The 68,072-nt window shown below is 48.5% G+C and overlaps 2 protein-coding genes across 2 annotated transcripts; one reads left to right on the top strand and one right to left on the bottom strand.

Moving 5' to 3' along the window:
* The first annotated feature begins 19,546 nt into the window (after positions 1 to 19,546).
* On the top strand, positions 19,547 to 23,398 carry Kazald1 (Kazal type serine peptidase inhibitor domain 1). The gene is made up of 5 exons (XM_050147803.1): positions 19,547 to 20,475; positions 20,892 to 21,438; positions 22,487 to 22,647; positions 22,731 to 22,878; positions 22,992 to 23,398. The coding sequence occupies exons 2-5, from the start codon at positions 20,910 to 20,912 to the stop codon at positions 23,084 to 23,086; spliced, it is 933 nt and encodes a 310-aa protein (XP_050003760.1). The 5' UTR covers positions 19,547 to 20,475; positions 20,892 to 20,909; the 3' UTR covers positions 23,087 to 23,398.
* A 36,481-nt stretch (positions 23,399 to 59,879) lies between these two features.
* LOC126505554 (60S ribosomal protein L3-like) lies at positions 59,880 to 61,171 on the bottom strand. Its single transcript, XM_050148642.1, is given in 1 exon segment — positions 59,880 to 61,171. A coding segment is annotated over 1 exon segment (1,212 nt). The 5' UTR covers positions 61,154 to 61,171; the 3' UTR covers positions 59,880 to 59,941.
* Positions 61,172 to 68,072: the final 6,901 nt, after the last annotated feature.

Here is a 68,072-nt window from a genome sequence, read left to right as displayed (position 1 = left end):
CCCCCCCCCCCCCCCCCCCCCCCCCCCCCCCCCCCCCCCCTCTCTCTCTCTCTCTCTCTCTCTCTCTCTCTCTCTCTCTCTCTCTCTCCTACTGTGTTTTATTGGGGGTGGGCTCCAAGGAGCTTTCACTTATAGCATGCTTGAAAGGAGAGGCGTTCACCGTGTTGTTCAGTTCCTACAGAGTGGCCGGAGGACGGCAGCTTTAGTCTTGGTGTGATACAAAGGCTTGTTTTCATAGGCTTGCTTTCCAGTGTGCCAGGGTTCACTGAAATGGGAACTTGCTGTTGTGTAAATTGTGGTATAAGAGAAATCCTGGAAATACTGCTTTCTGACTTATTCTCCAAATCTGCTCTGTCCTGCTGCACATGCCTATCCCAGCTGCTGATTCTCCTCCCAAGACTCTGTTCACCCCTTTTAGAAGCCTGGTTTCTCTGTGTATCTCTGGCTGTCCTGGAACTCACTCTGTAGACCAGGCTAACCTTGAACTCACAGAGATCCAGCTGCCTCTGCCGCCCTAAGTGCTGGGATTAAAGGCGTGCACCACCACTGCCTGGCTAATTATATTTTTAAATTAGTTTACAAAGGAGTGGGTTTTCAGAACGCTTTTCATACATCTTCCGTTCTGATTAGTTTTCCCTTTGTTCCCCGTCTCCCCTCTCTCATCCCCTCTAAAGCTCCCCCCCCCACACACAACCTACCACTTAATGTCTATCTCTCTGAAGTGACTCCGGCCAGCCTGTGATGGTGAACATGGCTCTGGCAGGCCTTGCCCTTCTCCCCCATTCTCTCTGCCTTGCTAAAAACAGAGTTCTTTCCTAATGCTAGCCCCCAAGGTCTTTTTCCAGCTCCTGAGGCTGAGCATCAAGGTCCAGCTATCAAAGCATTGAAGTGCAGCTACCAGAAGCCCCCTTTGGGCCACCCAATTAACACACCAAATTAAAATTAAATACCTTATCCTAACATGGGTTTCCCATTTTAGCCTTTATAAAACGCCATTCTCCTACAGACCATGTCTGTCTCCTGTCTATCCAGAGGCAGTCCTTTGTCTCCTTGCAACAAATACCCCTGCCCTCTTTTCCTTTATCCCTTCCCCCTTCTCCCTCACCCCCATCTCCGTTACCACCGCATCCTCGTCCGTTCTAACACAGACCTCCCCTCTTCTCTTAAAAATTACACCTACAAGGTCATTAGCTGCAGTTTTCTGCCTGAGTCAGAAAGCAGCCACTTTAACGTTTCCTCCCTGCTTAATAAAGGATCTCTCTGCGAAAACAGGCGTTTGGGTGTGGTTTGCGCCTAATCCAGAGTCTGGGAGAGGGCCTACTCTGCGGGAGTTCCCTTCCAGCTCTATACCCCAGACTTGGGATTCCTGAATATGGTTGACAGTCACATAAGTAGGGGGCTTTTTTTTCTTTTAAAGATTTTATTTATTTTTCATGTTCACAATGTTCTGCTGCATGTATACCTGCAGGCCAGAAGAGGGCACCAGATCTCATTATGGATGATTGTGAGTCACCATGTGGTTGCTGGGAATTGAACTCGGGACCTCTGGAAGAGCAGCTCTTCATCGCTGAACCATCTCTCCAGTCCTAGTTGGGGGCTTTTAAAGACAAAGATCACAGAGTTGCATTTTGTCTTCCTGCAAGCAGAAGGTCATCTAGTAGAAACCAAGCTTGTGCTTACAGAAACAGAAACAACAGTTTTGTTACAGTTGTACAAGACCAGGCAATTACAAAATTAACCCTTAGCAGCTCTTAACATTTGAAAGTCCAACTTTGCTTATAGTTCTCTTAAGGACATAAATTTTAAACTTTTAGACATAAAGTCAGCCATCAACACAGCATCAGTCATTCCATTATGTGTACCCACCCCAGATGGAGAGCCACAACAGGCCAGACAGACAGGAGAATGGTGTACCCACCCCAGATGGAGAGCCACGACAGACCAGACAGAAGAATGGTGTACCCACCCCAGATGGAGAGCCACAACAGACTAGACAGACCGGAGAACAGAGAACACCAAAGTCCAACTTGGTGAATCATGAGTTTTATCGGGGTGACTTACAGGAATATTGCTGAGGAATTTCTTACAGGAGCAGAAATGACTCAAAGACAGCTGTATCACCAAAGCCCACCCCAACATGGGTGACAGCTCCCAAGGCTGGGAACCTGCACACTGGACAGCCTGCAGGCTGCTCCACAAGTTGGAGAGGGTCCTCTCCAGGTGCCTCCGTTGGACTAAACCTCTTCTAGGAAGCTTGGATGGTTTCTGCTTCTTTCAGGCAATTGTTCTGTTTTCAGAGTCTTCTTTGCAGCTCAGCTTCCTTTCAGGGACTCTGAGCTTTTATTGATTACTCTGGCAGGGAGGGGCCTAGTGAATGTGGTAAGTTTCAGGACTTCCCTGAAGCTATTTTGAGTTGTTTATCTTCCTACTCAAAGAGCTTCCTGAAGGATGGAATGCTTCCTGAAGGATGGAATATTTAGTTCTCTGAGGAAACGTTTCCCCAGCGAGGATTAAGAAGGAATATATTTCAGGGCTGGAGAGATGGCTCAGCACTCAAGAGTGTGACTGTTTTTCTAGAGGATCAGGGTTCAATTGCCAGCACCCACATAGCAGCTTACAGCTGTCTATAGTTCTAGATCTGACACCCTTACACATATAGGCAAAACACCAATACAGATTTTAAAAAATAATAATTCTTTTTCTCCTTCCTTCCTTCCTTCCTTCCTTCCTTCCTTCCTTCCTTTCTTTCTTTCTTTTTTGGGTAGGTTTGTGTGTGTGTGTGTGTGTGTGTGTGTGTGTGTGTGTGTAGCACTGGCTGCCCCTGGAACTCACTTTGTAGACCAGGCTGGCTCAAACTCAGAGCGTCTCCTGTCTCTGCCTTCCAAGTGCTGGGACTAAAGGTGTGCACCACCACACCCTGCAAAAGTGGATTTTAAAATATTCATTTGAAAGACTGAGGGATGACTTAGTTGTGCCCGAATTGGAACCCCATGTAAAAATGTCAGGTGTTAGGGATGTCTGGTACCCATTGGTCAGCCAGCCTTATTTTACTGATGAATCTCAGACTAGCCAGAGCCCCTGTCTCAATGGAGGTGGATAGCGTTCCTGAGGATGACACTTGAGGTTGCCCTCAGGCCACCATACACACAGGCATGAGGAGTACACCTGGGGATAAAAACACTCATTTTTGTCCCCAGTCTATGTACTTTAGTTTTCCAAACAGCTACAGAGTTATTCATGCATAAGAATTTAAGTTGTGGGGGCTGGAGAGATGGCTCAGAGGTTAAGAGCATTGCCTGCTCTTCCAAAGGTCCTGAGTTCAATTCCCAGTAACCACATGGTGGCTCACAACCATTTGTAATGGAGTCTGCTGCCCTCTTCTGGCCTGCAGGTATACACACAGACAGAATATTGTATACCTAATAAATAAATAAATTTTAAAAGTTTTTTTTAAAAGAATTTAAGTTGTGGGCTAGAGAGATAGCTCAGCGGCTAAGAGTACTGCCTGCTGTTCCAGAGGTCCTGAGTTCAATTCCCAGCAACCACATGGTGGCTCACAACCATCTGTAATGAGATCTGGTGCCCTCTTCTGGCCTGCAGAACACTGTATATTTAATGAATAAATAAATCTTTAAAAAAAAGAATTTAAGTTGTTCAGCCCTAAATATTTAAGGGGACTTTTAGACATTTCTGTATTTCTTTTTTTAAAAAATAGAATCTTGCTATGTTTCCCTGGTTGGTCTCCAACTCCTGGGCACAAGAAATCCTTCTGTCTCAGCCTGCCCAGTAGTTGAATCTACAGGTATGAGCCACTGCATAACCTGCAGGTGTGAGCCACTGCATGTCTACAAGTGTGAGTCACTGTATAATCTACAGGTGTGAGCCAATGCATAACCTTTAGGTGTGAACTACTGTATAACCTACATGTGTGAGTCACTGCATAATCTATAGGTGTGAGCCACTGCATGTCTACAAGTGTGAGCCACTGCATGTCTACAAGTGTGAGTCACTGCATAATCTACAGGTGTGAGCCAATGCATAACCTATAGGTGTGAACTACTGCATAACCTACATGTGTGAGTCACTGCATAATCTACAGGTATGAGTCACTGTATAATCTACAGGTGTGAACTACTGCATAACTTATAGGTGTGAGCCACTGCATGTCTACAAGTGTGAGTCACTGTATAATCTACAGGTGTGAACTACTGCATAATCTACAGGTGTGAACCACTGCATAATCTACAGGTGTGAGCCATTGCATAATCTACAGGTGTGAGCTACTGCATAACCTACAGGTGTGAGCCACTGCATATCTACAAGTGTGAGTCACTGCATAATCTATAGGTGTGAACCACTGCATAATCTACAGGTGTGAGCCACTGCATCCAGCTCCCACTAAATATTTCTTCTGGTCAAGGATGCTGTGAAAAAGAAATAATGCTGAAAAAGAGAGTGTTCTGCAGCTGTTATTTTAGGGACCTTTCCTTAATCAACGTAAGAAGAAACATCCGGGAATGGACTTCCAGGCTCCAATCTGTGAAATCACCCAGTATCGTCTTTGTACAAAAATGTTCCCTTACTGGATTTCTCCTTTCCTTTGTGTGGTAGTAGCAGAGTCTTTCTGCATGCTAGGAAAGCACTCTTCATTGGGCTGTACCCTCAGACACTCACTAGATTCCTCTCCTCCTCCTTCTTCGGTTTTTCCAGACAGGTTTCTCTGTGTAACAGTACTGGCTATCCTGGAACTTGCTTTGTGGACCAGGCTAGCCTCGAACTCACTAAGATCTGCTTGCCTTTGCCTTCCAAGTGCTGGGATTAAAGGCGTGTGCCACCACCACCAGGATCACTCACTGGATTCTTACCTGCATCTGGGATATTGTAACCTTGCTTCACTGGTCTACAATGTGAGCTGAAGGTATCCAGGGGCCTCTAGGGGCTGGACATGGTGACTTTGGGTGGAGATGGATCCTGGAAGTCAGAGCTTCACTGCCCAGGCCAGCTCCAGCCATCAGAATCAGAACTGAAAATGGGGGTGGGGGCGCTCTTTGCCTGGCCCTACATTATGTAGGAACTGGAATTTTTGGCAAACTGTATCCTCAGAGACATGCTTTACTATGCGCCCCCTGGAGGCTACAACCAGTCTGATGGACCCAGCAGATAAGTAATCTTCCAACCACTAGACATCCGAGAGGAAGGGAGGCAGTGGGGCCTCACACAGGTCCACCGCCCTCCCTCCCCCTCCACCAGCATCCTCAGGTGACTAGCAGGCGCCGTCAGGGCGTGAACACTGCAGGACCCGCGGGTCCCCAGCTCCCTGCCTCATACATTAAAGATGCGGAGGCGCCAGGGTTGCAGTGCCACAAACATGAAGACAAATTTTTAATCCCGAGAAAGAAGATGCCTGGAGATGGGGGACGCGGGAGAAAAATGAATTAGGTTTTTATTATGTGTTTTATTATGCTGCAATTGAACAGGGTTAGGTGAGAATACAATATATTTCTCGTGCGGCTAGAGGCAGGAGGGGGGCGGGAGAGCGGCTGACAGCTGGCCTGAGAAGGCGAAACTCTTAGAGGAGTCGCGGTTCCCGGATGCAGCTGTCCCAAGGGAGGGCCAAGGAGAAGCGCGGTGGCTGGGTGGGCTCTCCCTCGCCCCGCAGGACAGTTTGAGTCTGGATGGGGGTGGGCTCCTTTGAGAAGATGGTAATACAACTTGCTAAAGGACGAAAAGGCTTTTGAGGTCCCCCCCACCCCGTGTGTGTGTGTGTGTGTGTGTGTGTGTGTGTGTGTGTGTGTGAGAGAGAGAGAGAGAGAGAGAGAGAGAGAGAGAGAGAGAGAGAGAGAGAGAGAGAGAGCTGCCTCAGAAGGGCAAGTGAGTCACAGGTGGGGATGTGGGTCAGCTGTGAAATGACCGGGACACTTGCTTCTTTGAGTCTCAGGCTTTGTGAGTCATTTTTCTTCTATGCTTCCCTCTGCTGTCATGGCGCGTGCTTAAATTTTACCTTTATGATTGTCGTAGCACAGTCCGGCGCCTTTGTATCTTTAATGTATAAGCCAAGGAGCTAGGGATCTGCAGGTTCTATTGACTTTGGGAGCGCCCACTTAATGCTGTGTCCTCGTTTATTGCAGGGCGACCTAGCTCTCAGGTCCTCCCCCAAATCCTGCCAAAGTCACGGTCCCTCCCTTCTCACCCCGGCACTGCGCTCCCAGAAAGGCCTCCGGGGGTTAAAAGGGTCCGAGCTGAACTCCTGAGCTGGGCTGTCAGACTTGGGGTGGTTTACCCTCCTCTCACCTGGAACACTCCCCTCCCCCGATCTCCCCTTTGAGCATCCCAACCCGGGCAGCTTCATTAAAGGGCCGCCAGCCCGGTCTCACCTGCTGCAGCGCCCTCGCGCTCCGCCAGGGACCCGTTCCTGGCGGTGATGAAGAGGCCCATTAGCCGCTTCTACCTTTAGGGCGGACTGGGCCTCTTCCCCCACCTCCCAATTAGGACGTGAGAAACCGTCAACCAAGATTAATAGTTGCCCGGCCCCGGGGCAGGGAGATGAGCCCAGAATCTAGGGCGCCGCTGCTCACTCTGAGCGGGCCAAGCCGGCGCGGGCCGGGCTCACCACCTGGCCGCAGTCCCCTCCTCCTCCCCAGCCCTTGGCAAGTCCTAGACTCTCAGGTGAGTCCAAAAGCAGGGTCGCGAGTGTCAGTGTTCCCTACTGTCCTACTGTGACCCAGAGCTGGGCCAGCTGCAAAGAAAGGCGTGGTCTTGGAGCATGGGGCGGGCGGGGGGGGGGGGGGCGTGGCGGGACTCTCTCCAGAAAGACTTTCTCAGTTTTCCCGGACTCAAACCTTGAATCATGAACTGACCGTGCTTTGTTAACCACCCCCAAACTCTTACCCTCACCCATTGCACTCTGACAGTTTTCCACATACTTTATTTGTGCCATTATAGCTTTGGTGTCTGTCTCCCCGACTAGACTGGGGGTTTGGGTGGAAAGGACAATGGTTTTGCATACCATGGGCTCTGACGTTCCTTGTTCAGAACTGGCTGTTTAATGGGCAACAGGCTTGCTTGCTCTCTGCTTGTGGGAACATCTGCTTCCTGCGCACACCCTCTGCGCACACACCCAGCACCTGCCCTCTTCTGGTTCATAGTGGGATGGTAATGTAGTATCTTTTTTAAGGTCGCCTTTAAGTGACTTACTTTTTAACTTATGTATATGGATGTCTCTTTGTGTAGGGGTGTCCATCGAAGTCAGAAGAGGGAGTGGGAGTCCTGGAATTGGAGTTACAAGTGGTTGGGGGCTGTCTTGGATGCTGAGGACCGAACTTGGGTCCTCTGGGAGAGCAACCAGTGCTCTTAACCACGGAGCGTCTCTCCATCCCCCTTTTAACTATTTCTGTGATTATTAGTGCTGTATCTTCTCTCTTGCGAGGCCAGAAGCTCTTGGAAGTTGGGGTGAGGATCTCCTTGCTGCATCCCTCAGTGCCTGCAAGAGTGAGTCCTAGGCACTTGGACAGACTATAAAGTATCCAAGGCCCGAGAGCCTGGGGCTCTTTCAGCCCTATCTTTGAAGCAGCCCAGAGAAGCACAGCTACCTGCCTGCCTTGGGCCCACAGTCAGTTTGAAAATAACTTTGCCCTCAATGCTGATTTTTTTTTTTTTTTTTTTTTTTTTTTTTTTTTTTTTTTTTTTTTTTTTTTTTTTTTTTTTTTTTTTTTTTTTTTTTTGTTTTTTTCGAGGCAGGGTTTCTCTGTGGTTTTGGAGCCTGTCCTGGAACTAGCTCTTGTAGACCAGGCTGGTCTCGAACTCACAAAGATCCGCCTGCCTCTGCCTCCCGAGTGCTGGGATTAAAGGCGTGCACCACCACCGCCCGGCTTTAAGTGACAATTTTTTACATTAAGTCTCAGCTCTGGTGGAATCCTGTAGCCAGTGCCTACATCCCTAGACGAGGCAGGAGGATGGCCTGAGGCAAGAAGTTGGAGGTTAGTCAGGGAAACAATGGAAGATCTAGTCTTTAAAAAAAAAAATAAAATGAAAGTAAGTCTCTTCTCTAGTTTCTCTTCCTTGGATGTAAAACCTCGGACACCTGCTCCAATCCTGAGGTTCTGTGAACTAAAGAGAAGGCTCTGAGGAGTGCATGGGTGCGCGGTGCAGGGCGCCCTCCTCTCTATTTCACTACAGCCCGATGTCATCTCTCTAGAACCCACTTACTCTGTGAAGGAGGGTCAGGAATGGATTGGGGCAAGATCGATACTTCGCTGGATGTTGATGACCGCAGGCTTTCACCTTGCAGATAATGGGGTGAGCAGCGGTAAATTCACTCCGACAGAGCGGGCTCCCCCGGCCTTAATGAGATAATCAATACTTGTTCTCGGCTTAATTTCCATCTAATTGCTCTTTAACGACGCCGGATAATGGGCCGCCTCCTGTGAGGTGGGAGCTGGCTGGGAATCCGACCCGTCTTGGACTCCTCCTTTCCACCCCCCCCCCACACGTGGGGTGCCCTAACGCAGGTGGAAAGAGGGCAAGCCCGCCTGGTTTGCAACTGGAGCTCCTGTGCGGGCTTCCCCCGCTTGTGCCGCTAATCCTGAGCACTCCGGGTCTGTGATGCAGGATTCCCGACAAGGCTCAGTTTAGGCCTAGGAGTCACCCACCTGATGGGCCGCGAGACAGGGTGCCTCTGAACAAGTCTTCTCCTTTTCCTTCCCACCCTGAGGAAATTGTCAGCTCCCTAGGGTCTTAGGTGTTGTTTCTGTTCCAAGCCTGTGAGAAGGCTGATCCTACCTGCAGAAGAATGGAGCTCAGTTAGAGACCCACATTACCAGGCTGGGCTAGAGATAAAGATATTGTTTTCTCTACCTGCTTTTTTTCTTAATTTTTTTTTTTGGTAGTGCTGAGGATCCAAATCCAAGACCTCATGTAAACTATACCACTGAGCCACACCCCTAGCCCTCTCTTGGCTCCAGCCATGAAGCCTCAGTGCTGAGAGACTGGGACCCACAATGTTCTTCATTGCCTTCTTACCCCATCATTTTCTGCCATCTGGGCACATACATCTTTGCATCTCCACACCATGTCTTTATAAACATCTGCTGACTGCTGGGCTGCAGAGATAGCTCAGGGGCTGAGTATTGTGCTTGGGAGGCAGAGGCAGGCAGATCTCTGAGTTCAAGGCTACCGAGTGACCCCAGGACAGCTAGGACTACACAGAGAAATCCTGTCTCAAAAACAACAAAATAAAATAAAAGTAAATGACTTTTAAAAATGCATGACAGTTTTGATTCCAACTGCAGGTTGACGAATAAGTCCTATCAGGCCAATGGGATGGTAAGAGCTGAGTCTCAGACCTGGGCATCTCCAAGTTCAAGTCTAAGCTCTGCTGCCCTCTAGCCGGTGTTGACATTGGACAAACTTATCTGGGATCTGTATCTCAGTTTTCATCTAAAGAGTAAAGTTAATAATCTCATCTTGCAGGTTTTTCTCAAGTCTGAAACAAGTTAACATATGTAAGTTGTATACCACTGGGCTTGGGCCCTGTATTCGCTAAGTGATAGCTATTGTTACTATTGCAATATTAGAGCAACAGGAGCCCTCTTACTCAAGGAACATAAACACCAAGGATACAGGGGCAGGCAGGAATCTTAAACGAGAGAAACAGACAAGGAAGAGACTGCTGCAGGCTAGAGAAGGCCAGCTTTATCCAAAATAGCAGGCAGTGTTTACCTGTATTTGTGTGCCAGGAAGTACATATGTGAACCCAACATCAATCTTAGGGTTTTTGTTTTGTTTTATCATTATGAACCTACACATCCCTGACTTGGACTGTGCTGAGCATTTTTGCAGAGCATAGTGTCAATTGTCACCTTTTGGTACCTCTCTTCCTATGCCTTGCCTTTGGGGAGAGTGACCAAAAAGGCACGAAGAAAACCAGGGTTTTGTGAAGCTGGAGATGTTCATATGTAAGGCTTACAAACTTCTGAACATGCTCAGTGTTGAGCAGTTATAGTCAGGTGCTCTGTGGGGACCAGGGTTCTCCCTGGATCCGGTTGCCTAAAATCCATAGATGACATCACCAGTCCTTCTTGGGACTTGAGAAATCACTCACCCTTTCCTGCTTGGAGATCTGAATGTAGTTACCTGGGACTTTTTAGTTTCAGCAAGCTGGGCAGTGAGTGCAGAAGAAGCTTCAATGTTAACTTACTCCCTAACTCTCCTCAGAAGCCACATCAGACTTCGTTACACGTATTTGTTTTAAATGAGGGAATTTATGGACCCAGCATCCTTTGTTCTAGTGTCCGTCCCCCCCCACACACCCCCACCCCCACAAGACAGGGTGTCTCTGTACAGCCCTGGCTGTCCTTGAGCTAATTGTCTCTCTAGGTCAGGCTGGCCTTGAACTAGATGTCGGCCTCCCTCTGCCCCCCAAATATTGGGATTAAAGGGGTATGCTACCATGGTGGCTTGTTCTAGTATTTCTTGTTGGCAACTGTCACCTTTCTGACAACTCTGTCCAGTTTTTTACCTGGGCTGTTAGTTTGTCACCACATCATGGTCCCTTTCCACCATTTTTCAGCCCATTCAGGGCCTGGAGGACCTTGTGGGCCAGTCCTAGAGTCCCTGCTGAAATGGCCCCGCCCGACAGCATTGCTCTATACCCTTCCTAGGTCTCCGTCATGGAGCCAACCCTTGGAGTGTGCGTGATGTACTGATGCCACGCTTTAGGAACACATGTGTGCATCTGTTCTCATCATGTAGAATGACAGTGTCCACCCATCTGGGGACATTTTGGCTTCTTGGGCTCTTTGAGGAAGGCCGCTTGATGTTTTATAGTCCTTTTTAAAACAACAACTCTGAATCTAATCTCTTTTGTTCAACTTTCTTCCTGATCATAACCTATAACAACTTGTAACCAATCCCTCTAAACACTGACAAATATCCATAACCCATTGAATGACCTGTAACTACCTATGCCACCTTTTGGAAATGAGGTTGTCATATTCTTTTTTTTAAAATATTTATTTATTTATTGTGTATACAATATTCTGTCTGTGTGTGTGTCTGCAGGCCAGAAGAGGGCACCAGACCTCATTACAGATGGTTGTGAGCCACCATGTGGTTGCCAGGACCTTTGGAAGAGCAGGCAATGCTCTTAACCACTGAGCCATCTCTCCAGCCCCAGGTTGTCATATTCTTAAATTTATTTATTTCTTTTTTTTTTTAAAGATATATTTATTTATTTATTATGTATACAGTATTCTCAGTACTCTGCCTGCAGGCCAGAAGAGGGCACAGATCTCATTACAGATGGTTGTGAGCCACCATGTGGTTGCTGGGAATTGAACTCAGGACCTTTGGAAGAGCAGGTGGTGCTCTTAACCACTGAGCCATCTCTCCAGCCCCTTAAATTTATTTCTTGCTGTCTGGGGGCAGCAGTATCTTTAGGGCATCCTGAAAAGAAAAATGGGGGTTAATCGTCAAGTCCTGGGAGAGGTAGCTGTATCATTTGTTGTCCAGTCTCTGCCTAATGGGAAGGTGCAGGGCTTGTCTCAATACCTGGTAGAGCAGTCTGTTACTGAGATTGTTCTGAGCAGTTTGTAGTTCAAAAGCTGATCCTTAGGTGGTGTTTTTCATCTTAGTGGTGTTATTATAGTCCTGGAGGAATCATCGTTGTGGGGTCCCATTCTCCTTATGGAGACTTTAAAGGCCGCTGCTCGGTGTGCTCATGGTTCACTGCAGAAAACTGATACTCAGACTCGAAATCATGTATAGAAAAGTAGATGAACCTTTTTCTAGAATTAGTTAGTACTCTATATGACCATTAATATCATGACAAAAAGTTTAGAATGTATAATGTATTAATCTTATATAATCTATACCTTAAGAAAAGCTGTTAAAGAGTCAACATAAGGGCTGGAGAGATGGCTCAGTGGTTAAGCGCATTGCCTGCTCTTCCAAAGGTCCTGAGTTCAATTCCCAGCAACCACATGGTGGCTCACAACCATCTGTAAAGAGGTCTGGCGCCCTCTTCTGGCCTTCAGGCATATACACAGACAGAATATTGGATACATAATAAATAAATATTTAAAAAAAAAGAGTCAACATAAAACCAAAGGATTACAAGATTAGTGGCAATTAAATAGTCCTTAATTTTTGTTTTTCTTCTGTCCCATATCAGGTGGCCCTTCTGACACGAGACAGAGATTTTGAATTTTACTTTAACAAGCATGCTTGGGTTTAGAGAGAGCCAAACTCCAACTCCAAAGCCAGCTTTAGTTTTTAATTAGACTCTAATTACAAAAAGACCATTTGCAATATTTTCCTGTAGAGAATAGCAGAAACAAACATTTGGAAGATTTATGAAATTTCATCCTGTTGAAAATGTGATATAACAATAGGACAATTGACTCTTTTTCTTGAGACTTTTTTTTCTAGATTGCTGTGGAATTCCTACCACCCGTAGCCTTTAAGTTACCTGCCCACTTGGGCGTGGCCTCTTATACTATATATGCCAATATAAAGCATGCATCTGGTCCCTTTTCCAGCTGCGGGATTCGGTTGCTTTCCCCCATCCCCGCAGAGGATTGTGATCTGTGAGTTTACCCCTAATGAATAACTCAGTTCTGAGCTAGTGTGGGATTTCTTTTAAGCTTGCTTCTTCACTGGATGATCTGTCCTTTTTTTCAGATATCTCATTTGTCCAGTGGTCTTCAGATTTCTTAGCTGGATACCTTTATTCTCCTGAAAAGGCAGAAACAAAACTCTTCCTCAGCCCTAATTTTGGGGAGATTCTCTTTTGGCAAGTTATGTCTGGTCAAATGAAAAGCATGTTAATTTTATAGGTTAGTTTAGATTAAATGGTCATGCTGTTTGGTGTATGATCTTCTCTCTTAATTAAGAGATATCTCTTTTTCAAATCAAATCTTTATCAATTTTGACAGTATCCATAGCTTTTCTTCTTCTGTGGAAACAAAGGCAAAACTCCTTCCCCGATGTGACACATGTCCTGGTTTCCATTCTAAGACCAGTACATCTTTAAAGTATATAGGCTAATTTAATTCCATAGGTTTTTTTCAACTATCAATGTCTCTCTGTAGGTGTTGTTGCTTTCTCGTTAGCTTTTAGAAAATTCAAAGTTAATAAGGCATTGTGCAATCTATTTCTTGGGGGTATTTATCATCCATTTCTGTTTATTTAACATATCCTTTAGAGTTTGAGTTGATTTTTCTATAACTGTCTGCCCAGTAGGATTGTGTGGTATACCTGTAATATGCTTTGTATTATAAAATTTCATTTTCTTAGAGACATATCCTGGAGCATTGTCTGTCTTTATTTGTGCAGGTATACCCATGATGGCCATAACTTCTAGCAAATGTGTGAATACTGAACAGCCTTTTCTGAACTCAAAGCAGTTTCCTATTGAAAACCTGCATAGGTATCAGTGGTGTGGTGTATATATTTTAGTTTTCTAAGTTCTACAAAATGGAACACATCCATCTGCCAGATTTCATTCCTTTGAGTACCCTTTGAGTTACTTCCTACAGGTAGTGGTGTTTGTTTATGTAAAGAACAAGTAGGACATTTTCTTATAATTTCCTTGGCTTGTCACATGATTGAAAAGTCTTTTTTTATTAAAAAACTTTTTGCTATTGACACGTTGTTTTTATGAAATCTTAGGACTTCAGCACAGCTCCAATCAATAATTGATTGATTTCTGCATTACCTTGTACTAGAGGACCTGGCAGACTCATATGGGATCAGATGTGTGTTACATATATACAAGATGATTCCTATTCCTGGTTGTATCTTGTAACTGAATAAATAATAAAATCAATTGTGTATCACCTGGTACAAATTCTGTGATTTCAATAGCAAAACAACTCTTTCTGCATATTGTAAATGGTAACTATGTTGAGAGCTTCTTTAAAATCCCTTAGTACCATGAGAACAGCATATAATTCTGACTTTTGGATAGAATCCTAAGAGCTTTGTTCCACTTTAATTAAAATTTCTGATTTGTACCTTCTTTCCTGATTTATTTGCATCAGTATAGAATGTAGGGCTCCAGTTATTCGTGTGTCATGTACAATATGAGAAAAGAGCCAGTTGGTTTTCTGATTAAGTTGAATTCTCTTGCTTTGGGATATAATCTCTCCCCCAAAATTACTATGAGCTCTTTGCCAGGATTAACCCTGGCACTAGCTCTGTAGACCAGGCTGGTCTCGAACTCACAGAGATCCGCCTGCCTCTGCCTCCCGAGTGCTGGGATTAAAGGCGTGTGCCACCATCGCCCGGCCATAGTTTGTCAGTTTTGTCATTATTAAAAGGTACTATAGGGGCTGGAGAGATGGCTCAGAGGTTAAGAGCATTGCCTGCTCTTCCAAAGGTCCTGAGTTCAATTCCCAGCAACCACATGGTGGCTCACAACCATCTGTAATGGGGTCTGGTGCCCTCTTCTGGCCTGCAGGCATACACACAGACAGAATATTGTGTACATAACAAATAAATAAATACTTTTTAAAAAAAATAAAAAAATAAAAGGTACTATAATTTCTGCTGGGTCTATTCCTGGTAATTGATGAAGTCTCAGTTTTCCTTTTAGACTTAATTCAGAGACATTTTCCACATAAACTTTTAATTTTTTACTCTGTTTATGTAGTAAGAAGATCCATTCTAAGATAATATCTTCTTTCTGCAATAAAATTCCTGTAGGGGACTATTTGGAGGGTAATATGACCAGAATGCAGTTAAGATTCAGATCCACATGGTTCACACATTCCTTCTGTCATTTCCTTTCAATAAAAACCAATTCTCTCTCAGATTCAGCTGATAATTCCCTGAAACTATTTAAATTCTTATCACCATCTAAGGTTTTGTTTAAATTAATTAGGTTATCAAGTTTTATCCCAATAGTGTGTCACAGATGGAAAATGTCTCCTGGTAATCTTTGGAAGTCATTAAGAATCTGCAATGATCTCTCCTAATCTGCACTTTTTGGGGTCTAATGTTTTGTAAGCCTATATTATAGCCTAAATAATTAATAAAATCTTCTCTTTGTATTTTTAGAAGCAATATGTAATCCCCAACAAGACAAAATTCTCTTTACTTTTTTATTCTTTCTAAAGTATCTACATTTGAATCAGACAGTAAAATGCCATCCATGTGATGGTAAACTATAGATTCAGGGAATTGCTTATCATTTCCAGTGGCTGAATTACAAAATATTGGCACAGGCTGGGGCTATTTAACATGCCCGGGGAGAACCTTCCATTGATATCTTTTAGCAGGCTGAGAATTATTATAAGTGAGTACTGTGAAGACAAATTTTTCTCTGTCTTTTTCTTGTAAACGTATACTGAAGAAGCAATCTTTTAAATCAGAAACTCTAAGAGGCCATCTTTAGGCATTAGAAGAATTCCAGACTGTAGCGAGCCCATTGGCTGGATCGCCTTATTAACAGCTCTTATATCTATTACCATTCTTCATTTCCCAGATTTCTTGTTAACAACAAATACAGGAGAATTCCAAGGGCTGGTTGATTCTTTTAAAATGTGGAGCATTTAGTTGCTCCTGTACCAGCTGTTCTAAAGTCTGCAGTTTCTCTGTTGTTAAAGGTCATTGCTTAACCCATTTTAAAATGTCAACCATTTTAAGGCTGTTGGTGTCATTGGAAGATCAGCAGCTGTTGTGCCCTATTCTTGTACAACCTGAATGACTGGTGACTTTTCTTTTCTTTTTTTTTTTTTTTAAGGTTTTTCAAGACAGGGTTTCTCGGTAGCTTTGGAACCTGTCCTGAAACTAGCTCTTGTAGACCAGGCTAGCCTCAAACTTACACAGAGATCTGCTTGCCTCTGCCTTCTGAGTGCTGGGATTAAAGGCATGTGCCACCACCACCCAGCTTGGTGTAACATGAATAATAAAAACCTAGAGACCTTTTACCTCTACCAAGTCTTCAAACTGAAGGGGCCAGATCCTGTCTCCACGAATCCTCAAACTCCACATTCTCTTTATATTCCTCTCTCCTTCCAGCCAAATTGCTCCTGTCTCCATCTCCCTAATGCTGGGATTAAAGGCATGCTGGGATCACCTTTGTGTGAGCTGTTTCTCTTTAAGAGAGACTCACCTGCCTCTGTCCCCAAGTCCTGGGATTAAAGGTGTGTGCCACCACCACTCCCTGGCCTCTATGGCTGACTAGTACAGCTTCTTAGTCCTCTGAGCTTCAGGCAAGCTTTATTTATTAAAACACAAATATACTACTATAAGGGACTGTCTCAGAGAATTTTCAGCCTATTCAAGGCAAGGGCTCTAGCTATATCCCTCGTCTAGGGATTGTCTCAGTTAAGTTTCAACACAGTGGAGGAGAGGGCAAATTGAAAGGGAAGGGAAATCAACCAGTGCACTAAGGAATGGGTTGTCGTTGTCTGTGAGTTTGAAGCCAGCCTGCTCCACACAGCAAGTTCCAGTCACCCAGGACTACACAGTGAGACCCTGTCTAAAGGGCAGAGGGAGCCAGAACAACAAACGCAGCAGCAAGTTCCAGGTCACCCAGGACTACACAGTGAGACCCTGTCTAAAGGGCAGAGGGAGCCAGAACAACAAACACAGCAAGGCAGCTGGTGAGATGGCTCATGGGAAGCACCTGCTGTAAATCCCGGCAAGCTGAGTTCAGTCCCCACATCTGATGGCAGGAGAAAGAAAACCTGCTCAGCTTGTTCTTTGGCCTCCTCCACTTACCTGCAGCAGCGTGTGTGCATCTGCATTTACACATAATAAATGAAATCTTAAATAAATGTAGGCTACTTTAAGTATTCTTCTCAACTTTATTCTTGCAAAAACTGATCATCAGGTGGTCAAAAGCAGAAGAGGAGATATTGGGGGTAGGCTGTAGGTGACAGAAAGAAACTGTCCAGAGATGGAGGAAGAAGGATGAACTAAAGAAACCACTGGGCTGCTGTTTGTGTAGATGTTTTAAAACCCATTCAGCTTGCCTGAGTGCATAGGTGTTACAGAAGTCAGTTACTGGCTATGCTACATCCATTTTGTAATGCTACTTGTAGCTAAATTACAATATTCATCTTCCTATCTGGCTGACTCAACTTTCTATATTTATTTCAATATTCTAATTTACCTAAGAGAATCTCTATTCATGTTTTTGGGTAGTATGGGAGATTGGCCTCTACTCTTTCTTTATAAAAATAATTTTACAAAATAAAGGATAGTGAGCATTATACTCAACCGCATTCCAAATTCTCTCAGGGTATTTACTGATCAGGATATTTATGATCCATCTTTACACAGTTGTGGTCAGGATCTATATACTTATCTTAATCTCATTTTCTACTTTAATGAGGGCACCTATCTGTCATAGTAGGTCAACACAAAGCATTTCATCTTAATCACCTAGCTTGAATCTTTCCGACTTAATTGATTCTAATATTCATAAGACGCGCAGTCCATCTGTATCCATTCTGTCAGTGTAGACCATTTGTTCCTTCTCAAAATGATGCCCCACTATTTTTCAATAACTGTACCAAAACTAACTTCATGAGGTAGAGGCCATAAAGTGAGTGCTCCCCAGTAGTTCCAAGAGCTTTTCCTGTTGTTTGTTTTTGGAGACAGGGTATTGTGTAGCCCAGCTGACCTCAAACTCCCTGTGCAGCCAAAGATGATCTTGAACTGATCCTCCTATGTACACCTCCTGAGTTCTGGGATTACAGGCATGTGCCACCATTCCTGGCTTCTACCATATTAAAAAAAATTAAGGGGCTTGGAGAGATGGCTCAGAGGTGGGGCACTGGCACTAAGCCTGAAGGAATTCAGTTCCTAGAGCTCGCAAGGTGGAAGAGAACAGTCGCGCAGGTCGTCTCTCTGACCTCCACGCTTGTACACAGAGTGTGCACACAGAGTGTGTACACAGAGTGTGCACACATGCACTTGAGCATCTATAGATACAAATAAATAAATGAATGTAGAAAAAAGATTAGGGAACAGCAAGATGGCTCAGAAGGTAAGGACGCTTGCTATGCATGTCTGATGACTTCAAGATGGAAGATGATCTGAGTCTTAAAAATTATTCCACGCTCCAAACAGGTGTATGCACGCACGTGCCTGCTCACATACACACATACACATATGGAGCGTCTTAGGATTTTTCCCAACAAACACAATAATAACTGTTAGAAAAAGATTAACCATCAGGAGTTCATCTGAATCTTGCCTCCCTCGTGCGTCTGCGTGCCTGGTAGTGACTGCACCGAATGAACTAAAAATACTTCCCTTTGGCCCAACAATAGGACGCTGATCAAACCAAGTCAACCTTTTAAAGCATAAGCAATGTAAATTCTTTTACTACTTCTAATGCACACCGCTGTTGTGTTGTTTAACGTGTTTTAAAGGGGACGCAATAGGTCAAGTGTCCGATGATGAGCATATGGGAATCCGACTAGCTAGGCTTTCAAACTGTTTTATGCGAACAAACTCATTCCAAAATATTATTACAGGGTTGGAACTGCAGTCCAGAGACATAGTTCTGACTTAACATATAAAAGGCTCCTGGTTTACTCGTCAGCATCACAAAAGTTACAGTAATAAGTTTTTCAAAGTTACAGTGGATCCCTAGTGTAAACAGTATGCCTGTCATTAGTCCCAGCTGCTGCAAGCCCACCAGAGGGCGCCCGTTCTCCGTCGTTTTAATCCCTAGCCTCTCATTAGTGGCAGAAAATTCAGATAAAAGTCATCTCTCAGCGTCGGGGAGTCTTTCACTTTTAATGCACAAGAACTTACTTAGCAGCTAGTCGCGGGGGGTAGAGAGTCCTAAAACACAGTGGTGAATTAAGCGGTTTCTACTAGAAGTGCAATGTGTAGCCATGACTAACACAAACACCGGTAACGATGAGGTGGAAGGAACGCCTAGGACCCTGGCGCTGGCGAGTTTGACAGTGGCTCCTGGCGCTGGAAGCTCACGGTTCAGCTACATTTCCTGGACTGCTCCCCCTCTACCGCGGGGGACGATCGCCGCCCCAAGGGGACCCCGGGAGTGCGCCCATCCCTCCGCTAGGCAAGCGCTCCTCGCGCCTCTTCCAGAACACTCTGCAGTCCTCGGTTCCCTTCCGCCCAGGGACAGCCTAGAACTACCGTCAACATCTGCTTGCTCCCGTTCCTTTCTGCCTTAAAACCCGCGGGCTTTCCTTCAGCACGCTTAGTTTCACGTTCCCATTCTCGCGACTGTTCCGAAACCTCGCGTGACGCTGGCTTCCCGTCTCCTCGGAGTTTGGGATTGTCAGTGTACAGTTCTTGTCCACCTCCGTCAGAAACCCTCTGGCCAGAAGCAGCGTCTGTGCGGACGGAACGGTCCTTTGCGGAGGGCTTGGTCGAGCTCACACCGGCGAGACAGCTGTCTCGGGCCGCAATAGCGCCAGGGCGCCGCGGGGGCCCGTGCGCACGCGCAGTCAGGGGCCTGTGCCGCATCCCGGGCGGGGCCTAGACAAGGCCCGCCCCTCTCGCCCCAAACCGGGTTTCCTCCCCGTCGGTGGAGTGCGACTTCTGGAAGTTGTTTGGGGGCCGGCAGGGGCGGAGTCTGTCTTTCTCAGGGTGGTGGGCGGGCCTCCGGGGGATGCTCTGCTTCCTGCCCCCAGCCCAAAGTGCCACCGTGGCGTTGGTGGCCATCTCCAGGCTGAACGCTTCTGGCCCTGAGATCCTCAAATTTGCAACCTGTAATCCGGACCCCGAGAGACGCCCTACCGAGAGTCGCCCGTCGGCCTCTCTGCGGCCGCTAGCCAGTTCCGACCTCTAATCACAGGGCTCCTCGCGGGTCCAAGCACCTGCCCTAAAGTGGGAGGGAGGTGACCAGATGTGGGATGGCAGATGGAAACGCTTATAGCTGCGCCCCGGTGGAGAAACTGGGTGGGCACAGCCGCACACTGTCCCGGAGGAAGCCGGCCCTGGGCCTGCCCTCCAGAGGCACCCAAACATCAACGTAAAATTTCTTAGCAACAGAACCCCATCCTTCTTGCCATTATGCATGCAGCTGTTTGCCGCTCGCAGGAACTAAATCAGATGAGACAGGACCTAGGGGTTCAGCCAACAGTTTGAGATCCTCTGCCATTCCCACCCCTACTCTTCGTCCCTAGTTCTCACACCCTTGCTTTCCTAGCTTCGGTGTCCGGTTGCGGCTGCTCTGTGCGCTCACAGTGACTATAGGCTAGGGTGGAAGTAAAAGGCGCAGGGAGGGTCCCTGTAGGCACTGGGGTAAAATTACCGGTCTCAGAACCTGGGAAGAAGGCGGGTATTCTAGGGGCGGGGAGAGGGGGCGGAGGAGCGTCTCTTTGAATCTCACAGTCTGTGGCTGCCAGATTCCCGAAGAAAGCAGAGGTGGCTAGCGGGTCTGGCTGGCCGTGCGCCCATCTCTTTCCGTTCCCCTGCCGGTTCTTTAGGATTGGAAATCGAAATCACAGCTGTTACGAAGGGCCTAATCCAAGGCACTAGGTGAGTCGCTGGACTCCCACAGCATCATCACCTAACCTGGACTTACTTCATGTGTAGTTTTATACACCTCGGGTGCATCAAAGTTGGGTCTTTTATGGAGATGGTTCTTGTGTGTGCGCGTGTGTGTGCGTGTATGTGCATGTGTGTAAACAAACATTCGTGCGTGTTAGGGACCATATCCTAAGCTTTATCACCCTTCTCTCTGCCTTCACTCTCTATCCCCCAAGACCAGTTCAATCAATCTCCAGGGAGTAACCAGGCCTCTTTGGTGGCGCTTCTGGTTGGCTCCAAGATAGCAGAGGAAGCGGCAATGTTAGAAACAAGCTTTTGTACGAGGACTAGTCTTTTGTACGAGGCTGGTCTTTCCGAATTGGGTTTATTTCTGACCTTCGGACCTGGCTTCCCTCTCCTGGCAGGGTGCCACCTACGCACTGATGCCTCGAATGCTCGCAGGGCTTCCAGCTAACCATGCTGCACCAACTCTGGCGCTGCCCCTGCTACTGTTATTGCTGGTGCTGTGGACCCCGCTCCCCAATAGCGCGAGGCGGTCCACAGGCACTGATTACTTGCGGCGAGGCTGGCTGCGGCTACTATCCGAGGGCGAGGGCTGTGCTCCCTGCCGACCAGAAGAGTGCGCTGCGCCGCGGGGCTGCCTAGCAGGCCGGGTGCAGGATGCGTGCGGCTGCTGCTGGGAATGCGCCAACCTGGAGGGCCAGCTCTGCGATCTGGACCCGAGCGCCAACTTCTACGGGCGCTGTGGCGAGCAGCTCGAGTGCCGGCTGGACGCGGGCGGTGACCTGAGCCGAGGAGAGGTGCCGGAGCCGCTGTGTGTCTGTCGCTCGCAGCGTCCACTCTGTGGTTCCGACGGCCGCACCTACGCGCAGATCTGCCGCCTGCAGGAGGCCGCCGGCGCTCGGCCTGATGCTAACCTCACTGTGGTGCACCCAGGGCCCTGCGAATCGGGTACGCAAACCCAGGGCTCTATGTACCAGGACTCGCACTTCCTAAAGGCACCGATCCCCGACAGCTTTGGTCAACAGAGTGAAAAGATGAGTGAGCCCTAGAAGCCTCAAAGGCTGCCAACTAAAACGCAGGTCGAGATCTGTTGCAGGTTTGATGTAATGTGCTGCTGAGAACCCTATCCAGACTGGCAGGGACCGGTCTCGGAGGGAAAAGGCACTTAGCCAATAGCTGGGTCAGAAATGAAAAGACTCCCCCCAACCCCCAAGCTTTTGCCCAGACTGCTGGAGAGGGATTCCTGTGAGACGCAGCCTGTTAACCCAAGGTCCCGCCTACCCCTTTTCTCTAGCATTTAGGGATTAGGGAAAGGAAGAGGGCTTCTTGTTTCTCTCGGCCCTCATCCTTGGGCTTGGGGTTGGGGGATGTTCAAGGCTGAGGTTTTCTTTGGCGGCTCTCACTTCCTCAGCCTCTACCTAACCAAGTCTTGTTGGACTGGAGTAGCAAGGAAAACAAACGCGCCACCAGGGGGTCCCAGCAGTTTTCCCCGGTGCACCCACGTGGTTTCAGGTTCCCTGCCTCGGCGCTAGTCCCACCTCCGCCTGCTCGGAGCCCAGCTCGTGTCACATTCTCACGACATTTGGAATGTGGCTGCACTTCAGGCCTTTGGGAACTGGGCCCGGCTAGAAAAGGGGAAACGAGGGAGAGCGGTGTTGGTTACAGAGCCCGTAGGAAAGGGGCCCCAGGGTGGAATGAGGACAGGGGAGCAGTCTGGGACAGTGTGTGATTGCTCAGCTAAGCTATGGGTCTGAAGGCCTGTTTGTGCAATTTGCACACTGCTTTGTGTACCTGTGCGTCTCTACCTGCTTTTGTGCTCTCGTGTGTATCTGCCCCTACGTTGGTCTCTGTCTGTGCTTATGGCATGTTTTCTTTGCAGATGTGTGTTGACCTCAGCATGAGTTGTGTTGTGTTCTGTGAATTTGTAAATTGCGTTCTTGCTGAGCTGGATACAACTTTCTGTTCTCAAGCCTCACCCTTCCATCCCCTGCCCCAGAACCCCAGATCGTGTCACAGCCCCACAATATTTGGAATGTGACTGGACAGGATGTCATCTTTGGCTGTGAGGTGTTTGCCTATCCCATGGCCTCCATTGAGTGGAGGAAAGATGGTTTGGACATGCAGCTGCCAGGGGATGACCCCCATATCTCTGTACAGGTAGGAACAGGGAGCAGGGGGCGTACTCCCGGAAACCCTAAGGTTTCCCCAAATGACCTTGCTGACAACACGTCTGGCTCCAGTTTAGGGGTGGACCTCAGAAGTTTGAGGTGACCGGCTGGCTACAGATTCAGGCTTTGCGTCCTAGTGATGAGGGCACCTATCGCTGCCTTGCCCGCAATGCCCTGGGCCAAGTCGAAGCCTCTGCTACCCTGACAGTGCTCACACTAGGTAAGGGAGCCCTGAGCTCGGAGCTCTGGACACCGGGAGGATGGGGTGTTTTAGGACCCTTCCCACACCACTGTGTTTGCATCACCTACTCATCTTTCTCCATCTGTTTGCAGACCAGCTCAACGCCACAGGATTCTCCCAGCTGCAATCGCTGAAGTCGGTTCCCGAGGAAGAGGCAGACCGTGAAGAGCTGGAGGATTACTACTAGGGCCAGCTCTCTGATCTGTGGCCGTGGGGCGTGTGGATATAGTAGTTACCCCTGCTGTGGAGAAGACATGGAGAAGACCGGACAGGGCGAGCAGGGTCCTTTCATGGATTGTAGCCTCAGTTTCCCTCTCCCCAGAACTCATCTCTCAGAAGCTTCCCACCTAGGGCACTTACTAACCATAGCTTGCACCGTGGAACTGATCTAGCTCAGTGCAGCGAGAAGGCTAGGCCAGCTTCTTGTCTGGTGCCACTCTAGTGGACAAAGCCCAGCCAGCCTGTGACTAGACACAGTGGGCACCAATAAAAAAATATAGACAAACCGAGCCACACTGCTGCAAACAGTTCTTACAGATGTACACACGGAGACCACACACCCCTGAGTGGCCCCCTACTTCAACAGGATTCTGGCTTGTAGTGATTGCAAACCCTAAACACAGGCCTGTTCTGTGAGAGAAGGCTTGAGCTCAGGCCTATACTGCCGTCTCTGGTTCTCAAATGTGGGATCCTAGAGCCTCTGGTTGGAGGGTGGGCAGAAATTATCCCCATCCCCCCACAGATCCCACCCCTAACCCCTGTTGGTATAGGGATAGGTTACCTGTTCCCTAGTCCTTATTCTTTTTTTTTAAAAAAATATTTATTTATTATGTATACAATATTCTGTCTCTGTGTATGCCTGCCGGCCAGAAGAGGGCACCAGACCTCATTACAGATGGTTGTGAGCCACCATGTGGTTGCTGGGAATTGAACTCAGGACCTCTGGAAGAGCAGGCAATGCTCTTAACCACTGAGCCATCTCCCTAGCCCCCCCCCCCCAGTCCTTATTCTTGCCTCCTCCCCAGGCAGAGTAGGGAACCAGGTCTATGTGAGTGGAACCCCAATAGGAATGCTTAAACTGAGTGATTGGGGCACCCATATTAGCCACACCCTTCCTCTGCTCCCTTCCCATTTCCCAGTTGAACCCGAAGTCATAGTAACCCTATTTCTAACTGTCCCAGTGGTGACCTGTCTTACCTGATTTGAGGTCCTTAACAAAAGCGCTCTTTGGCCTAAATCTCTCCTTCTATTCTCTGTACCTAGCCCGGGGACACTGGGGAATTTATGAAATTGCCTAAGGATAGGTTGGAGTTAGTCACCAGGCCAAGATGTGGTGTGTGGAAAGCGACGACCTCCTACGCGCCTGGGTTCCGCCCGGAGCTGGCGCCACCGTGGGGAGGGACGGCTCTTGGCTCTGTGTCTGGGTTTGCTTTGTGGGACCCAACGCAGGCTGCAGGGACCTCTGGGAAGGGCGTGGCCTGGAACCCCATCCAGGGGCCTGGTTACCCTTCGGTCGTGTTTGCACTGTATCTTCAAATGTCTCTGCCTGGCGGCAGCCACTTTTCCAATAGGATTCTCACGGTGGTCCCCAGTAATCGCACTCCGTTGCTTGGGCGGAGCACTTGCAGCGAACTGCTAGGGAATCGGAGAGTGCTGAAGAGTCTGGGTCGAGCCGGCCTGCGGCGTGGGGGGCGTCTTGCTGTGTGATCTCAAGAACGTCCGCTCCACCCTTCGAGAAGGGACCTGGGTTGGGTCCCTGAGTCCACCGTAGCAGCTTGTTCTTTGCTCTGCGGGGGCTCCAAGGAGCCCCTGTGGCTTGCCTGTCCTCTCTCACCCACCTGCAGAACACGGGCTGGTTCTTCGCCCAAACCCGAGTCTGTTGTGTCGGCAGCCTCTACAGGGAGTAACCTCCTTGGGCCCTCAGTTTCCCCTTCTGCCGCCTTGAGGGTTTAGGCCTCGACGCCTGGAGTGGAAGAACGCGCTGCGGCTCACCGCTTTCATCCTCCCTGCACCCCGCCTTTGCTGCAGAAGACCGGGTTTAATAATGTCGCTGGAAAGTGACACGCGATTTATTATTAAAGTAATGCGGGCGCGGGGACGGGAAAGGTTTAATAAACGCGCTGAGATGCCTAGGATTATTCACCGCAAATAAATGAGAGCGCGGGCGGTGTTTTAATAAATAATTTCCCGCGGCTCCCGAGGGAGGAAAGGGGCGGAGGATGGGGGAGCTGAGCGGCTGCGGAAACTCCCGGCTCCGCAGCCCCACGGGTTTCTAAGCCTCCTTCAGTAGATGGCTCACAGCCGCGGTGTGCTGTTCCTGGAGAGCCGAAGCAGAGAGGCCCAGGCCTGGAGGTGGGAGATGTCCTATGCAGCACCACCCTACCCCCAGCGCCCACCTCTGAGACTTTAAGTCGTTTGCTCAAGAAGTAGCAAATGAGTTCCATTCTGTGCGCACCCGGAGGTTGGGAGTCAGGCCGGCAGGATTAAGAATCAGGTCCTTCGCAAACTTGTGGTCCTGGCCTTGGATCTTTAGGGTGATCTGTTCTCTTGCTTTTGGCTAACCCTGGCTGCATTTCTCCTCCGTTCGGGACAGGGTGTATGGAGAAAACTGTCTGTACAGGAGTGTGTGTGTGTGTGTGTGTGTGTGTGTGTGTGTGACGCGGGTGCGCTAAATGCACCGACTCCATCTCCGTCTTTGGAGTGGTTGTACCACAGACGCTGCTTTTGACTACTTCTCTTAATAAGACTCTAAGGGCGCTCTCTCTCTCTCTCTCTCTCTCTCTCTCTCTCTCTCTCTCTCACACACACACACACACACACACACACACACACTCGTCGATCTGAGTACGATCAAGTGGACAGAACTGGAGGTTCCAGGGGGAATCCGCCCATCCAATAGAACTTGATTTTTGAAGAGGCCAAAATTGCAGACTTTGGCGACCAAGCACGCGCTCACAACACAGCTGAAAGTGATGGGCACTGATTCTGTATGAGAATAGTGTCTTTAGTGGAGAAAAGCGACCTCTCTGGCAAGTCTTAGGAGTGCAGGCGCTGTGGAAAGGCTGCCATCTAGTGGATATTTCTGGGATTTTAGCCGGGCCTGGGTTAAGAGGCCTTAAGAGTTTTCATTAAACTGGAAAAATTAGCGTACAAAAATGCTTCACAGGAGGGCTGGAGCGATGGCTCAGCGATTAAGAGTACTAGCTGCTCTTCCAGAGTACAAAGGTTCAATTCCCAGTCACGCCGGTTGACAACTCATAACTGTTTCTGATCCCGATTTCAGGGATCCACACCCTCACACATACATGCAGGCAAAACACCAATGAACATAAAATAAAAATAAATAAATTCCACAGGAAAAATACTTTAAAAAGACTCATGAAGACTCATGAAGGTGTGGTGGAGCATGCCTTTAATCCCAACAAAGGCATCTCTGTGAGTTTGAGGCCAGCTTGCTTAATATAGTAAGACCCTGTCTCAAAAAGTAAAAATAAATAAACAAGTATGTATGTGTGTATATATATGTACAAGTGGGTAGCACCGAGCTTTGTAGACATATTTGTGTGCATAGGCATTGCATATATGGATCTATTATTACGCATAAGGCATTTCTTTGCAAATACGTGTTTGTTAAGTGTCATTGTTTCTATGAACATCTGTTACATATCAGGACTATTATTAGAACTGGGACTATATCATGGGGGAAAACTCCTTACGGAGTTTACATTCTGGTTTAAGACATGTTCAAACATACATACTTACATGGATTAAATACAGCTGTACTTTTGGGATTATGTGCACATACATGTAACTGTCTGCATGTGTAATGTGTGAAGGGCAGACAGGCCCCACTCTGGTGGGCCAGAAAAGTCCCTGGATTCAAAAACTCCGATCCTGGGCCAGTGAGATGGCTTCAAAATTAAAGGTGCTTGCTGCCAAGCCTGACGACCTGGGACTCATCACTGGAATCCATGGGGAGCAAACGCCACAAAACTTGCCTGGACCGTTCACACATCACCCCTGCTCACAAACATTGTGCACACACGCAAGAATAATTAATTGATTTTAAGAACATGGGTCCTGGGACTGGCGAGATGGCTCAGAGGTTGAAAGAACTGCTGCTCCAGAGGAGGACCCAAGCCTGGTTCCCAGTATCCATTGGGGCTCCAGGGGTTCATCTGCTCTCTTCTGGCCTCCATGGGTACTGCATGAACCTGGTGCAATTACATATATGCAGTCAAATACCCATACATATGAAATAAAAACACAGAAAACTAAGCCAAAACAGAGGTTCTGCCACCTAGAACTCTGTTCTAGATCTGGAGGAGGCAGAGAGAGAAGTGTTGAAGACAGGTCATTTACTTCAGAACGTATTCGAGTGTTTCCTCAGCCCCCTGAGTGACCAAATCCCCCACCCTGACATTTAAGTATTATTTTAAAAAATACATGTATGAGTATTTTGCCTGTATGCATGTCAATACACCATGTGCATGTCTGGTTCCCCAGGAGGTCAGAAGTGGGAATCTGATGCCCTGAAACTGGAGTTACAGATGAGTGTGAGTGGCCTGTGGGTGCTGAGCAGAATCCACGTCCTGAGTGTTCTTACCTGCTGAGCCATCTCTCCAGCTCCCCCATTCTTTCTTAAGAAGGAGAAGCTATGGAAGTCTATTTGGCATAACATTTATTCAGAGCACAGTTCACTTCTTCTCAAGGCGAAGTGCCTTCAAGAAAGGGTCCCAGGCAGGAGGTGGGCTTAAGGACAGTGTGGGGGTCACTTAGAGACCGGCAGGGATCAGCCTGGAAAGACATTAAGCTCTGGAAGTCAGTTGCAGATCAGGAGGGGGACACTTGGAGAGGGATGGGGCAGTTGGATCAAGAAGAGCCTGAAGGAAGAAATGAGGCCAGGTTCAGGGTTGAAGCTAAATTAGGGGAACAGAGACAGATGCTCTAGTGTCAGGAGTACATGGGTGCTGAGCAGAGTCACCCTCCCATCTTCTCACCATTTCCTTTCCCCCTGAGGGGCTTCCTAACCCTCTCTAACCTCTCTGTGCTCAAGCTGGGATCCAGATGTACTGGGTGCAGATGAGGAGCGAGAGCTTCGAGGCTTGGGGCTTAGCCTAAATTAGGTGACTCACTGGTGGGTAAGGTGGAGCCAGCTCTCAACACCAGCGTTCCATGAAACATTGTCCCAACTCCGGGGTCATTCCCTACCATGGTGTCATTACAATCCAGGGGACTCAGACAAGGGTGGGACATGGACCTGGAAGAGAACCTAATCCCCATGAGCAGGCTCCTAGAGCTGAATGCTACTTTCTGGTGCCTCTTCCTTCTTCCTTTCTACAAAGATGCTGTCGAGGCCCAGAGTCTTCAGGCGCTGCTATGCTACCTGAGTCTCTGTGGGAACAGACCTGCCCCCTCCCTTCTCACCCACCCTTGCTGGATTATTTTGCCCTAAACCAGAGTTTTTGTCTCCTCATTGCTGTTCTTCCACGTAGTCCTTCCTCTTCCCAGGGTTGAGGTCTTTGGGATGGGGGTGGGTGGGAAGGGGGATGAGGACAGTGTCTCACTGTGTAGCCTTGGTTGTCCTAGAATTCACTATGTAAACCGGACTGGCCTTGACTCATCAAGATCTGCTGGCTTCTGCCTCTGGGATTACAGGTGGGGGCCACTGCACCCAGTCTGAGTCTTTAGACCTTGCCTGGGTTTTCCCCTCAAAGGTCAGGAGGAGTTGCAGATGCAGTCTGGATGTATTCTTGACATTTTCTCTGCCAGGCAACTGAAGTCTCCCAGAACAGAGTGGGTAGTTATGAGATATAAACTTTAGGTCAACTGGATCCGCAATTAAGTTTCATCTCACCCAGAGAATTCAGGGCACCCTGGGGGGGGGGTGAATAGACTTCAAGGAACTTAAAAGCCCTGGAGTCCCCTAGGAGAAAAGAAAGAACCCCAAAGAGAAACCGTGAGGGATTGAGGGAAGGGATGTACCTTCCAGGGATGGTGGCTGAGGACTCTGGGGGCAATGATTTCCTGTCTCTCATCTGTTCCCTGTCCTAGGTAACTGAAACGGGGCAGAAGGTCCCATAGTTCTTGGCTAAACTGGTCTCTGGGTTCTAACTTGGGCTTCTCTAGCTCTCCCGCCCCTCCCCCACTGTGTACACTAGCATTAGAGGGACTGAGTTCTGGGACAGTAGCAGGGATTTCCAAGGGCACAGGCTCCGAAGGCTAGAGATGGTTTCTAGGAGCAGAGCTGGGGACTCTAAGGAAGAGCTGGCCAGCAGTCAAAAGTCTGAGCCTCAGTTCTACTGCTTTTTAGTTCATACTTTGGGCCAGCTCCTTTTTTTCTTAAAGCATTAAAAAAAGTGTATGTGTGTGTGTGTGTGTGTACACATGAGCATGCAGTTGCTCATAGAGGCCCAAGGAGGCATCAGATTCCCTGGAGCTGGAGATACAGGCAGTTGCAAGCCTCCCCTTGGGTGCTGGGAACAGAATTCCGATCCTCTGGAAGAGGAGCAAGTACTCCTGAGCCATCTCCCCAGCCTTCTTCAGCTTCCAGTTTCACCTTCCTTCCTCTGTGCCATCTTCTGCGACAGAGTGACAACAGTTCACAGGCGCTAGGTAAGCATCTCGCAAAGGGTCAACCTTATCCAGACTAATTCTAGGCACTGATTGCTGAAAGGGGCAGGGTGCCCCACTAGGATCTCCTTTCAAGTACAATGCAACTTTGTGCCTGCCTGGAGGAGCCTTAGGAACCTGGCCTTCAGAAGAAGGGGACCAGACAGTTGAGGCAGGGTAGAGATGCACAGGGACCTGACTTCTAGAGAACTTAGTGGATCACCCCTACTCCCAGCTCTCTCCAGGGAACTCCTGTCAGAACTCAGGGCTCTAGCTCTGGCTTGTGGGGAGGGGCATCCCCCAACCTCACCTCCATCCATCTCTTTTATCTGGGCTGCTGAAGGGCTGGAGCGCCAATGGGGCCTCTGATGGGGAACAGATACAGCCCAGGCGGAAGCCGCCAGAGCTGGCTCTAAGCTGGAACTGAGGACAGGGCCAGGGGTCAGTGAAGACAGATAAAGCTCAGAGCAGCTGGAGCCTCAGGGGACCCTTGAGGAGGCATAGCAGGGACTGAGGGCAGGTTGCATCCTGGGAGGAGGCAGGACCGGAAGCCTCTGATGAGGACCAGTGGCCATCAAGGGCTTCAGATGGACAGACAAGGCCTTTGATGAGTCTTTGTAAGGAGGGGAAGGGAGTCAAGTCCCCTCTGGAGGAAAGGGTGCAAGGAAGACAGGGTGTCCACCAGGAACAAGGGGTGGCTCCTGGAGAAGTTAAGACAAGCTGGGGCAGCCTTCCAGGGGCAGGTCTGGGGCAGGGTTCTGGGGCCGCCTTACCTTTAAGGCAGAGATGGGAAAACCGTTGGTAAGTGAATCTGATTTTTTAGTTCCTGTTTTAATTAACTTTGAAGGGCTTGGGGCCTCCCCGAACACCAGGGAGGGGAGCAGAGAGGACGTTCATTTTCCTCTTCTCCCTTTTAAAGACATTTTTATTAAATCACTTTGTTTTCATTCTGGCTTGAACATGGGGCGTTTAAATGGAAAAGTAATTATTTCACCTCGTTTGCTTATGGAGAGAGGAGATCAGGGAAAGAGAGAGCCGCCAGCAAGAGGGAAGAAGAGGCCTCTGCCTCAGATTGGTATGGCGCACACATGCACATGCCTGAAGCACACACAACCATGCTCACACACCACATCAGTACCCACATACCCTTCTATGCTGACACACCCGGCATGCCCCCCCTCCCGACCCCTGGTAAACATACCTCAATACTTGCAAATCCTCCTCCACCTTCTGAGGACACAGCGGTCAGAGCTACCAGTTTCCTGTCACACCCTGACACTACTAGTGTGCATTCTCATCCTCTGCCTTTCTCTGCTTCTGCCTGTCTCTTCCTGTGCTGCCAAACCTATTGAGTAACATCACCGCAGGTACACCTGGGTTCAGACGCACAACCACACAGGCTTTGTCTGAAGTACACGCCCTGTTCAGGACCCTTGGGGAAAGATTTATGTGAGGAAAGAAGGCAGAAGAGTATTCCTAGATTCCCCCAATCTACCCAGTCTCCTCCAGACACCCAGACTCTGCTGCAAACTTCTCAAGATGATGGCTCAAGATGAGCCCTTGTTTCTGTAGTCATTGGCAGAGTCCTTCTAAAGCACCACCCTCCATTCTGATATCTGAGGCAGGGCAGGAGGAGGCCCTACAGGTTTCCCGGGCTCAGTTGGTTTTCCTCAGGACCCAGGTTCCAACCCCAGCTTCCCTCACACTTCTTGGCTACGCACCACACTGTACAGGCATCAGAGGGGTTAAAACTTCGGTAGCGAGCCCTCCCCCCCCCACCCGACTGGTACACGGAAGGCCGGGTTCGCGGGAGCCGTACCTGTACTTTGTCTTCATCTGTCACCCCTTCTGACAGTCAGATACATCTTGTGGGGGGCGTGGGGGGCGGGGGAGCAATAATTAACCTCTCCTGCCTCAACCCCCAAATGCGGCTGCTCGCCTGCAGGTTGTAGCTGGGGCCGCGGTGAGGGGCTGGGGCGGAGGGAGATGGAGAGGTGAACGCGAGCACGGGCAGTGCCGTCAGCACACCGGAAAGGCCCTGACTCCTTTATTGCCGGGCCAACTACTACCCCGCTCTCCCTTACTGATCCTGGGGTGAGGGCAGAGGGGAGAGGAGGAGGAGGATGGAGAAAGTGCAGTGTCCAAATTCCCCACTCTCCCTCCCAGCAGAGGAGTTCTAGCCCCTGCTGAAGAGGGCAGACGGGGGTCAGTGTGTGCTCTCCCTTGGGAGAGCATCCGGGAGTTAACAGGGCCACACAGAGCCACTGAAAAGAGACTTGCAGCACTGGACTTATGTAGGAGGGGTTGGGGACACCATGCTGGTATTGCATGTTGATAGCTAGACTAGAGCTTGCTCTAAAGACCAGTGCTTCTTCCTAGCAGTGAAGGGATAAATGAGAGTCTAGACTTAGGTGGGACGCAAAGGACACTGAAAAAGCAAACCAAGCCCTTGGGAGGTGGCTGGAATTGCAGTAGGGAGACAGATGTGTCATGGGCCAGAGCTTGAAAGAGACAGATGGGACCAGAAGTGCAGAGTCCTCTCAACCTTCCCAAGCTGGAGATGCAGGGAGGAGGCTGTTCCTGGAGCCCTCTCTGCAGGGGAGAATGGGAAGGAGAGGTGCCACTGTCGCCATTGGGGCTGGGCAAGGTAGACATGGCCTGGCCCCTGCTGTGCAGCCTGAAGGCCACAGGATTCTAGCTTTTCCCACCTCTCTGAGAACGTGTTAGTCAAATCTGTCTACAGTGTTTGAGGAAGGGTTCCAACAGACCCGTGGATACAGCCTCACTCATGAGTTTGGTTCTTTGGGTTCTAATTCTGACTTGACCACTAGTTAACTCCATGACAGGAAATAGGTCATTTAACCATTCTGGACCCCAGGTTTCTCATTCATCAATGGAAGTGGGGGTGCTGATGAGACACACTCGAGATACTGCCCATAAAGATGTCCTGTGATCCCCCCTACTGGGCACAGACCAACAGGAGAGCTCCTGCTCTTGGCTCTCTCTCCCTCATCTATGCTTCCCCGTACATCCCTGGGTTTCAAATCATCTGTAAAATTTGCTGTGGTCGGGAAGGAGCCAGAAGCCAGGGCATCCCAACAGAAAGAGCTGACTCTATGCATTCTTTTTAAAAGAAAAAGAAGAAAACAGCTTAGGAGCTGGAGAGCGGCTCAGCGGCTCAGCACCACAGGAAGTCAGCACTGGAAAGGGCTTGCTATTTGGGGGAAAGGACAGTGGAAAAGAGACCCAGCCTTGAGAGAGAAGGACCCCACCCCAAACCCCAGAGAGGCTGAAAAGACTGCTGCTAGGAGCTGAGCCTGAGGGGAGGGAGCTGACAGCTCTGCCAGGAAGTCGCCCCAGAGGAAGAGCCCCAGCCTTGTCTGCCAGGTTCCATCTCCCCAGGGGAGGAGCCCCTGTGAGTCAGAAGGCCTGCAGCCCTGGGTCCCCCACCCAGCAGCCCTGGGTCCCCCACCCAGCACGTACACACAGCCTTTCTGTGAAGACCCAGTTCATTACTGGCAATTATTTTCTTCACCGGGAGAAACACGGGGAGTTTTGACAGTGGGGGAGAGGAGCAGAGAGAAAAATAAGGCTACCTGGGGTGGGGTGGTTTCCATAGGAGCTGGGTCATCTGAGCCGCATCATACCGTCATACCGAGGTCTGAGCTGGTCTTCTGGGACACTATGAAGATAAGAGTCTCCTTCTGGCAGCAGGAGTCTGGAATCTAGGACACACTGGGGCTCTGGAGACAAAGCTGGGCTCTTGCAGAGAACCAGAGTTTAGGAAGGGTGGGCAATGGTGTGGCCATTTTCATTTGTGGAGGGGACTTTACATATCTCCTGCCTTGGGGGCCTGGAGCACTTCTTTCCCTTCTCTTTGGCCACGCTGGATTTTTCTTTTCCTTCCTTCCTTCCTTCCTTCCTTCCTTCCTTCCTTCCTTCCTTCCTTCCTTCCTTCCTTCCTTCCTTCCTGTTTGTTTTTTCAAGACAGGGTTTCTCTATGTAGTCCTGGCTGTCCTGGAACTCACTCTGTAGCCAGGCTGGCCTCACATTCACAGAGATCCGCCTGCCTCTGCCCCCCAGATGCTGGGATTAAAGGTGTGCACCATCATTTCCAGCCACATTGGCTTTCTTTTAGCCTACCCCCTTCTCTTAGCCTCCCCTTCTATGAGAACTCTCCGAGTCTCAGGTTTGAGCCCATCTTTGTTTTCTCCTCTACCCAAACCGTAACCCATTATTTAACAAGATGACCTCTTAGTCTGTCTTTTAAAAAAAAATAATCTTTTGTTGTCATTTACTTGTTTGTTTGTTTGTTTTCTGACACTGGGTCACTCTGTGTAGCCCCGGCTATCCCGGAACTCCCTCTATAGACCCGACTAGCTGAAAACTCAGATTCACCTGCCTCTGCCTCCACTTTATTGTCCTTTACTTTAAACATGGAATCTATAGAGTTGGGCAGTGGTGGCACGCGTCCAACTCAGCACTCAGGAGGCAGAGGCAGGTGGACCTCTAAGTTCAAGGCCAGCATGGGCTACAAAGTGATTTCCAGTACAAGCAGGGCTACGCAGAGAAACCCTGTCTCAAAAAACAACAAACAAACAAACAAAATGGACATATGCCTACCACAGTTCAAAAGTGTGTGTAGAAGCAGTGCCTTTGTGCCTAAGTCACTGCTATTGATAATTTGGAGTGTGTTCTCCTGGTCTCGTGCATAGTCAACACACACACACACACACACACACACACACACACACACACACACACACACTGAAACAATCACTATATAGATTTAACAGAAAATAATATCATTTTATCATTTTCTTTTTTCAATTTAAAGTATCAGAGGTGTTTTCCAGGTGAGGGATAGATACCTCACTTCATCTGGCTCTCACTTGTGGGGTACCCTAACAGGGACATGATCCCTGTTTATTTATGGACCTCAGATTATTCCCAAGTGGTAAAATAATGCCATTGAGGCATCCTTAGCATGTTAGCACAGAATGACTATTTCTGTGGTTCCATATTCTAGAAGCAGCATTAATGGACCAAAATAGAAGTGGGGGGCACTGGGATTAGACCTGTAGCTCAGCATTTGCCACAAAACCAACAACAAAAACAAAAGGAGGAAAAAGTTAAAGCATTTTGTCTAAGCCTGACTTGTCTTTCAAACTTGTTTCCTTTTTGTTTTGTTTTCTGCTAGGAGCTGAACCAAGCAAGGGTCCTGCTCTTGCTAGGCAGACACCATTGCTGAACTAAATCCCTCAACTCCTCCTTCAGGTTTTGAAAGCACTTTTCTTTCTTACCGTCTATTATTTATTCTTCGGCAGTTCAAGCGTGTGCAGTTTTATCTGAAACACACATATTAAAGCAAGGGCTCATGGATGCTTGGAAGTGGATGGCCTGCCAGCTGCCTGTTGGTGGGTGTCTCTGAGCATTTCAGTCTCAGCAAGTCCATTATTGACTTCCCTCCTTCCTTCCCCTTTTGTCTCCTTGCTTTGGTCAGCATTGTCCCTGCAAATGAAATTACCCGAGCACCATGTTTGTGACAAACGATTAAAAACAGAGTCATTTATTCATTTGACTTTATTTCCATGTGTTTGTGACTGACATGCACATGTGTGTGTGCATCATATGCACACCGGTGCCTTTGAAGGCCAGAGGAGGGCACTGGGTCCCTTGGAACTGGAATTACAGGTGGTTGTGAGTCTCCCGATGTGGGTGCTGGGATCTGAATCCAGGTCCTCTGCAAGAACAGTAAATATTTCTAACCTCTGAGACATCTCTTCAAATTCTCCCCCTTTAAAACATTTATTCATTTATACCCCATCCCGTGTGTGTTCATGCATATGTGTGTGTGGTATGTGTGTGTGTACAAGTGTGTACATGCCATGGCTTGCATGTGGAGGTTAGCGGACACTTTACAGGAGCGGTTCTCTCCTTCTACCATGTGGGTTTCAGGAATCAAACTCAGGTTATCAGCCTTGTGGCTAAGCACCTTTAACCACTGAGTGATGGCTTGGTGTTCCTCTCAATTTGGATAGAAGGTGTCCTTAGAGAGAGGCCTGATAGGGCAGCAAGCCTTCCAGCCATGCTTTCTCTCCTGCGCATCTGCTTGGTCTCCTGATTCCAACACACTCTTAGCCTGTCTCAGTCTTCCTTTGACCCTGGTCCAGGGCTGCGGTCTTCAGTAACATCCTTTTGTGATAGGGAGTTCCCAATTGACTCTGTTTTGACTGCTGACTGTCCTCTACACCCCACACTAACTCTAAGCAGTATCAGAAGTCATCAAAATCCAGGAACACCCCATCTATGAGAGAGTGGGAGGTGATGTAGGACCTTTCAATGTCATGAAAATTGGCCCTTAAGTCACTCCCAGCCATACCCTAGGGAGACCATTCAAGGGGGTAACCAAGGGGGCTGTGGCCTGAGGTTCTTATTCTTCCATCTAGCTGCCCCCACCTGCTTGAGTCGTTAGGACAAGACTCTGGAGTTCTTTATCCAGCCCAAGGGCACCTGAAGCCTCTGCACTCCTTTCCTGGCACTCCTCCCCTCACTCAGAGGTTGCCAAATGGATAGCGAGCTTGGATGGGTCTTGGTGGCCGAACTCCAAACAGGGGGAGGCATCCTGGCCCCCCGCCAGCATTCTGTCCGTGGTAATTTGGCAGCCAAGCACCAGCTGCATATATCTGCACATCTGTTTATGCCTCTGGCTTGTTATTTATTCTCTGCCTTTCACAGGCAGCGGAGCCAGAACACACCTCAACTCTCCCCAAGTTAGATTAACTGGGAAAGAAAGCTAGGACACTCAGTCACTGCAATTGCTGAGACTCATCGAAGGGTACGCCTTCTTCAGCAGCTGCTGCCACTTTTCACAGAGACACCGAGGACAGGGGAGTTCAGGAGGGGGAAGGGAGGGGAAGAGAGGGCTGTGGAACTGAAGCCGTGGGCATGCTGAAGTGGTCAGGTGGCCTGGTCCTAAGCTCCACTTGGAGAGACGCAGTCTTTAAAAGCATTTGTCCTAATCTTTCCTGCTCAACACATGAATACATGGTTTCAATGTGCGTGCTCTTGTAAGGTGGAGGGTACAGTTATGGGGACACAGTTTTCAACAGAGGTTCCTGGGGGAGCTTGACTAACTGTGCTTGAGGGGTTTCTGGGGTGAAAATTTAAGGTGCCAGGCTCTGTCCCTAGGATTAGGGATAAGAATTGAACAGAGAAAGAGCACAAGGATGGGGAAGAGGAATAATTGGAAGGAGAAGAGAAAGAAAAGAAAAGAAACTATTGGTAGGTGGGAAATACTTTTTTTCAGAGAAGGAAGAGGGCTGGATGAAGACCTGGAATTGGCAGAGCTTTGAGCCGCCAGGGACGCTGTCCTTGGTCCTGATGCAGGCCTATGACGAAACCTGAACACCGTGCCTATGTGGACCCCCAAACCCTGGGATTTGTTTTAAAGGCTGCTGGCTGGTTCTGGAAGGAGGACGAAGGCTGGTGCTGCATCTGATGGGCATCTCTTTTACCCCATCTCCCTCTTCTGACTTTCTCCAAACCAATTCGGTGTCCAATCAACGTTCCTTGCAGATTGGTGTGGACTCAGAAGTAACAAGGACAGGGCTCCTGGAGAAAGATGTGGGTGGGTTCCTGAGTCTCAGACGCTCTTTGGCCTGAGACTAGCTCATGGGATAAATGCACTGGAGAGTGCGGATGGGGGCTCTATGGTAGGAAGCGCTGACCCAGTCCAACTAAAAGCAACATGGTGCACATGCCTGTAATCATAGCACTGGGCGGTGGAGGGAGAGTGGGGAGAGCTGGGGGAGATAGGCAAAAGCAGGCAGAATCTGTTGAGTCAAGGCCATCCTGGTCTCCATAGTGAATTCCAGGCTGGCCAAGGCTACTTGGTGAGACCCTGCCTCAAAAAATAAACAAACAAAACCAACCAGATATTATAAAAAACTGTTTTTTTTTTTTCTTTTGCCTGGTCCTCCCTTCCCCCTCCCCGAAAGACAAAGTTTCTCTATATAGCTGTCCTAGCTGTCCTGGAAGTCATTCTGTAGATGAGGTTGGCCTTGAACTCATAGAGATCTGCCTGCCTCTGCCTTTTGAGTGCTGGTATTAAAGGCATGCACCACCACCACCTGGCCCATTCTTTTTTTAAAAAAAAATTTATTTTTTACATATACAGTGTTCTGCTTACATGTATGCTTGCAGGCCAGAAGAGGACACCAGATCTCATTACAGATGGTTGTGAGCCACCATGTGGTTGCTGGGAATTGAACTCAGGACCTCTGGAACAGCAGCCAGTGCTCTTAACCGCTGAGCCATCTCTCCAGCCCTGGCCCATTCTTTTGTATAAGTCACACAACAGTGTTTTGATCTTAGCATGGTCAGTGAGAGAGTGCTTACCTAGTGATTGCAAGACCCTGGGTTCAGCTTCCAGCATTAGGGGTGGAATGGGGTTGTTAAACCAAAAACCAAAAGCAGGTCTGGAGAGATGGTTCAGTGGTTAAGGGAGCACACTGTTCTTCCAGAAGACCTGAGTTCAGCTGCCAGTACCCAAGTCAGGTGGCTCACAACCACCTATAAATCTAGCTCCAGGGGAACGGACACCCTCTTTTGGTCTTCACTGGTACCCAGACACAAGCGCATATACTCACACATGTATACACACACATGACTGAAAATAAAATAAATCTTTACAATAAAAACAAATACAACAGCAGCAAGAAAAGAAACTCAATAACAATATCATGCCATTTTGTCTCCTTTAAAAATTACAACTACACCAAAACTGAACAATGACAGCAGTTGACATGTTAATGTGGAGCGAGGGGATCTTACAAGGCTCAACCCCTAGATTAGGAGAGGGGGAGTCTGTCTCCTTCAGGGACGGACTCCCCATAGGTTATCACATCCTAAGTGGTCAACCGTAAACACACACACACACACACACAAACACACACACACACGATCAGCACTAAGAGGACTCAGCAGGTTGTGTTTATATATACATGCATTCATACATGCACATATGTAACAATTAAATAAGAAGAGGTCATGAATTTTAGATTGAGTGTAGGGACACAGGAGGAGTTGGAGGGGGAGAGAAAGAGGTGAAAATGATGTAAATACCATGCTCATGTGTGGAATTCTCAAAAAAATCCATAGGAGAAAATGTAATCTACTAATGATAAAAATTAAGTCAATTACACAAACTCACTATATAGCAATTTTACACAAACATATACACATGACAAAAAAGAAGAAAAAATTAGATATAATGAGCTATTCCCAGGCAGGCCTTGTGCAGATGGGGGTTTAATCAGTGAGAGTCTAAGCACTCGGGCATTCCAGCTAATTCAATTCCCATCCATTCATTAGGGGAAATATTCATCATCCAGAGATTACAGCAGGGCCAAAACTCTGAATGGCTTCTAAAGAGCTGTCATTGGGGCAGCAGCTACAGCAGCCAGGCAGGTGCACCCATGGACATGGCCGTGCCCTCACCTTCGCACCTACAAGGGCCTTTATTTGCAGACCTCAGGGTCAGCACTGAGGGGAAAGAGGTAAATATCAAGGCCTTTGAGAGGCTTTATTTAGAGAGAAGTCCTGCTTTGAGGAACCTCTAGTCTGATGGGGGAGCATTGCTCCCATGCTTGAGACAGTTCACTCAACTCTCCAGAGAGCCTTGGCTCATGAGCAATCTCAAGCAAGAGACAGCCAATTTCATCCTCAGGAAGGGACAACAGAAGCATAACTCACTACAGTCCTGGCAGGAAATGAAAAGCAGAAGTTGGGACTAGAAGTTGAACACCATTACCTCCATGTAGTATGAGAAGTCCTTTTGTATGTGTGTTGCTTTTATTGGTTAATGAATAAAGAAGCTGCTTTTGGCCAATGGCTTGGCAGAATGGAGCTAGGTAGGCAAAACTAAACTGAATGCTGGGAAAAAGAAAGCCGAGTCAGTGAGAAGCCATGTAGCCCTGCTCGAGATGCTGGAATTTTCCCCAGTAAGCCACAGCCACATGATAACACACAGATTAATGGAGATGGGCTAGTTTAAGATATAAGAGTTAGCCAGAAATATGCTTAAGCTATTGGCTAAACAGTCATACAAACAATATGGTTCCTGTGTGGTTATTTTGGGAGTCTGGGCAGCCGGGAACACACAACTCCTCCTACATCTGTACACACACACACACACACACACACACACACACACACACTCACCAAGTGAAGCTGAGGGGAAAAGATAGTAAAGTTCTCCAACGTCAGATTTTCTCAAATAGGTGAGTCTCTTCTCCAATACCAGCTGACATTGCTCCCTGGTACTGAAAGCCATGGACAGTTATTCTCCTGTGCATAGTGCTTGTCCAAAACCCCATTTGAAGTTTGGAAATTTGGTTTGTTGGTCACCTCTGGCTTATCTGATGCCATCTTCTACCATCCATTTCCCTCTTATTCTCCCTGGCAGTGGTGGTGGTGTGGAGGCTTGGTAGTTTGGATGTATTTGGCCCCCATAAACTCACAGGGAGAAGAGGTGTGACCCAGGAGAAGGCTGGATGACACACACCTTTAATCCAGACCTTGAGGCTGAAGGGCACACCTTTAAATCTGGGCCATGCCTTCTGTTGAAAGTGTGTCACTGTGGGGGCAGGCTTTGAAGTCTTTTTCTCAAGCTTCCCTGAGTGTGACAGTCAGTGGACTTCCTGTTGCCTCTGAGTCAAGATGTAAGGACTATCGATTCAAGCACCACATCTGCCTGCATGCTACCATGCTCCCTGCATGATGGACGGAACCTCTGAACTGTAAGCAAGGCCACCACAATTAAATATTTTTCTTTATGAGAGCTGTCATGGTCATGGTGTCTCATCACAGCAGCTGCAATCCCTAAGATTGGAGTTCTGGCCTTATGTGGTTCACTCTCATCCAAGGATATGTCTGAACCAAAAGCCAGATATTCTAGGGCTAGACATTGCCCTCAAAGTCTAGTTCTTCCTGGCACTCCTGCCTTTGTCCATAAATCCTAGACGTGATCCTGGGAGCTTAAGAGCTATGCTTTATGGGGACAGTCCAGTGCCTTTATCACACTCATGAGCACTCTCAGCTCCATGTCTGTAGCCAGAAGTCAGTGATCAGACAGAGAGAGCCACTGGGAATGGCAAGATCTGGAGTAGAAATGCGAATTGACCTGAACCACTGTGATCTTCATAGTTAGCTGGATTGTCTTTCACTTGGATGCTGGTTGCATTCGTTGCTTGTCTCATTGTCATTAAGCATCTGCAAGAAGCACACTTAGGGGACTGGAGAGATGGCTCAGCAGTTACGAATGTGTACTATTCTTGCAGAGGACCTAATTTCAGTTCCTAACACCTATGTTGAGCAGCTCACAACCTCCTGTAACTTCAGTTCCAGGGATCTGTTGTCCTCTTCTGGACTCTGAGGGTACTTGTCATGTACACATACTCACACACATATACTCATAATTAAAAATAATTTTTGAAAAGGAAGATAACTTAAAGGAGGAAGGGTTCATGTGGGATCATATTCTGAGGGTGCAGTCTGTTAGGTAGAAAGATCATGTTGGCAGAAATTTGAGGAAGCTAGTCACACTGTGCCTGCAGGAGGTTAGTCACACTGTGCCTACAGTGCAAACAGAGGATGAAGCTTGTGTGCAGTTAGGAGTCTCCTTTCTATTCATTTGGAGACTCAGTCCATGGATTGGCACCTCCCATACCTAGCATAAATCTCAGTTAACCTATCCAGACTTTCTCAGAGGCCAACCTAATCTGCATAAACGCTCAAAGACACACCCTAATTTGCATAAACTCTCGAAGATACGTTGGACGCCAGGTGATGCATGAACTCACAGAGGTATTAAAAACTGATTTATTAAGGGTTGCAATAAAAAAGATAAACTCACACAATGCAGAAAAAGACTGAGGCCGCTGCTGATCCCATGCTGCCTCTCCACCATTTGGGTCTCCCCTCACGCCAGAGCCAGAGCAGGAGCTAGCATATAACTCCTCAGGCCATGCCCTAAGATCAGTACCCAAAAGCTATTGGAGGAAAGAATTCCCACAACACAGAGGCTTGTCTTCTTGGTGATTCTAGATATTGTTAAGTTGGCAATGTTAACCATCACACTGGTATAGCCTACCTTGACTTGCCACTGAAGAGAAAACAGTAACATGTCTGGGTGGTGGAGTGGTTTCAAACCTTATTTCCCCATTTACTATCTCTGGAGTCTGCTTAGACAGGGAATCTATTTTATATCTGATTCTGCTTTCCTAGATGTTTTTTTTATTATTTGTTTGTTCTATTGTATGTACATTTTTGCCTGCATGTATGTCTATGTGGGGGTGTCAGATCTTGGAGTTATAGACAGTGTGAATTGCCATGTGGGTGCTGGCATTGAGCCTGAGTCCTTTTGAAGAGCAACCAGTGCTCTTAACCATCGAGCCATCTCTCTAACCTGGTTTCCTAGTTTCTAAACAGGAGTCTGAGAGTCAGGACATATAAGCGTTACAAAGGGTAGCATGATTATGGAAGTTGGCAAGCTATGTAGTTGGTGCTCTAGCTCCTTCTTGAGAAGGTGGACCTAGGCTGGGCATGCCTTTAATCCCAGCACTTGGGAGGCAAAGGCAGAAGGATCTTTGTGAGTTCAAGGCCAACTTGATCTGTAAAGTGAGTTCCAGGACAGCCAGAGCTGTTACATGGAGAAATCCTATTTTGAAAAACAAAGACAAACAAACAAACAAACAAACAAAAAAGGTGGGCTTCACAGGACCCACCCCTACAAATACATATATAAAAATATATGTATATATAAAAAATACAGATGTAAAATACCAACCAATAATCCAACAAAAACACACTTCATAGGCTAGGGATGTGGCTCTGTTTGCCTTGTATATGCAAGGTCTTAAGTTCAATCTCCAGCATTGCCATAAACTTTATTAAAATACTAACAAAATTTTCTCAAAGAAGTGACTTACTCAGTTGTTGGCCAAGTCTGTCCAAAAGTGTTGGTGCAGAGAGTGAGAAAACAAAGATCAGTGACAAGACAGAGCCTCCGGGGGACTGAGAAAGCTACGTTCACAAACATCCAGGCTGGGAATGCAGTATGGGAGAGCCACGGGAGAGCCATGGGAGATTCACCTATTCTTTGGAGCCTCCGTGATGAGGAAGAGCCTGGACCCTTTTAAGAGCGCATCTGAATGGACCAGACCCGTGGAAAATAATCTCCCCAGTTTAAAGTCAACTGATTAGGGACTTAGATTACATCTTCCAAATCCCTTTACAGAGGACGTAGATTAGTGTGTGTTGAATAGCTAGGATCTGCCTTTAAGCTTCAGAATGCCTCTGCCCTTCTGTGTTTCTCTCATAGCTTTGTCTAGTCTGGTTGACACGGGAACAAAACAACAGACCACCATGGGGAAACTGTGTGTGACCATTATCAGACTAGACTGTCTTCGGGAAAGTCCCTGACACACAAGAATCATTGCGTGTGGGCCATACAAACCTGTCTGCCAGGAGTTCTGCCCATAAGAAGCTGAGACACCTCTTAGACGGTAGAGAAGGTTCAGTCTCTGTTTGCTTTGGTCAGAAACAAGGGTATCTTACTTACTAGGGCTCCTAGAGCTAGTGGACATGGGGAGGACCTTGGTCAGTACTCTGAGGATCCCTTGCTCTGGCTGTTGGGGCCACCAGAGTCAGAGCTATAGCAGCAGGTGCTAAGAATGGCCCCAGTGACCATGGGCTTCAGTAGACAATTACCCAGCAGAGGCCGGGAACTGACAGGGTAATTATTAGCTTCTAATTGCAGGGCAGACTCAGGCCAGGATCCCTCTCTCCAAAGCAGAGGGCATTTACTATTTGCATAGCAATTAATTACTTTGGGAGCCTCAGGATTTAATTACCCACTAGTCCGCAAGAGCCAATAATTCAATTACTCTCAGAAACAGGGTATTTATTTCCCAGTTAGCCGAGCAGGTAGCTCCTACCTTGGGGAGTGCTCCTGGGTGATGACCCCTGGCCTGATGGTAGGGCCTTGACTTGAGAGGCACAGAGCAGTAGTAACCTTGGTGCGCACACAGAGGTGGAGGTCCTCTAGAAGCCTGAGGCCATATGGCATCATGTGCCTACTACAATCCAAGTGGGCACTCATACATGTGGATGGAAAAGGGAAAAGAAACTAAAGAGAATATTTGGGTTCATTTCTCCACAGTTGTTTCTCTTATGTAAGAACAGGTCGGGCGGTGGGGGCGCATGCCTGTAATCCCAGCACTCGGGATGCAGAGGCAGGTGGTCTCTGTGAGTTTGAGGTCAGCCTGGGCTACAGAGTGAGTTCCAGGACAGGCTTCACAGATAACCTTTGTCTTGAAAAACAAAACAAAACAAAACATGTAAGAATGTCTCTTTTAGAACTATGTACTTTGGTCAGCTATGATTCAGAACCCATCTAGAATCTCTTCATTGCTGGTGCCTCCTTGGGATGGGGTTTGGACTGAGGTGTGTTTAGGACAGGTTTGGGTTCTAGAGCAGCCTGAGGAGCTTGAACATCACTTGCTAATTAAAAAAAAAAAACCAACAAGCTTGAACTCAGTGTAATGTTCCTGAGTCAAAGCAGCCATGTTAAAACGTTATACAGTGCTGAGAGACATGAGCTCATGAAAGGCCCTGAGCCCTGCGGGTGTGCAGAGGCTTCCTCATCAAAAGTGACCCCTGGAGCTGGACTGGGCTGGCTCCAGCCCTTGTTTCTCCTTTCATGGTAAAAAATAAATTAATGGAGAGGCGCAGGGATAAGAGGGAGCTGAGGGAGTGGGAAGTCATCAGGAAGTGTTTGCATTGCTTTGCTGTCCAGCGACCCGGACCTTCTGTCCCCTAGGCCCGAGAAAACTGAAAAGCTAAGCACATTTCACGCCCACATTCACAAACTTTTCCTGGGACCCTCAGACCCCTCGTCTACCTTGTTGATTGTCACTGGCCCCCGAGGGTCTAGGAGCCAGGAGACAGCTGAAGAGAGACATCTTTCTCTCCCTTCCTCCAGTCCTCAGCCTGCATGTTGGGGATACCAGTGTTGAAGCTGACTGACTGCCCCTCCTGAGTTAGCAGAGCTGGTGTCTAGCCCATGGTTCCTCTCTGAGGAAAGCTGGAAAGGAGAGCTTGCTTCCTTGTTCTCTCCTGAGACCCTCAGCAGGACGAAGGGAGGCAAGCTCTCCTCTAGTCTGAGCTGACTCTCAAGCTCCTGTCGTAGGCAGGTCCAGAGCCCCAGTCCCCCACTGTCTTACCTCCACCCATATAAGCTCCCAGCGCTGACACCTTTGAACACACTGTCCCTCAAGCCTCAAGCTGAGCCTGTCCCCGACCTCAGGCAGGATCCTATGAATGCTCCTAATGATGTCCTCTCGGCCTCTGTCTGAGCACCCACCACACGAGGAAAGGAGATGCGGCCGCAGGCCCTCAGCCCAGGCTACTGACAGCAGCAATCCATCTCTATCACAGTAATGGCGTCCCCATTAATCGGCCATAAACTAATAAAGCAAGCACTTTCCACCCCTCGCTCCCCCCCAACTTCATTAAGTCTTTAGTACATTAATATGTCTTACTTAGTGTCAGCTAAGCCTCTTCCTCTGTTTGGGGTGGAGCCTGATAGGATGGGCACCTCACCCAGTGGGTGGGAAACGTGACACCTCCCCTGGCCTGGGCAGAGGGGGCTGCTGACTCAGGACCACCCACTCCCCCCTTTACTCTTTTCCTACTACAACTGCTATCCCTGGAGGGACCTGAGAGGCTTTGGAAAGGAGGCAGGGCAGGAGAAATAGAAAACCTGAAAGCAAGACCAGTGGGCAGAAAACTGAGGCCTCTCAGAGGTCAGAACAGGAAGAAGACCGGAAGAGGGAGGAAGAGTGGGAGGAAGGAAGAAAGAGGAGGAGACGGGATGGGGGAGGAGCTGCACACCTCCAAATTAAATTTGTGATTCAGGCATCAGATGGGCCGACAGCCAGAGATTAATTCGAATGATCGAGTTATAAAGAGCGGGAGGCCTGGGTAATCAATCTTGCAGCTGTCAGGGTGACAGGCAGGAGTATTAACCTGGCGAGACGGTTGTACAGAGGACCCCGTTTCACCCACCCCAACCACGTCCCTGACCACCTCGGGCCCATCTCTCTAAATAATAATAATTGTGGCTGTTAACGATGACAGAGACAGGATGAAGTCTTCCCGCCTGGAGCGCCCATGCCTTGCTCAGTTTGACCCTCCCAGAAAGTAGAGCGGGTCCTCATTCTTGGGTCTCCTTGAAGGAGGAGACTCTAAGGAGGCCTTCAGATAGGTCAGAAACAGGGCAGGAAGGTCCTCTGGGATAAAGGACAGTGTCATAGCTCTCTTCCATCTCTTGGGAAGAGTTGCCCCCACCCAGCACCTTTTCTGCCAACCAGGTAGTTTAACCACTCGGCTATGGCCAAGGAAACTGGGGACCAGAAGGTCTGAGAAAACTCTCTGGGGCTAACACTCGTGCGCATGACTCCAGGCTCTGAGCAGGGTGTTGGGCACGGGGGTGGGGGTGGGTGGGGGGGCATCCCTGGCACAAGCACCTGAGCTGTGGCCCTGTTCTTCCTGGCAAGCCATGTCCTCCCTCCGCCTCACTCTGCTTCAGCCTGACAGTTTCAGCCCACACCTGGGGGTTGGGTGGGGGTCCCCCTGTAGAGACTTGTGGAAACACCATCCCTAGGGCAAAGAAGGGCTGGGGTGGGGTGGGGATGCTGCCTTGAAGTTGACACCTCTCTCAGCTCCAGCTAATTTTCACATCCTTCAAAGCTCATGTCTCTTTCTCCTAGCTCCAGGGAAAGGAAGAAAGAGAGAGAGAAGGAGGGAGGGAAGAAAGGAGGGAGAGAAATAGAGGAAGGGAGGGAGAGAGGGGAGGGGAGGGGAGGGAAGAGGGAACATGTATACAGGCAGAGATTCAGTGGAACTACCTTTGGGACCAGGTTCTGGTTAGTTGTCTGAAATGTGGGGACTGGGGAGGTGGGAAGGGGAAAGCGGGTTTAGAACAGAAGTGAGCTGGTATGAGCCCTTTCCTCCTCAGTAAGGACCAGGCACGGGGCTCTGTATTGGTCCAACAATGCTATATACATACACACACACACACACACACACACACACGCACATATAATATTGAATATGTAATTAATTTGTTTTAAGACAAACCAGCCTTGAACTCACGGCCCTCCCTGCTTCAGCCCTATGGTTGCCGGGATTATAGACGACATGTGCCCCTGTGTCAGGCCCTAACAATGTGTATATTCATTTCCTATCATTATTATTACTAATCTAGGGACCACTACCTCCCCTATAGACAGCAGTTCTATAATAAGAATTCCAATTTCTTGTGTTCTGAAGGTTAGAATCCTGCTAAGGGCTTGCCCTCTCTTATTAGGTTAGCAAGTGCAAAAAAACCCTATGAGGCTGATTCTATTTCACCTTACAAATGAAAATCTCAGGTTCGGAGAGATCGGAAAACCTACTGAAGGAAGTCCACATCTTCAGAAGACAGTAAAGCCAATGGGTGCTCCCCAACTAGAGTCTCAAGATAGCCTAACTTTCCTGGAGACCCCCCAAATTTTACCCATCTGCTACCAGAGTTCCTTGCTGGTTGATTTTGTCTTCATTTGAGATTGCCCAGGGACCTGCCCATTCTTTCAGGCTCAGTGGATGGGGGTGGGGTTCTACTGTTTGCTTAGAGGGTGGGTTTTCGGGGACCTAGTGTCAGAGAACACTTATCTGGGCAAAGAAAAGCGTGGGGGCCATGCTCCAGGAGACTCCCCAGTGTCTTACCCTCAGGCCTTGGCCTCCTGGGAAAGGAGAGGGTGTTACATAAAGGCCAGAGCCTGCATTGCCCCTTCTTCCAGAATGGAACAATCGGAGGGGTGTCACTCTTTGTGGGTCAGGGCTCAGCTGGATCTGGATGTGGACAAGCCTAGTAAGCTCTTGTTTCTAGCCCTCAGCTCCCTGCTGGGGCTGGGCTGGAGGGGGAGCTGGAGACTTTGGCTTTGTTGACGTGGAAGCAGTTGGAAGCTGGAGCCAGGCCAACCCCTCTCCCTGTCTCCCTGGTGCTCTTTTTCAAGTGGCTTCTTCCAGAACTTGCCTGCCTAGGGAAGGGAAGCGGGAATAGAGAGCCTTTTTCCAAGCAAGGGTTCAAAGGTTCCCTTTCCTGGGCCCAGCCCCCCTTATTCAGGGCAGCAGCCAATTCTTCTCTGTCAGTCTTAGGGTTTACTCCTTATCTGGGCCAAGGCCAACACAGAGGCCCAAGTTCCGGGAGAGTGTGGATCACCAGCGCCCTATCTGAGGTGGTTCTTGAGCCTCAAGTAGAGATGGATGTAGACCCTCAGCACTTGAGAGCCTTCCAGTGTAGCCTTGACTGTCCTGGAACTCACCAGACCTCGAACTCAGAGATCCACCTGCTTCTGCTGCCACGAGTACTGGGATTAAAGCCGTGTGCCACTACTGCCGAACTTTTTTCTTTATTAAAAATTCATTTTTTTTTTTTTTAGTTTTGATTGTGTGTATGGAGGAGCAGTGAGAGAAGTTGGTGGGTTTGGGCATGTGAGTGCACGTACCTGCCAAGGCCAGAGACATCGAGTCTCCCTGGAGCTGGAGTTACAGTGAGTTGGGTTCTGGGCACTGAACTTGGCTTCTCTGGGAGAACAGTATGTACTCTTAACCACGGAGCCATTCCTCCAACACGATATTCATTATTTATTTTACTTACTTAATTTTGTTTTGTTTTATGTTTTGAGACAGTGTCTCTCTACATAATCCTGGGTGTCCTGGAATTTGCTCTATAGACTAGGCTGGCCTCAAACTCACAAAGATCTATTTGCCTCTGCCTCCTGAGTGCTGGGATTAAAGGATAAGCCACACCTGGCTTATCATTGTGTGTGAGTGTGTGTGTGTGTACGCGCGCGCGCGCACGCAAGAGAGAGAGAGAGAGAGAGAGAGAGAGAGAGAGAGAGAGAGAGAGAGAGAGAGAGAGCGAGCGAGCATGCGTACATGTACACAAGCACTTGCGTGAAGTTCAGAGGACAACTTGGGGCTTGTAGGGATCACTTCTCTCCTTTCTCCTCTATATGAATCTCATAACTCAGGTTGTCAGGCTTGATGGCAAGTGTCTTAACCCTTGAACTGTCTCACCAGGCCCCGGTCTTGGAGTTTTAACTGCTGCCCTGGCTGGGGGTGCTAACTGGAATGGCTGCTCTGTTTACCCTTTGCTGGCGGCATTAACCTTCTCATTCACCCAGGACCGTACGGTAGGCACTGACGCAGCCTGTGTTTTCTAATGCCCTCTTCTCTGTCAAGGCTGGCATGGAATACGGACCTGTGGCACAGGCCTTTAACCCTTTTCCCCAGGAGGCAGTAAAATCTCAAGTCCAAGACAAAAGTGAACTACACAGTGAGTTCAAAGCCAGCTGGGGCAGCTTAGCAAGCCTTCGCCTCAAAAGAACACAAAGGAGACAACGGGGAGTGGGGTAGTGCTTGCTTAGCTTGTGCATGGCCCTAGGTTGGAGCCTCAGCACTGAGAAGGATGTTCCATGAGGCGTCTTCCTACATCCCCATGACATTCCTCACAGGGCATCCGGGCCTTGACATCTAGGAGAGGGGCAGCATTCCGTTATTTTCTGCCACTTCTTTCTTAGGCCAGAGGAAAGAGAGTGGGGAGGGTTTTGTGTGTGTGTGCTCTTGTTGTTGTTGTTCTTGTTGTTTTGTTTTGTTTTGTTTTGTTACAGACAGAGACTCACTTTGTAGCCCTGGCTGGCCTTGAATTCACCAAGATCCACGCACCTGTGCCTCAGGGGGACATCTTTAAGATAAATCACAGATACATCTGCTTCGAAATACTTGTTGTCAGGGCTGGGGAGATGGTTCAGTGGGAGAGTGCCTGAGGGACAGATAGGAGGATCTGAGTTGGGGTGCCCGGCACCTACATTAAACAGCCAGATGTAGATCTAGTGTGGTGGTACTCACCCTTAATCAGAACACTCAGGAGGCACAGGCAGGCGGGTGTCCATGAGTACGAGCCTAGCTGGGTCTTCAGTGAGCTCAGGCAAACCAGGGCATCGGCTATCCCTGCACTGGGAACAGAAGACAGGCAGATCCTTGGAGCTCACTGACCAGCAGGTCTAGCTGAATTGGGGGATCCAGGTTCAGGCCCTGCCTTGGGAGTCCCTGGACAAGCTGCCTGGTAACTAGTTAAACTGGTGAGCCCTGGGTCCACCAGGACACTCTGCCTTGCTTAAAAAAAAAAAAGTGAAGAGAGCACTTGAGGAAGACATCACCTGCCACACGCAACCATATACACGTGAACACACGTACATACACACTTGCACATTAAAAAAAAAAAAGCTGGTGTCTCGGAAAATAAAGTGGAGTGCAACTGAGGAAGAGACCAAACGCTGACCTCTGACCTCCACATGTTCGTGTGCACACGTGCACTCTCACCTATGTGCACAGGCACTCACACCAGAAAGAACACATACATGTACCACACACATACACAGCACTGGTCCTCTCTGTGCGACTTGTTTTCTTCGCCTCCAAATTGGCAGAAGGACACCTACTTCCTTAGGTCGTGGTTACAGCTGTACGCAGTAGTGGAAAGGGCCCGGAGCAGCAGGGCCTCGGTGCTAAATAAATGTTGGAAATGATCAGAAAGATCTGGCAAAACCTGGGGTACTGGAAGGGTGTGGGAGATACTCTCCCTTGGTTTTCCTCTCTTCCCAGCTCTCCCATCCTGTGCTCTGGGGCAAGCCCAGGCAGAAACCCTCTGCTCTGAAGTGCTCTTGAACAAGGAGAGCATCCGTGTGCTGGACGTGGGTATGCTTGGGGAATGAGTGTGTTCCACATCTCTGTTTTGAGAGAGGAGCTATTTGAACATGAGCCAGGCTGCGTGTGTGTGTGTGTGTGTGTGTGTGTGTGTGGTGTGTAGTCAGTGGCTGGCACCAACATACTTGCTGATTAATCTTTGTCTTCAGCATGCCCAGTTCTGGTCCCTGTGAAGCTCCAGGGCCTGAGCTGGTGTCCAATGGGCCTGAGGGGGCAGAATCAGGCCCAGGAAGATGGATTTCCCTGTCCCCTCAGCTTGTGCCCAGCAGGGAAGGGGGGAAAGGCTGTTTCATTATGTTTAATGGGATTATTGGGGGGGGACAGTAGTCATGGGGCATTAGCCGCTAATTGGGTCCATAATAAAGTTAATAAAGCTCTTATGGTCTTTGCCATTAAGTATAATTAAGGGGGTGCTATGTGGTGAGGAGGGGGTGTTGGCGGGGAATGGGCACAGGGCTCTTGCTGGCAGAAAGGTGCTAGAAAAAGAGCAAGTGATGGGGAACCTGGGAACCATGTCAGGGCTGGAATCTGCATTGACTTTCAGAGACACCCCTCGAGGTGGACAGGAGGGAATCTATGAGCTCCAGCCCAAGACACTGCTGTAAAGAGACTCAGGACAGGGAAGAAAAGAGATTTCTGAGGACAGAGGGCAGAAAGAGCATGACTCTAGCTTGTGTTTGTAGTGTGAGCTGCCTCAGTTTCCCTTTCTGTAACATGAGAGCAATGCTATGGCTGCAAAGACGCCAGCGGCTCTGTGATGGGAGGAAATCAGGAGGCTAACCGTAGGCCTCTTCTCCAGTCTACTAGCTTTTACTCTTTTTATGTTGTGACCACACAGGGAACACTGGACGTCCTCTTCCTCATGTGCAGAAGCCCACAGAGACTCTTCCAGCCAGTAGGTTCCTGCCATTGGATTGGTGGTTATTTTTTTTTATAAATTTATTTATTTATTATGTATACAATATTCTATCTGTGTGTATGCCTGCAGGCCAGAAAGAGGGCACCAGACCTCATTACAGATGGTTGTGAGCCACCATGTGGTTGCTGGGAATTGAACTCAGGACCTTTGGAAGAGCAGGTGATGCTCTTAACCGCTGAGCCATCTCTCCAGCCCTGGTGGTTATTTTTTTAGAATTTTAGAGATATATTTATACATTTGCATATGGAAAAACTGTTCTTCTTCCTTCCTTCTTCAGATAGGATGGCACTTTTTTTTTTTTTCTGAGACAAGGTTTCTCTGTAGCTTTGGAGCCTGTCCTGGAACTAGCTCTTGTAGACCAGGCTGGCCTCGAACTCACAGAGATCTGCCTGCCTCTGCCTCCTGAGTGCTGGGATTAAAGGTATGTGCCACCACCGCCTGGGAGGAAGGCACTTTTTTTTAAAAAATATTTATTTATTTATCTAATGTATACAATATCCTGTCTGTATGCCTAAAGGCCAGAAGAGGGCACCAGACCTCTTTACAGATGGTTGTGAGCCACCATGTGGTTGCTGGGAATTGAACTCGGGACCTTCGGAAGAGCAGGCAATGCTCTTAACCACTGAGCCATCTCTCCAGCCCCAGGAAGGCACTTTTTAATGTGATTTGTAATTTGCTCTTTTCACTTACGGTTGTCATGGTCGTCTTTACATTATCTGCCCTCTTCAGTCTTTGGCCATTCAGTATTCTGTTTGTTTTAGTATGAGACAAGATCTTGATGTGTAGCCCAGGCAGCCCTTGAACTCAAGACCCTCCTGCTGTGTTATTCACTCCACACTGGACTTGTGGATGCTTGGCATTCTACAGGAGAGATGTATTGCCTTTACTCAAAGGGTTACCTAGTGGTAAGCACATAGGCTGCTTCCAGAATTTCCCCATTTGGACATCAGTCCATTCTTGTTCTATCTTTGTGTATTTGTGTAGTTCTGTGAGCTAGAAAATGGAAGAGTTGAATTGAAGGGTATATGTAGTTAACATTTGTTTTGGAAGGCTGACCTCAGAATGCACAAGGGCATCTAACTAACTGTAGTACTTTATTTGCATCTATTCGATGTGCTCAATTCCTTTTCCCACAGGCCACCACAGCAAGGTATGATGGGATTTATTTTTTCAAAGACATTTTCAGGGGCCGGGGATGTTGCTTAGTTGGTAAAGTGCTCGCCTAATATTCATGAAGCCCTGGGGTCCATCCCGGCCCTGCTGGCTGGGTGGTTCATGTCTACAAACTTGTATTCAGGAAGAGGAACCACTAAGATTAGAAGTTCAAGAAGTTATCTTTGAAGACAGCTTAGAATTCCTGAGACTCTGTCTCAAAAAGAAAAAAGAAAAAAAACAGGCTGGAGGGGTGTATAGTGTTAAGAGAACTGAATGTTTTTCCAGATCACCCAGGGTTCAATTCCCAGCACTCACATGATGACTCACAACCATCTGTAACTTCAGTTCCAGAGGATCAGACACCCCCCACACACACACATACAAACTTACCTCCAGCATACCAGCGGCACACAGACATACAGGCAGGCAAAACATCCAAATATTAAAAAAATCTTAACAATGACAACAAAAATCAAAGCAATTTGAGCGCTTATTTGCATAGTTTCTTCCCACCCCCCAAGCAGTGGCATCTGACCTCTATTCTGTATCCATTTTTAAAAATCTATATTTTTCTGCTTTCATTTTTTTAAAAAAAATTTATTAATTTAGTTACTTTTCTGGGAATGTGTGTGACTACATAAGTTTATGCATACCACATTTATGCAGGAGCCTGTAATAGCCAGAAGGGGGCACCAGACTCTCTGGAGCTAGAGATTGGGATAAAGTCTACCTGATGCAGGTGCTGGGAACTGAACTTGGGTCCTCTGGAGAAAAGTAAGTGCTCTTAATCTCCAAGTCATTGCTCTATCACCTGTCCTCCTAGCTAGAAGATCATTCTTTTTAAAAAAAAATTATCCATTTTGTTTGTTTGTTTTTAAATATTTATTTATTTATTATGGATACAATATTCTATCTGTGTGTATGTCTGCAGGCCAGAAGAGGACACCAGACCTCATTACAGATGGTTGTGAGCCACCATGTGGTTGCTGGGAACTGAACTCAGGACCTTTGGAAGAGCAGGCAATGTTCTTAACCACTGAGCCATCTCTCCAGCCCCTGTTTGTTTGTTGAAGACAGGGCTTCTTTGTGTGGCTCTGGTTGTCCCAGAATTCACTCTGCAGCAGGCAAGCCTCGATTCTTTGGGGGAAACATGTGTGCTGTTCTCTTGAATGGCTGCATAGTGTTCTATTCTTAGGCTATATTATGTATACAGGATGCAGGCTAAGAAGATTGTGAGCCAGGCAAGGTGGTGCACACTTTTAATCCCAGCACTCGAGAGGCAGAGACAGGCAGATCTCTGTGAGTTCAAGGGCAGCCTGGTTTACAGAGTGAGCTCCAGGCAGCCAGTGGTTACACAGAGAAACCTTGTCTCAAAAAAAAAAAAAAAAAAAAAAAAAAAAAAAAANAAAAAAAAAAAAAAAAAAAAAAAAAAAAAAAAAAAATAGCAACAACATTAACAACAACAAAAGAAGGAAAAGAGATTGTGCTTGGAGTTAGGTGTGTGGCTCAAGGGTGGAGCATAAGCTTAGCTTGTTTGAGGCCTTGGCCTCAGCCTCTAGGATGAGAGACAGAGATGGTGAGCCACTTTGCTTTTCTGTCAAGCCTCTGTGGTATTTCTGCTGGTTTCTCCCTCCACAGCTCCAGGTTTGAGAGAGTCTTTGGAACAGCACCCCAGCAAAACTAGGGAGGGTGGGGGAATGCATCAGAGACCGCCACCACTGGGTAAACAAAGTTGTCAGAGCCAGGGAGAGTTACAGTTGGGGTCAAGGGTTAATGCAGATGGAGCTACTGGGACAAGCTGAGCAAAGCAAACAAAACAAGCCGGGGGTGGGGCGACCAGGAGGATTGGGTCCTCAGCTGAGGAGCCCATGTGCCTGGGTTTGGCGCTGCCATTTCTCAGAGCAGGCTCTGAGATTCCCAGGCACTTGCTGCTCAGCTGTTAAGATCTGTGCAAAGGGGGGCATCTTTCTGTTGCCTTAGGCCTCCCCATCCCAGGGCTGGCAGGGTGGGCCTGCCCAGTAGACACACACTGGGCCTACACACTCCCCCTACACACAGAGCCCCCGGGGTAATCCCCTTGTAGCCAGTCTGAAGGCTTTGTGAGGAATTAAAGGTGAGCCAAGCGACTGCCCTGGAGCCAGGCACAGCTTTTAGAGCATTCCTGGGCATTAGGCTTCTGCTCCAGTCTAGCCTTACCCACACCCCACTGAGCCCCCGGGCTTCCGTGTGCACAGCGGCTCATGGACCTAATTACAGGTGTCCATGTCAGGGTCAGCAGCAGGGTTAATTTGGGACTTGTCCTGGGGTGGCCAGGGCTCATTAATGGAGCCCAAAGAGTCCAGGGGATGAGCCAACAAACCAGAGATTAGAGGCCGAGAAGCAGGGTGTGGGGGAGGCTGGGTGCAGGGAGTTGAGACCAGCCTCGGGTATGTCCACACGTGGGTCATAGATCCAAGTAGTCATGTTCACCCAGGCAGGCACACTATCGGGACCCAGAACTGGCTTCGCGGTTCTTTTGAGTACACAAAGACAGGCTTGGGAGCTGACCCAGCAGGACACTGGCCAGTTCCTGCCAGTCTCATCTCCTGTCTCCTCAGGTTCCAGCCAAGCCAGTGATATTCCATACCCGTCCCAGAACCCTACAACAGTAGCTTGCCGAGCACTCTCTAGGGTTGGCTTTGAGAAAGGAGTAGTGTGTCCCCCATAACCTGTCCCGGAGGGCCCCTGAGCCTAGCTGTCAGCTCACCTCCCAGAAGCCTTCCCACATCCACACTGGGACTCATGAAAACCCCAGGGTTTGCAAGGGAGACAAGGTCATACAGCCCAGAGGTCACCAAAGAGTAGGAGGGGGAGGAGGAAGAAGAGGCTGATGGGAGCCAGGACTAGGAGGAGCAGGGAGAAATCACTTAACCCCAAAGCCACTATTCATCTTTGGAACCCGGGCACTGAGAGGGGCCAGCTGGAGCTGGCTGAAGACCCAGAGGCCCGAGTGTGGGAATTTGGGGAGGGGGCCTCCCAGGACTTCCTGGGTCAGCAGGGAGGAGAACCTCCTTCCCCAGTCTGCTCAAGCTGCCATCCTTCCCTGGGGTGTGGAGACAGGACTTGTGCCCCTCCCTGGCTTTGCTGCCAACAGAGAATGTTTCCCAGCATTAAGTTAGCCCTGGGCCTCCGAGTTGGCTGCTCAGTACTGTTCACTTCCAGCCTGTGGAGACAGTGAAGGAAGGGGAGGGGGCAGCTCGGAAACCCAACCTCTAACTGTGGAAGAGCCATTCCCAAGAATGACTTCTATATTCTGTGTCCCCTTCCATAGGCACACCCTACACTAACATTCAGACTTGACCATGGGGATAAAGTGCTCCCCTATTCTTAAGCTAGTCACCACTCCACCGCAGCAACGTAACTTCTCAGAGTGAAGGTACCCTCCCTCAGGACCAGGCTGCCATCTCACTTTTGATCTGAGGCCTCTCACCTTCCCTCCTTGCGCGCTCCGGCTTTACAATGCCGCCCCAAGGACCCCCCACATGCTCCAAGTCCATAATTGAATATAAAGGCCCAGGAGCTAATGCAAACGGCAGCATTAATCACCAGCAACCTGGCAGCCTCCTGCCATACATCTTTCTCACACATAAAATACTCATGTTAATCACGGCTGCTGATTTATTATCTTCTCCGCCTTGTACATGAATTATTCACCATGGCCAGGCTGCTCGGAGGAACCCTGGGATGATGTCTCCTGTCCTCCTCCCATCTCTAATCCTGAGGCCTCGGGGTCCACCCATCTGTGGAATTCATTGGCTGAGAATTGTGGCGTGTGCGTGTGTGTGTCCATATTCAAGAGTTTCCATCCTCCCAGGGCACCTATAGGAGTTCTCAGCTCCAGGAAATGGGGTCTGTGCTTCTAGAGACTCCCCAGTTGTGAACGAGGAGCAAGGGCAGAATGGGAGGTATACCTCTGGGTGGCTCCTAGGTTTTCTAAGGCTCTGGCAAACAGACCAAGGGGAGTCTTTTTCTGCAGGTTCCTGCCCTCCACCTGCCAATCAAACTGGCTCCTGAAAGTTCTGTATCCTGGCAACAGGATGAGAATACGCTACTACAGTTTGGAAACCTGCACACCTGCACCCCCTGCCCTGCCCTAGGGTATTGACCTCTGTCTCCAGCTAAGTTAGCCATGGAGAAGGCCACCAGGGCCTCAGAAGATAGTGGCAGTAGTTATGGCAATGTCCACCAGATGGCAGTCCTAAAACCCGGACAGTAGCAGAAGACCTCTAGGAGAAGCTGAGTGAGGAACTGTGTCAGGAGGGGTCATGGGGGATTAGGGAGACAGGAAGTTGGTAGAGACAAGCGTCTTACTGAAGTGACAGTCCTTAGCTTCAGTGGGACCAGAGGACAAAACACGTCTCACACATCAAAACATGCTTAGTGTCATCCTTGAATATGAGCATCTCAGAAGAACTGGGCCCAAAAAGTCTATGTAGATAGTGGGACCAAGGTGTTACTAGCCCAGGCTATCTCTCCTGTAGAGCATCCAGACAGCTTGTCAGGGTCTGTCTCATGCTTGGCTCCTCTGTTTCCTAGTTCTCCTCTCTGGAGACCCCTGGAGGCAGCCACCGTGTGAACGGCTGGTGTGGTGGTCAGTGGGAGCCGGTAAAATCCACTGCTCGGTATCTGGAGCTTCGGTTGTCTCATTCGAAGGACCTGTGACTATCCAGCCAGAACCTGGATCTCTGTCCCCAAGGGCCCATTCCTTCACATCTTCCCTGACTGGAGAGTGGAGAACTTCCCAAAGACTCGGAAAGGCCCTGGGATTCAGGAGGCCGGTTGTGACAACTTGAGATGACCAGAGGGCAAAGCCTGACATTTCTTCAGCCTTTCATCTCCCAGATGCACTTGGGAGGTTTGGCCGTCTACCCCTCAATGAGGACTAGCACTACAGTTTGATGGTGTGTAGAGCCCTGCCTGCCTACCTAGCCAAAGCTTGCTTCCTCCACCAAGATGCAAGACTCTGGTCATTTAAATACTGGGAACTTAGAATATGTAGGGGGCTCTGAAGATGTCAGGAGGCCCCTACAGTCCCAAAGGCCTCAGACTCCTAGTAAAACATCTGAACTTTGCATCCTGCTGGTCATCCTCACCTAGGTGTCCTTTCTCGAAGCGCTTCCCCAAGTTCTCTGAGTATATTAACTGAGTCACAGGGCTCTTGGGTATTGAACTCAGTCCAGTCAGGAGGCTTTTTCCAGCTCTCAGGCTCCTAGAAGCCAAGATCAAACTAAGTCACACCTTCAGTGAAGAGCAACATTTCTCCAGGAATGATTTCTACGCCTGCTTCCAAACTAGTAAATTTGAGGTTCCAGGTTTGGGGGTCCAGGAAAAGTGAGTTTGAGAATCACAGCGCTAGACTAAAGTCTCCCTAAAATATGTAGCTTGCAGCTGGAGGCCACAGCTCTGGCTGGGGGCTTTTAGAGAGCTGAGCCTCCTATGGCAGCTGCTCTGGGCCAGGGGGCCTGGCTGACCTCCCTGGCCTTTCATCGGGGTGCCCTTCCTCTCTGCCAGCCTCTGGCCTTTCCGTACCAGCTTGTCTGGCTGCCCAGCCCCACTGTCTTCATGTCTTTCTTCACATTTGTTTCAAGGCTGCCCCAGTTCAACTTGTTTATCTTTTAGGGGGTCCGAGTGTGTATTTCAGCCCCAATTACACTCTGACCACAGCCACCACAGATACCAAAACAAAAGTCCTGGGCGTCAGAGGTGGGGGAGGCTCAGACAGGCTGGTGCCAGGGGGCGTGATAAAGGGGATCCGCTTGAGCTTGGAGGTGGTGAGAGCTGTTCCTAGTGATGGGCCCCTAGGGATTAGAGGCTCGTGGGTAATTGGTCTCCTTGGCTAGGCCACAGAGGGGATAGTGTCTTGGTCTCAGTAATTCCTCCACCATTTCCAGCGTCCCCGCGGTCTCATCTAAACTGGAGCTTGGGAGTGTAGTGGCTTTAGGAAAGCTTCCCTGTCTAGCTGCTAGCTAAGTCTGGCCTCACTTCCGTAGAACAAAAAGTTTGACTCCTGAACCTGGACCAGCCCATAGAGACCATTTACCCCTTCTTAGACTGTAGTCTGTGCCTGGGGAGGGACAGAAGACTGAAGAAGACTCTACCCCAACTCTGTCCAGAGCTCCAGAGGTCTCAGGGAGCTTGATCTTCTGGAGCCGAGAATCTGTGGGTGCTCGTGGGCCCCATGAATCCACTTGAATGTAGACTCCCTTCCCCGACATCCTCTTATTCCCGCAACGCAAAGTATTCCTTGCTATGTTCCATTTTTGGCTAGTGAATGTCCCCAGCTAGGGGGACCCACAGGTCTGGGCTAGGAGGAGTCCTTGTATTGGGAATGCCTGTCACCTGCGCTGGCCTATTGCTTGTGCTGCAGACTGTGGTCCTGTGATCAAGCACTGTACCTGTTTACTACTGGTAGGTCAGTGAGTGGAAAATGACTTCATTTTGACTGTGTCCAAGGAAGAAAAATCCTGATCCACCCCAAGCTCTCTGGGAAGATACAGGAAACTGCTGGGCAACTATGGGAGGCAGGGGGTAGAGCCATGAGGCTGCTGGTGTAGGACACAGAGGAGAATCGGGGTCTTTGATGTGAGTCCTGCCTTGTCTTCCTTCCTTCCTTCCTTCCTTCCTTCCTTCCTTCCTTCCTTCCTTCCTTCCTTCCTTCCTTCCTTCCTTTTCAGTGATTCAGTCTTCTGAATGTCTTCACTCCTGGTTCCTATCTGAACAAGGAAGTTCAGATTCAGGAAAAATTGAGTCTGAGAAACATCTTGCCCGTGGACCCTATCTGGCTTACTTGTGATGAACCCTGAGTACCCTCCACAGACCTCCAGGCATCTCCTGGATTTCTGCTTGGGACATTGGCGCATCCCACCCTTGACCCCAGGAGTCATCCTACATGACTTCCTCTCTGACCATCTACTCCCAGGACACTTGGCCTGTTTTCTTCCCTGGGGACCCTGTATTCATCTGCTTGCCCTGACTGTGGATTCAGCACCCTCTAATCCTGCTGGTCCTCCATCTGTTCTTTTAAATATATCTCCTTTCATGAGGCAAGGGTGTAGCACAGCAGCAGGGCCAGAGGGCCAGCCTTGTTCTAGATTCACCAGCCCCATCTTCAGGGTCCAGTGAGAGCTAGTCATGTCTTCAGCACTCTTTAAAGACGTCATGTGTTTTGTCTCAGGGCATGTTCACCTCATCAAAAAGAGAGGTAGATTCTCCTACTCTTCCTGCTTTATAGATGAAGAAACAGAAGAAAAGATTTTAAACCATTTGCCAAGTTCACTGGAAGTGGAGCCCTGGTTTATGTGGCATCAGCAGGGGTATCTTTTGCCACTGTTTTTCGCTGCCTCTCATGACTTTCATTACAGACTCGAGGTCTTTTTTTTTTTTTTTTCACTGAAAAAGTTTTTATTGAGACCAACCACACCAGTCAAGCAAATTCTGGCATTAAGCACCTTCTTCCTTGGCAATGCGGTCTTTCTTGAGTGGTCCCATGAATGCTTTCTTCTCCTCCATGGTCTGGAAACGACCGTGGCCAAACTTGGAGGTGGTGTCAATGAATTTCAGGTCAATCTTCTCCAGAGCCCGCCGTTTGGTCTGCACCAGCAAGGACTTGCGGAGTGTGAGCACTCGCTTCTTGGTTCCCACCACACAGCCTTTGAGCATGATGAAGTCATTGGTTACCTCACCATAATGGACAAAGCCACCCAGTGGGTTGATGCTCTTGTCAGAAAGGTCATAGTCGGTAGATGCATTGTTCTTGATCAGCTTGCCATCCTTGATAAGGTAGCCCTGACCAATCTTGTAAATCTTCTTGTTGATTTCTGTCCGATGATGGCAGCCTTTCTGCCCAGCCCGAGCCACAGAGAAGGCCACTCGGGCAGGGTGCCAAGCGCCAATACAGGCAACCTTGCGCAACCCTCGATGGGTCTTGCGGGGCAGTTTCTTTGTATGCCAACGACTGGTCACCCCTTTGTAGCCTTTGCCTTTTGTCACTCCAATGACATCAATCATCTCATCCTGCCCAAACACCTGGTTCACAGGAACCTGCTGCTCCAGCCTCTCCCGGGCCCAGTCCAGCTTCTCAGCCACAGTGCCCCCATTTAGCTGGATCTCCATCAAGTGTGCCTTCTTCTGGCGCAGAGGAAGCAGACGCATCTGAGTGTGGGCAATTATGCGGATGACCTGGCAGTACTTCTTCTTGCTGTTAAAGTCCTTCTCCAGCTGGTTCTTGCCCATGTCATCCTGCCATTTCTTACATTATTTGGTGAAGGCCTTCTTCTTAGATTTGTGCCAGTTCTTGTAGAACCGCCTTTTACACTCATCACTGATGTGCTCAGCAAATACTGTCTTGAAGGTGCGGAGACCTCGTGGGGTTTCGACATATCCCACGATGCCCACAACTACCATAGGTGGTGTTTCCACAATGGTTACAGCCTCCACGACTTCCTTCTTGTTTACCTTGGATCCTGGTCGGTCAACCTCCCGGACAATGTGGGTCATGCCAGCCTTGTAGCCTAGAAAGGCTGTGAGGTGAACAGGCTTGGAAGGGTCATCCTTGGGGAAGCTCTTCACTTTCCCACGATGCCTGCTGCTGCGCTTCCGCGGCAAGAAGCCCAAGGACCCATGCCTGGGAGCAGAGAACTTCCTGTGAGACATCTCTAGTCACACGCCGCCGCCGATAGAGCCAGACTCGAGGTCTTATTTAAGTCCTGTCTACCTGAGACAGCATCGCTGGATCTGTCAGGCCCGTGCCCAGAAAACCTGAAGCAGGCAGTAGACAGAAGCCCTGGGGGACTTAGCTGCAGGGGAGAATTGAGCATGATGGGCCCCAAGGACTGGGATTCTAGTCTTCATCGTCATCTGAGTGAGTTTTACCTCAAGTCCTTGACCTCTTGGACTCGGTTTCCTTATCTGTGACACAGGCGTGCTCAGGAGACTGGAAGAGATGACTTTACCAGGAGGACTGATTGTCATTCTGTGGTTGTCATGATCTGCCGAGAGTGAGGCCAGGAGCCCCTAGGTCTCAGGCTTGTCCCTGAGCTGACAAACAATAAACAAACAGCCAAAGCCCAAGCCAAATGTGACTACAGTTAGTCTCCACTCTGCTTCTCTTAGTCCTCTGTAATCTGTCCGCAGCCCCGCCCTGAGCCCCAGCCACCCTCTCTTACCTTTCTCAGTAAGATGAGGGGCTCTGGCCCCTCAGATCTAACATTCCAGGGGTGGAATGGAAGGGAAGTTCTTGTGACATTTGTCAGATCGGGAGTGCTGCTAAGGAGGGGACCCTTTTCTTCCTGCAGGGGGCAAACTCAGTGTCTCATGTTTGTCTGAGTCAAGTCTCGCTGCTTTATTTGTTCAATACACAATTATTAAAATTTATTTAAAATTTTGAGATAAGGCCCAGATGAGTCACTGTTAAGGAATACAGATGAGAGCTGGGCGCAGTGGCACATAGCTTTAACCCCAGCGCTAGGGAGGCAGAGGCAACCGGATCTCTGTGAGTTCCAGGCCAGCCTGGTCTACATGAGTTCCAGGACAGCCAAGGCTACATAACGAGACTCTGTCTCAAAAGCAAAACAAAAGAGAAGTACAGGTGGTGTGAATTGCTTTTCTAATTAAAGCTATGGCTGAGACTAACAGTGTGGGTTAGATATTTTCTGTATCAAGACCTGTAGATCTGCATCATGTTAAAAGGATAGGTACTAAATATTCCACAGCATGGCCGGGTCATTTTTCCTTTAGTCATTCTAGCCAGAAGACTGTTAAGACCAGTTCTTCATTGTTGTGAACAACTCTCTGGCGTGTGGCTCTGCAGGAACACGTGGCTATTTTGTTAGGATAATGGATACCTAGAAGTTGGTTGCTAGGATGAAGGCAGGCATTGTTAATAGAGATGGCCTGGGTCTGGAGAGATGGTTCAGTGCTTGAGAACACAGGGGGGGGGGCTACTCCAGAGGGCCCAGGCTGGATTCCCATGTGGTATCTCACACCATCTATAACCTCAGTCCCAAGGGATCAGATGCCCATGTCTGGCATTCATAGGAACTGCACACTATGGTATGCAGACTTACATGTAGACAAAACACTCTTATACATAAAATTTAATTAATTAATTAAATGGCCTAAGTACTTTCCAAGAAGACGTATCTGGTTTCGTGCTTCCAAGGGAGACCAAGACAAGTCCTGCTGTGTGTGAATCTTCCTCATCCAAGCCTGCCTGTAGATTGAACTTTTGCAAAGCTATTGGATCAAGCAGGACCAATGTGGGGTTCTCGTTTATTAATATCTCTGGTTATGACCTTATTTCCTTTATGGGGAACTTTTCTTTCCTTAAGTCCTTTGGATATTTTGTACTTTCGTTTCTATAAGTAACCTGTTCATACATTTTTTAAAAAAATACTTATTTATTATGTATACAATATTTTGTCTGCGTGCAGGCCTGAAGAGGGCACCAGACCTTATCACAGATGGTTGTGAGCCACCATGTGGTTGCTGGGAATTGAACTCAGGACCTCTGGAAGAGCAGGCAATGCTCTTAACCACTGAGCCATCTCTCCAGCCCCCACCTGTTCATACATTTGCCCATTTTTCTATGGGTATTTCTAATTTGGTAGGGGAGGGTGTTGGGAACTGAATCAAAACCTCGTATATGCGAAATAAGCATTCTACCACTGAGCTACATTTATTGAGACAGGGTTTGGAGCTGTAGTTTAAGCTGGCCTTGAACTTGTAATCTTCTGGCCTCAGCCTCCCAGTTCCTGGGATTATGGTTGTGAGCCATTGTGCCCAGTTTAAAAACCTTTTCTTATTAGTGTGAAATTATAATTCTTTTTTTCTTTTCTTTCTTTTTTTTTTTTCTTTTTTTGTTTTTGTTTTTTCAAGACAGGGTTTGTCTGTAGCTTTGGAGCCTGTCCTGGAACTAGCTCTTGGTAAACCAGGCTGGTCTCGAACTCACAGAGAACCACCTGCCTCTGCCTTCTGAGTTCTGGGATTAAAGGCGTGCCCCACTACTGCCTGGATAGAATTGGAATTCTTAATTCTAGGAACTGATGTTTGTTAGTTTAGTTGCTTATCCGTCAATGTCACTCAGGATCTTTCACAGCGTGACAGTTTTAAATTTGGATGTCATGGACTCGCCACTATTTCCCTCTTAGGTTTCTATGGCTACCATCTTATTTTAAAAGACTTCTCTAATCTGAAATCAGTTAGCTTTAACTTACATTTTCTTCTACTATTTTTAGAGCCATCTATGTATTTCTGTCAGAATCTGCTTTATGAATAGTAGATTTGCAGTCTTCAAAGAGCTCCCTCTGTACACACAGGCTAGTGCATGCAGATGAGCACACTGTGCAGACTCAGGCCCAGAGACTGCATGTGTATATGCTCACCATGTGCCACGCATGTGCTTGCCCAGAGGCATAGCTGCAACACCCGTCCTAGCACGCAGGAGTGCGGACACATGTCTGCACGCATTCATCCAAGGTGATGTTAATAGCAAGGCATTCGTCTTCATCATTTAGAGTGAGAACATTTGTAAGCCCTGGCAGGTGTCAGTGAGATGAAGGAAAAGTACCGTGGCATGGGAGGAACCTGAGGAGACTAGCTGAGCTGAAGGATGATATGCGTAGCACGCTAGCCTTGACTCCAGGTTCCCACCCCTCAGTATGAAGAGGGCCCTAGACAAGGAGAGTGGTAGGTGATTTCCTCAGAGGACCCTGAGAGGCCATTCATGCCCGCACCTGGTTCATGAGACATCTTTTCTATGTAACATATGTCCCTTCATATGAACGTTTTGTTTCCTTAGCACAATCCCACCCCCGACAAAAATGTCAACCCCTTGGAGGCAGAGAGGCAGAGACAGGGTCCTCTTTGTTTTTGTCTCTCTTACACCTAATACAAAGCTGGCACCCTTGGATGGCTGGGTACAGACATGTGCCCACGCTCCTGTGTGCTCGGACTGGTACTGAAAGATGAGCCCCTGCGCAAGCACACGCATGACACATGTTGAGCATGTACACATGCAGTCTGTGGGCCTGTGTCTAGACAGTGTGGTCACGTGCATGCAGCACGGCATATCTGTATCTGTGGCACAGGAACACACTTGTGCTCCCCAGCTCTTCTCCACCAGTTCCCACTCTGGACCTCCGTGGGTCAGACAATTATTATTTTCACAATGGGGAATATTTATCAATGGTAACAAACCCAAGGCATTGCAGTCCTCATAATCTCTCCTTGGAAAGCCTCATTTCCGCCAGGCCTCCCCTTTTCTCCTCACCTCTGTCCATGGCTCCCCTTCCTCTTCATCAGCTGAGAAGCTCATCTGAGCTCAGTCTTTGCTGACATGGCCATTTGGGCCCATTAACTGCGTCCTAATGAGTGACTGCCTTCGAGCCCCTCCTCCATCCAACAGAGAAGGATCAATTACACACACACACACACACACACACACACACAAAACATGCATTTATGACCATGAACATATGCATATGTAATAAATACATGCACCTGCTCTTATCGTTCATTAATTTAATTAATTCATCAATTCACTCATTCTGGAGATGAAATCTAAGGCCTTGCACATGCTAAGCCACATCCCCCACTCTACCATCTCCTCTTACCTACAAAGGACCTCTACCCATATGCCCTAAAAAGCAGTCTTACCCTGCTCACCAAGGACAATGCCTATCAGTGACATGACCACATGTCCAGCTCAGATTCCTGTAGTTCCCAACTCTCACTTTCTGTGGATGAACCAATGGAAACTCAGAGCAGGAAAGTGATGTATCCCACAACTGTCCATCAGAAGCCCAGCTGGGAAATACTGTGACAGTCAAAAGAGAGAGAGAGATGTACTGTCCCCCAGGTGCCTGCTCTGGCCATGGTTGGAGCTGAGGGCTTCAAAGGCCCTCAGGTTAAAGCCTCAGGTTGTAGGTTAAGAGGTATGCGCATGATCCTCGGGAAGATGGAGATGAGGGGTCTCTCAGCTGGATCCAAAGGTCAGCTGAAAAGAGATAGGTCCAACCTCAATCCCTCCTCTGGCTCCTATAAGCTTTTTCCTGCCTTCCGTACTTCTAGTAAGTCTTGGCCTCAGAGCCCATGATCTCTGCCTAACCAACCCCTTCTTGGCCAGACAGGAAGAGGCACTTGAGTAAGCACTCTGTTGGAGAGTGTCCCCTGAGGTCTAGGACAAGCAAGTCTGAGCATAACCTTGTTTCTGCCCCTGACATGTTCCACAGACTCCATGAGGACAAGGAGGTGTAAGAACTAGACCCTTGGTCTGTGGCACACAAGAGCCATCATGGCCTGACTGGACTTCCTGGGTCCCAGTTCCCCAGCCCCACTAAGGTTAGCAACATGGGAAAATCTCCAAAAATCTCAACAGCTAAACTTACAGCTGAGATTTGGCAAATCACTTCTGAGGCCCTGGCCCTGACAGGGACTGCATCTTGTTCCCAGGATGTGTTTAAGAGAGGGGGTGAAGACAGGTCTCAGGGACTCTCCTGGAGAGCGACATGGGAAGGGTTGCAGCAGGGACTTTCCTATCCTCCTCCTAGGAGGAAATTGTATTCTCCCCGTCCTTTGCTTGGTAGAGACATTACTAAGACTGCCATGGGTCTGCTTGCCTCACCTCCTGGGAATACCCTGTCAGCCCACCCCTCAGTTGATGTGCACCCCATGGCAGTCTTTGCTGATCCCTAGGCTTGTTCCCCGACACTCGTCAGCAGGGCTCTCGGCTAGCAAGCCCTCTCCTAGGCTTGAAGGGGATGCCTAGCCTTCAGCCCACCTTAAAAAGCATGGAGAAGCCAAGTCCTGACTCTGGGGGAAATGGAGCTACTCCAGAGGAACATCATGGGGTGGAGGGTACAGGGGGCCGATAGGGGATAGAGAGAGTGGGAGGACAGAGGCCCAGAAGGCTTGGATCAGAATCCTAACTTCCTCACTTACGGAGGTTTTTAAGAGATTTCTTCAGAGGTCATGATTTGATCCCTGGCACAGGAGGAAAAAACGGTTTCTTTGCTGTCAAGATCTCATGTAACCCAGGGCAGCCTCAAATTTGCTGTGTAACTGAGGCTGACCTTGAACTTCTGGTCCTTCTACCTCTGCCTCCAGAATACTGGAATTACAGGCATCACCACAATCTTTGGCTTTATGGTGGTGATGGAGACCAAACCCAGGGACTCATGCATGCTAAGCAAACACTCTAACTGAACCCCATCCTCGTCCTGAGGTGTCTTAATTAATACCTGAGGAGAATACAGTTTTGCTGCCAGGATTAGAAGCCATGTATACCGTCTAAGGTGATTTGCTTGTGTGAGCATTCACTGTGGAAGGGTGTATTTACAAAGAAAAGGCTAACAATGGTTACCTCCCACGGTTGGGTGTGCAGCTCTGTGGTGTAGCTTAGACTGGACATGAACAAAACCCAAGAATCAACCCAGCATTAAAACCAAACGAAAACAAAAGCAACTGTCTCCCAGGAGAAAGGAGGGAGACTTGCCCCTTACTTTCTCCTCTCTGGTATCATTTTAATTTTATTGCTAAGTACATTTTACACGTATTTAAAGAAGGAAGGAAAAAAAAAGGATAAACTTCCAACCCGGTAGCTGAGCCTCATTTGAGTCAGCAAACAGTAGCTTTAATTGTTATCTGTTAAACTTGTAACCATCACTCCTCCCCGGCATTGTTCTAGGTGTGAAGCGGTTTGTAAATAAATCACTGTGTAATTGCTAGCTGCCATTAACATCTAGGTAATGATGTCTGTCTAGGCATTGCAATTATATATGTGAGCCAGCTGGTCCTAAACAGCAGGGGGAACTCACCTCTGGAAGGGTGGTTATGCAGATATTGCAGGGTGCTGGTGCAGAGCATAGACCCAGCCAGTAGCCTGGGTCTGAGTCCCGAGCCTGTTGCTTACTGGAGACATGATCTTGACTAATTTATTTAATCTTTCTGGGCCTTAGTGTTTTTGTCTTCAAAGTGAAGATGTATTCTGCCTACTCAACCACTGCACTCCTTAGACTGAACCGTGTTGTGTAAAACTCTTGGAATGCCCCTCCCCCACAACAGGAACATGCGACCAGCCGGTTTTTTTTTTTTTTTTTTTTTTTTGAGACAGGGTTTCTCTGTGTGGCCCTGGCTGTCCTGGAACTCTCTCTGTAGGCTAGGCTGGCCTCGAACTCACAGAGATCCACCTCTCCTTCCTAAGTGCTGGGATTAAAGGAGTGCGCCACCATCGCCCAGCTGTAACTGTTTCTCATTTGTGTCTTTGTTTCTCCTCCTTAGAAATGGCAGTCACCTCTGTTCTGTTCTTCACACAGGTGGGTGAGATGGCTGAATGGACCTGCTTGGGCTATACAGCAATGTATGAAGACACCTACTAGAAGAGACGGGTCATGCTGGAGGGCATAGAGCTAGAGGTCATCCTCAGGGGAAGCCCTGGGCAAAACAACATGATTCACTTGAGTTCTCATCCTTCCTGGGCTTCCAAGACACTCTTGTGGACGGCAGTGCCTGCCTAGTTCCTTTAGGTCACCGCCGAATCTCTCTCTCTCTCTCTCTCTCTCTCTCTCTCTCTCTC

Source organism: Alexandromys fortis, unplaced genomic scaffold (assembly GCF_014885135.2).
Source record: "Alexandromys fortis isolate MF-2015 unplaced genomic scaffold, M_Fortis_MF-2015_v1.1 scaffold_16, whole genome shotgun sequence".
Lineage (NCBI taxonomy): Eukaryota > Metazoa > Chordata > Mammalia > Rodentia > Cricetidae > Alexandromys > Alexandromys fortis.
This window is presented reverse-complemented; position numbering and strand designations above follow the sequence as displayed.

Excerpts from the sequence above, each read along its gene's own strand:
- Kazald1 (XM_050147803.1), top strand. The coding sequence starts at position 20,910 with ATGCCTCGAATGCTCGCAGGGCTTCCAGCTAACCATGCTGCACCAACT. Across the intron at positions 22,648-22,730 it reads ACCCCCATATCTCTGTACAG|TTTAGGGGTGGACCTCAGAA; the intron begins GTAGGAACAGGG and ends GTCTGGCTCCAG. Across the intron at positions 22,879-22,991 it reads CCTGACAGTGCTCACACTAG|ACCAGCTCAACGCCACAGGA; the intron begins GTAAGGGAGCCC and ends ATCTGTTTGCAG.